This window comes from Oncorhynchus tshawytscha, linkage group LG13 (assembly GCF_018296145.1).
Source record: "Oncorhynchus tshawytscha isolate Ot180627B linkage group LG13, Otsh_v2.0, whole genome shotgun sequence".
NCBI classification, from domain to species: Eukaryota; Metazoa; Chordata; class Actinopteri; order Salmoniformes; family Salmonidae; genus Oncorhynchus; species Oncorhynchus tshawytscha.
The window spans coordinates 23,172,654-23,243,729 of NC_056441.1; the positions used below are offsets into that span (position 1 = coordinate 23,172,654).

General features: G+C 44.0%; 2 protein-coding genes, 1 long non-coding RNA gene and 1 pseudogene across 5 annotated transcripts; all 4 read right to left on the bottom strand.

Moving 5' to 3' along the window:
- Positions 1–3,740: 3,740 nt before the first annotated feature.
- Positions 3,741–8,855, bottom strand: LOC121839024 (annotated as a pseudogene).
- A 7,629-nt stretch (positions 8,856–16,484) lies between these two features.
- On the bottom strand, positions 16,485–19,515 carry LOC112265889. The gene is made up of 3 exons (XR_002955832.1): positions 19,365–19,515; positions 18,452–18,528; positions 16,485–18,324 (listed from the first exon to the last, which is right to left on the bottom strand). It is a non-coding gene; the product is annotated as an uncharacterized LOC112265889 (long non-coding RNA).
- An 11,199-nt stretch (positions 19,516–30,714) lies between these two features.
- LOC112264504 (SNF related kinase a) lies at positions 30,715–60,351 on the bottom strand. Of its 3 annotated transcripts, none has more exons than XM_042295429.1 (8): positions 60,310–60,351; positions 42,692–43,027; positions 41,082–41,300; positions 40,692–40,938; positions 37,056–37,197; positions 34,108–34,320; positions 33,437–33,571; positions 30,715–33,233 (listed from the first exon to the last, which is right to left on the bottom strand). In XM_042295429.1, exons 2-8 carry the CDS (start codon positions 42,812–42,814, stop codon positions 31,874–31,876), a joined length of 2,439 nt encoding a protein of 812 aa, XP_042151363.1. In that variant the 5' UTR covers positions 42,815–43,027; positions 60,310–60,351; the 3' UTR covers positions 30,715–31,873. The 3 variants fall into 3 exon arrangements, with proteins under 3 accessions (XP_042151363.1, XP_042151362.1, XP_024296922.1); XM_042295428.1 differs by lacking the exon at positions 60,310–60,351 and adding an exon at positions 60,101–60,271; XM_024441154.2 differs by lacking the exon at positions 60,310–60,351 and adding an exon at positions 45,119–45,393.
- A 3,703-nt stretch (positions 60,352–64,054) lies between these two features.
- Positions 64,055–66,887, bottom strand: LOC112264506 (60S ribosomal protein L14). The gene is made up of 6 exons (XM_024441155.2): positions 66,800–66,887; positions 66,103–66,204; positions 65,702–65,796; positions 65,192–65,291; positions 64,287–64,340; positions 64,055–64,146 (listed from the first exon to the last, which is right to left on the bottom strand). The coding sequence occupies exons 1-6, from the start codon at positions 66,800–66,802 to the stop codon at positions 64,084–64,086; spliced, it is 417 nt and encodes a 138-aa protein (XP_024296923.1). The 5' UTR covers positions 66,803–66,887; the 3' UTR covers positions 64,055–64,083.
- Positions 66,888–71,076: the final 4,189 nt, after the last annotated feature.

Sequence of the window (71,076 nt, forward strand, 5' to 3'; positions counted from 1 at the left end):
CCAGTAGGCAACACAAAACAACGACGCCGCAGAAGGGGCAGACGGAGAGGTCGTCTGGTCAGGGTCCATAGATGGGCACATCGCTCACCGCTCCCGAGTTTACTACTCGGCAATGTCCAGTCTTTTGACATCAAGGTAGACGAAATTCGAGCAAGGGTTGCCTTCCAGAGAGACATCAGAGATTGTAACATTCTCTGTTTCACGGAAACATGGCTCACTCGGGATACGTTATCAGAGTCGGTACAGCCACCTGGTTTCTTTACGCATCGCTCCGACAGAAACAAGCATCTCTCTGGTAAGAGGAAGGGCGGGGGTGTATGCCTTATGATTAACGACTCGTGGTGTAATCATAACAACATACAGAAACTCAAGTCCTTTTGTTCACCTGACTTAGAATTCCTTACAATCAAATGCTGAACGCATTATCTACCAAGAGAATTGTCTTTGATTATAATCAGAGCCGTTTATATCCCCCCCCAAGCAGACACCTTGATGGCCCTGAAATAACTTCACTGGACTCTATGTAAACTGGAAACCTTTTATCCTGGGGCTGCATTTATTGTAGCTGGGGATTTTAACAAAGCTAATCTGAAGCAAGACACCCTAAATTTTATCAGTATATCGAATGCGCGACTCGAGCTAGCAAAACCCTGGATCATTGCTACTCTAACTTCCGCGACGCATACAAAGCCCTCCCCCGCCCTCCCTTTGGAAAATCTGACCACAACTCCATTTTGTTGCTCCCAGCCTATAGACAGAAACTAAAACAGGAAACGCCCTTGCTCAGGTCTGTTCAACGCTGGTCCGACCAATCGGATTCCACGCTTCGATCATGTTGACTGGGATATGTTCCGGATAGCCTCAGACAACAACATTGATGTATACGCTGACTCAGTGAGCAAGTTTATTAGCAAGTGCATCGGTGATGTTGTACCCACGGTGACTATTAAAACCTTCCCTAAACCAGAAACCATGGATTAATGGCAGCATTTGCACAAAACTGAAAGTACGAACCACTGCTTTTAATCATGGCAAGGCGACTGGAAATATGACCGAATACAAACAGTGTAGCTATTTCCTCCGCAAGGCAATCAAACAAGCGTCAGTATAGAGACAAAGTAGAGTCGCAATTCAACAGCTCAAACACAAGACGTATGTAGCAGGATCTACAGTCAATCACAGATTACAAAAAGAAAACCAGCCCCGTCATGGACACCGACGTCTTGCTCCCAAACAAACTAAACATCTCCATTGCTCGCTTTGAGGACAATACAGTGCCATTGACACAGCCCGCTACCAAAACCTGTGGGCTCTGCTTCACCGTGGCAAATGTGAGTAAAATATTTAAACGTGTTAACCCTTGCAAGGCTGCCGGCCCAGACTGCACCCCTAGCCGCGTCCTCAGAGCATGCGCAAACCAGCTGGCTGGTGTGTTTATGGACATATTCAATTAATGCCTATCCCAGTCTGCTGTGCCCACATGCTTCAAGAGGGCCACCATTGTTCCTGTTCCCAAGAAAGCTAAGGTAACTGAGCTAAATGACCATCGCCCCGTAGCACTCACTTCTGTCATCATGAAGTGCTTTGAGAGACTAGTCATGGATCATATCACCTCCACCCTACCTGATAGCCTAGATCCACTCCAATTTGCTTACCGCCCCAATAGGTCCACAGACGACACAATCACAGTCACACTGCACACTGCCCTAACCCATCTGGACAAGAGGAATACCTATGTAATGTAATGTAATGCTGTTCATCTACAGCTCAGCATTTAACACCATAGTACCCTCCAAACTCGTCATTAAGCTCAAGGGTTGGGTCGAGACCCAGGGTCTCGGCAAATGGGTACTGGACTTCCTGACGGGCCGCCCCCAGGTGGTGAGGGTAGGCAACAACATTTCCACCCCGCTGATCCTCAACACTGGGGCCCCACAAGGGTGTGTTCTGAGCCCTCTCCTGTACTCCCTGTTCACCCACGACTGCGTGGCCACGCACGCCTCCAACTCAATCATCAAGTTTGCGGAGGACACAACAGTGGTAGGCTTGATTACCAACAACGACGAGACGGCCTACAGGGAGGAGGTGAGGGCCCTCGGAGTGTGGTGTCAGGAAAATAACCTCACACTCAACGTCAACAAAACTAAGGAGATGACTGTGGACTTCAGGAAACAGCAGAGGGAACACCCCCCTATCCACATTGATGGAACAGTAGTGGAGAGGGTAGTAAGTTTTAAGTTCCTCGGCGTACACATCACAGACAAACTGATTTGGTCCACCCACACAGACAGCATCATGCAGAAGGCGCAGCAGCGCCTCTTCAACCTCAGGAGGCTGAAGAAATTCGGCTTGTCACCAAAAGCACTCACAAACTTCTACAGATGCACAATCGAGAGCATCCTGTCGGGCTGTATCACCGCCTGGTACGGCAACTGCTCCGCCCACAACAGTAAGGCTCTCCAGAGGGTAGTGAGGTCTGCACAACGCATCACCGGGGGCAAACTACCTGCCCTCCAGGACACCTACACCACCCGATGTCACAGGAAGGCCATAAAGATCATCAAGGACAACAACCACCCGAGCCACTGCCTGTTCACCCCGCTATCATCCAGAAGGCGAGGTCAGTACAGGTGCATCAAAGCTGGGACCGAGAAACTGAAAAACAGCTTCTATCTCAAGGCCATCAGACTGTTAAACAGCCACCACTCGACTCAACTCCAGCCACTTTAATAATGGGAATTGATGGGAAATGATGTAAAATATATCACTAGCCACTTTAAACAATGCTACCTAATATAATGTTTACATACCCTACATTATTAATCTCATATGTATATGTATATACTGTACTCTATATCATCTACTGCATCTTTATGTAATACATGTATCACTAGCCACTTTAACTATGCCACTTTGTTTACATAGTCATCTCATATGTATATACTGCACTCAATACCATCTACTGTGTCTTGCCTATGCCGCTCTGTACCATCACTCACTCATATATCTTTATGTACATATTCTTTATCCCCTTACACTTGTGTCTATAAGGTAGTAGTTTTGGAATTGTTAGCTAGATTACTTGTTGGTTATTACTGCATTGTCAGAACATCTGCTAACCATGTGTATGTGACAAATACAATTTGATTTGATTTGGTTTGGGAGGAATGGAGGAAAGGATGGAGAGAGAGGATGGGGAGGAATGGAGGAAAGGATGGAGAGAGAGGTGGGGAGGAATGGAGGAAGGGATGGAGAGAGAGGATGGGGAGGAATGGAGGAAAGGATGGAGAGAGAGGATGGGGGAGGAATGGAGGAAAGGATGGAGAGAGAGGATGGGGGAGGAATTGCGGAAGGGATGGAGAGAGAGGATGGGGAGGAATGGAGGAAATGGTGGAGAGAGAGGATGGAGAGGAATTGAGGAAAGGATGGAGAGAGGGATGGGGGAGGAATTGCGGAAGGGATGGAGAGAGAGGATGGGGAGGAATGGAGGAAAGGATGGAGAGAGAGGATGGGGGAGGAATTGCGGAAGGGATGGAGAGAGAGGATGGGGAGGAATGGAGGAAATGGTGGAGAGAGAGGATGGAGAGGAATTGAGGAAGGGATGGAGAGAGAGGATGGGGGAGGAATATGTTATATTCACACCTTTGGTTTTGAAACATGTGGCAATTCTTTCCACTTGTGTGTGTGTGTGTGCATGCATGTAGTGTATGCGATGTGTGTGTAAATCAAATCAAATCAAATCAAATAGTACACGTGCTTGCGGTGTGTGTGTGTGTGTATATCGAACCCAGTGGTCCGGCCAGTCTAAGTCCAGCCAGGGGTTTGAAGGGACTCATGACAGCCCCCATGGCTCTGATCCACACTGGGATAGACTTCTCCTGATCTAGACTCTCTGGATAGGCCGGGAACCCCCAGGGCTCCACCAGGATCAAGTGCTTTACCCTATAAACACACACAGTCTGAACAAGTATATGAACACACACACACCCACACACACTACCTCTCCTCTTTCTCCTGTCTCTCACCTGTGTGGGTGTGTAAGTGTGTAAGCAGCAGCCAGGTATCCTCCCAGGTTGTGTCCCAGCAGGACTATCTCCTCCAGGCCCACCCTGTCCCTCCACTCCTCCAGTGCCCCTAGGAACTGCTCCTCTGCCCCTTGGGGGTCCACGCTGAACAGGGTCCGGCTGCTCTGTCCAAACCACAGCAGATTCAGGGCATTCATGACTCCACTGCCACACAGAGAGTCCAGGTTCTCGGCCCACAGACCCGCACCACCCCCAAACCCATGGAGCAGCACCAGGGGAGGACGGAGCTGGGGCTGGAGAGAGGGCTGGGGATAAGAGGTAAGGGGCTGGTGCTGAGGCTAGGGGGGTGACTGAGTCTGGGGCTGGGGTGGGAGAAAGAGATGTATCTTGATGTGAGAGTTGAAGGCTAAGGTCCAGAAATGGTTGACGTTTGATATCTGGACATGCTGCCGGGAGAATGGAGTCTTCACAGCTGTGAGAAGAGATAGGGATGGAGGAGAAAGACGGAGGGAACAGGGAGGGAGAGCGTGAAAAGAGAAGAGAGGAGATGTGTAAGTATGATAGTTAGCAGGGGAAACACACACACACACTCTTACATTTGAGCATTTTGTCTTCTGCGTCCTTCAGCTGAGAGAGGGAGGTGGGACACCAGGATGGAAGCCAACTGGAGATCCACCCAGACCTGCACAAACACACACACACACAATTGCGTAAATGATCCCCCTGATGTTCTCGAAGAAAGCTCAATAAGTGAACTTTGAACTCTAGCTCTGACCAGCTATCACTGAGTCAGACTTAACAAACAAGATAGCCTTATAGCAAACTCCTAAAATAATGTCCTCTGCAATTTTCCCTCTAAACTGCGCACGTGTATACAGTTCCCACGTGCATGCAGGTCCCACGTGCATACAGTTCCCACGTGCATACAGTTCCCACGTGCATGCAGTTCCCACCGACCAAGCAGAGAAGCATGACATTGAACTTCACTCAACTTTCTTGAGTTTTCCCCTTTAGTTAAAACTGTTAATGTTTCACTCTACTGTGGGAATTGTGATCGAATCAACGCAATGTTAGCCACTTTCAACATAACATACCGAAACAAATGAACTATGCAAGACTTAGTATGCAAAACTAACTGCGAGATATTGTCTTGTGGGCAGAGCGCATTGGAGTAGGATTCTATTGCATTGAGAGGCACACTCAGGCCCATACTCTACACAGACCAGTGCACCATAACCAATCAGAGCTGCAGTAGGCCTATATGCAAACAGACATCGCCATATATGGATCTGTGCCATTCACTCTGAATTGGACTGTGTATAGGCTACAATATGCCCATTTGCGAGTAGATGTGTTTGTTCTGAGATCAAAGCGAGAGCTACATGTGCCACCTGTGAACATTTGTTCATTTTCTTTGCTAGTTAGTGAGCTATAATCCAATGGGGAGTGCATTTCCATATATATATGTTTTTCTTTTATATAGCTACTGTATATATTTTTTTATTATAGCCATCTTTGAAAAGTGTGTCAGGTATATAGGTTTTTTATTTCTTAAAGGTGCAGTGTTGTATTTTGAGACGGTCTTGAATAAGCTAAGTAGCCAATAGGCAGAGAGTAGCTTAATGTGTCTGATTCCCTGTAATAATGGCAGGACCACTTGTGATAAACAGGTTAATATTAAGCCCTAAATGTTTTTTTCAAAAGTCTTACATTGAACTCCACACATTGGCTGCTGCTGTAGGGTTCATGATATAACAGCTTATTTGCATGTTAAAATATTATAGGATGCATTTTTCTCCATTGTTTTTGACGGAAGGCCACTCTGGTAGGCCTACATTATGCCACAGTAGCCTACTTACTTAAAGTGAGCACAGCCTCAGTGTTCACAGTAAACGTGTGCCGGAAGTTGCACAGTTTGTGCTCAGCAGATTTGTTCAGTGCTGATTATTTTTTGTTGGAACATTGGTCCTCTGTCTACAGTAGTCTAGCTATTTAAATAGCACATGTTTTATTTAAATTAAACAAAGAAAAAACTACATTCCAACCAATGTGCGACAAGGTGTCCCTCTGGCTAAATAGTAAAACAGGGTAGGCTACTAATCAGTGTAAAAAAACAAAACATTTGAAATAATCCATGAAACTGTATTTCTCTTTATTTTAATTATCAAGTTTGAAAAACATTCTAAATGTCACAAAGTGATGTGGCTGGCTACTAGGATGACTGGTGGTTGTGTGTCTGTCTTCATAGTGATATTGAAGGTTGAATAATCTTATCTTCACTGAGTTGTCCTTCTGTAATAAACACTGTAACTACAGTCAAAGGTCCAAGTGACGTAGCGGCACCAAGTTCACAGGAAAGAATATTTTACTTTTGGCATATCATTTTATAAAAATAAAAAAACTCACAACTTTGTCACAAAGTTTAATTTCCGTGAATGAAAGGGTTTCATGGAGAGGGGAGGGTAACCTTCCCAGAAGTTGGACTTTTCGGAGAAACTTGCCAACACGAATGAGGGAAATCGAGCGTATAGTCTTTTCCATGGATGTTAGCTTTGTCTTAACAAATAGGTGAGAGTCCCATTTGAAAAACAGTTTTCACATCATATTCAGTGCATTCGGGAAAGTCTTCCCTTTTTCCACATTTAGTTATGTTACAACCTTATTCTAAGGTTAGATACATTTTTCTTCCTCATCAATCTACACACAATACCCCGTAATGAAAAATCAAAAACAGGTTTTTAGAAATGTTTGCAAATATATTAAAAATATAAAACAGAAATACGATATTTACATGAGAATTCAGACCCTTTGCTATGAGACTCGAAATGGAGTTCAGGTGCATCCTGTTTCCATTGATCATCCTTGAGATGTTTCTACAACTTGATTGGAGTCCACCTGTGGTAAATTCAATTGATTGGACATGATTTGGAAAGACACACACCTATCTATGTAAGGTCCCACATTTGACAGTACATGTCAGAGCAAAAACCAAGCCCTGAGGTCAAAGGAATTGTTCATAGAGCTCCAAGACAGGATTGTGTCGAGGCACCGATCTGGGGAAGGGTACTGTGATGGACATTTTTATAATGTGAAGAGACAGCCTTGAAAATGTTAATCTTGTCTTAGTGTCATAAATAATCCTTGGTTCCTGCCTGTGCTTGGTAAAGATATGAGGGGGTGCGACATGACCCCCTCCTTAGGACGATCTGGCAGAACGCCCAGAATATGTTCTACAAGTTAAGATAGGAGACGGTGCTAGACACATGCAGAAACCAACCCTATGAACTATGCCTATGCAAAGTGTCTTTAACGAGTATATAAGGGATAAGAGGACTGCCCCAAAAGAGAGAGCTCCTGATCGACATGTGTACTTGGTGCATTGAGTTGGTTGGAACCTCTCCAGCGCGCTGATAATAAATCATCCTTTTTTCTATTGACTTCGAATGTCCCTGTGTAGAATATCCACGACAGTACCAAAAATGTCTGCAGCATTGAAGGTTCCCAATAACACAGTGGTGCCCAGTTTGGAACCACTAAGAGTCTTCCTAGATCTGGCCGCCCGGCAAAATTGAGCAATCAGGGGAGAAGGGCCTTGATCAGGGAGGTGACAAAGAACCCGATGGTCACGCTGACAGAGCTCCAGAGTTCCTCTGTAGAGATGGGAAAACCTTCCAGAAGGACAACCTGCAGCACTCCACAAATCAGGCCTTTATGGTCGAGTGGCCAGACAGAAGCCACTCCTCAGTAAAAGCCACATGACAGCTCGCTTGGAGTTTGCCGAAAGGCACCTAAAGGACTCTCAGTCCATGAGAAACAGGTTTCTCTGGTCTGATGAAACCAATATTGAGCTCTTTGGTATGAATGCCAAGCGTCACAACTGGAAAATACCTAGCACCATCCCTACGGTGAAGCATGGTGGTGGCAACATCATGCAATGGGGATGCTTTTCAGCAGCAACTGGGAGACTAGTCAGGATCGGGGGGGAAATGAACAGAGCAAAGTACAGAGAGATCCTTGATGAAAACCTGCTCCAGAGCGCTCAGGACCTCAGACTGGGCGAAGGTTCACCTTCCAACAGGATAATGATCCTAAGCACACAGCCAAGACAACACAGGAGTGGCTTCGGGACAAGTCTCTGAATGTCCTTGAGTGGCCCAGCCAGAGCCCAGACTTGAACCCGATCGAACATCTCTGAAGAGACCTGAAAATAAGCTTGTAGTGTCATACCCAAGAAGACTTGTGTTACATCTTCGCCTGCCACACCCTCTACTGATCATCCTGTGTCTCTCTAACCTGCCCCCACTCCCCCAGTTCTCTCTCTCCCTCTCCCCTCTCCCCTCTCTCTTTCTGTGTGTGTGTGTGTGTGTGTGTGTGTGTGTGTGTGTGTGTGTGTGTGTGTGTGTGTGTGTGTGTGTGTGTGTGTGTGTGTGTGTGTGTGTGTGTATGTGTGTGTCTGTGTGTGGGCTGAGAAAGATGTGCTGGTGGCAGAGCAGACGCCCACCAGCTGCAACCTGTTCCATAATCAAGACCTCTACAAATACTCAGCCCTGCCACTTCCACGCTGCCAGATTGTAACCTCTGCTCAGTCAGTCTGCGGTTTTTAGCAGTTTGTTCCTGCATAGATCCTGTTTTCGTGTTGTGCCTGTTTTCCCTTGCCTAATGCTGTTTTCCTCTCTGCTACAGTTCTGTCCGCTCTGACTCTGGGCCCTGTCTCCAGTCCCACGTCTCGTCAGTCCTGCTACCCTGTCCTGGACCCCCCACTCCCCTCGATCCAGCCTCAGCCTCAGCACCTGGCTCCCTACAACCTGCTTTCCCTGTTCTGTACCCCATCTTCTCACTGTTTTTCAGTAAATACCTTGGTTACCTTATCCCAGTCTCCTCGTCTGGGTCTGCTCTTGGGTTCACCTGCTCCGCTCCGCGTAACAGCTCGAGGCTGTAATCGCTGCCAAAGGTGCTTCAACAAAGTATTGAGTAAATGGTCTGAATACTTATGTAAATGTATTTCTGTTTAAAAAAATATAGAAATATGCAAACATGTCTAAAAACCTGTTTTTGTCATGTCTGCTCCCGCTCCCCTTCTCTGGCGCTCGAGGTCGCCAGGCTGCTTATCATTACGCCCACTTATCATTATGTCACTATTGTTACACGCATCAGCGCTTCATTGGAATCACCTGTACACCATCACGTTATTAATTACCTCCCCTATATTTGTCACTTCCTCAGTTTCTTTCCCGGGTCAGAATTAATGTCGTTATGTCTTTGTCCAGACGCTATTCGTGTTTTGTTTCCTGTTTGTTTCCTGTCTGTATTCATTAAATATTCACTCCCTGTACTTGCTTTTTGTCTCGCAGCGTCTGTCCTTACAGTTTTTGCTTTGTCATTATGGGGTATTGTGATTTGATGAGGAAAAAACAACAATTGAATCCATTTTAGAATAAAGCTGTAACGTATCTGTCACACTCTGACCATTATTTGCGTTGTTTGTTTCTATGTTTTGTTTGGTCAAGGTGTGATATGAGTGGGCATTCTATGTTGCATGTCTAGTTAGTCTGTTTCTATGTGTTTTGGCCTGATATGGTTCTCAATCAGTGGCAGGTGTTTGTCGTTGTCTCTAATTGGGAACCATATTTAGGTAGCCTGTTTTGTATTGTGGTTCGTGGGTTATTGTCTATGTGATGTTGCATGTTAGCACTCAGTTTCTATAGCGGTCATGGTCGTCTTGTTAAGTTTATTTGTTTAGTGTACTTTGTGTTTTTCCTCTTTCATTAAAAGTATGCACTCACACCACACTGCGCTTAGGTCTCCTCACTACGACGATCGTGACAGTATCAAAATGTGGAAAAAGTCAAGGCGTCTGAATACTTTCCAAATGCACTGTACATTCTAATCCACTATAAAATACATATCTCGTGACAGTGTATGGGAACAAAGGAGGGTCATTGATTTATTTTGACAGTAATGTGGACACTGGGTCAGCCTGAGTTGTGAAATGAAGGAGAGAGTCAGTGGAAGGTGAAACAGTGAAATAAACCTCTCATTACTACACTTTATTATGAACATGACATTTTCTTCTTAGAAATTAGAGCAGCCTAAAATCATTGTTTTTTATCTGTTTTAAAAACACCTTTATTGCTCTTTATTTAGTAAATATGTGACATGGTTTAAATTCAAGTCATAGTACTGTTATTGCAACTGTTTATAAAGAAGCAGGATTATTGTGTCAACAATCTGACAGATAAACATAATATACACATTATTATTCACAAAACGTATTCCTGGTTTCTCAGCACAGTGTGATAAACTCTATTGATTAAGTAAATCTAGTTTACAATGTCTGTCAACTTCAGTCTATTTCCATATGTTATATTCATGACTAAAATGTGAGCATCTGTATTTATCTGTGTTGTGTGTGTGTCCCTCCAGGACCCAGGGATCTATTTTATGCGGCACAGGGAAAATGAGGAGTCATCCCCAAGGAAAAACCCCTCAGTGAATGTTTGAGTGGAATGTGCACAGGTGGGTCAGTCTGTCAGAGGAGATGCTGTGGAAGGATAGTGTACCAGCTGTCCGGTCCAAATACACCCCTACTCTGTGGAAGTGGAAGGAGGGAACAGTGTCTTACGAAAGTATTCACCCCCCCACCTTGGCATTTTTCCTATTTTGTTGCCTTACAACCTGGAATTAAAATAGATTTTTGGGGGGTTTGTATAATTTGATTTACACAACATGCCTACCACTTTGAAGATGCTAAATATTTTTTATTGTGAAACAATTAAGAAATGAGACAAAAAAAACAGAAAACTTGAGTGTGCGAAACTATTCACCCCCCCAAAGTCAATACATTGTAGAGACACCTTTTGCATCAATTACAGCTGCAAGTCTCTTGGGGTATGTCTCTATAAGCTTGGCACATCTAGGCACTGGGATTTTTGCCCATTCTTCAAGGCAAAACTGCTCCATTTCCTTCAAGTTGGATGGGTTCCGCTTGTTTACAGCAATCTTTAAGTCATACCACAGATTCTCCATTGAATTGAGGTCTGGGATTTGACTAGGCCATTCCACAACATTTAAATGTTTCCCCTTAAACCACTCGAGTGTTGCTTTAGCGGTAAATTTAGGGTCATTGTCCTGCTGGAAGGTGAACCTCCGTCCCAGTCTCAAATCTCTGGAAGACTGAAACAGGTTTCCCTCAAGAATTTCCCTTTATTTAGTGCCATCCATCATTCCTTCAATTCTGACCAGTTTCCCAGTCCCTGCTGATGAAAAACATTATGTTCTTGGGGTGATGAAAGGTGTTGAGTTTGCTCTAGACATAGCGTTTTCCTTGATGGCCAAAAATCTCAATTTTAGTCTCATATGACCAGAGTATCTTCTTCTATATGTTTGGGGAGTCTCCCACATGCCTTTTGGCAAACACCAAACATGTTTGCTTGTTTTTTTCTGGCCACTCTTCCATAAAGCCCAGCTCTGTGGAGTGTACGGCTTAAAGTTGTCATGACGTTGGCCTGGGGTCCTATGGACAGATACTCCATTCTCCGCTGTGGAGCTTTGCAGCTCCTTCAGGATTATCTTTGGTGTCTTTGTTGCCTCTCTGATTAATGCCCTCCTTGCCTAGTCCCTGAGTGTTGGTGGGTGGCCCTCTCTTGGCAGGTTTGTTGTGGTGCCATATTCTTTCCATTTTTTAATCATGGATTTAATGTTGCTCTGTGGGATGTTCAAAGTTTTGTATATTTTTTTATAACCCAACCCTGATCTGTACTTCTCCACAACTTTGTCCCTGACCTGTTTGGAGAGCTCCTTGGTCTTCATAGTGCCGCTTGCTTGGTGGTGCCCCTTGCTTAGTGGTGTTTCAGACTCTGGGGCCTTTCAGAACAGGTGTATATATACTGAGATCATGTGACAGATCATGTGACACTTGGATTGCACACAGGTGGACTTTATTTAACTAATTATGTGACTTCTGAAGGTATTTGGTTGCACCCAATCTTATTTAGGGGCTTCATAGCAAAAGGGCTGAATACATATGCACGCACCACTTGTACGTTTTTTATTTTTTAGAATTTTTTCAAACAAGTTATTTTTTTCATTCCACTTCACCAACGTGGACTATTTTGTGTATGTCCATTACATGAAATCCAAATAAAAGTACATTTAATTACAGGTTGTAATGCAACAAAATAGGAAAAACTCCAAGGGGGTGTCACGTTCTGACCTTAGTTCCTTTGTTATGTCTTTGTTTTAGTATGGTCAGGGCGTGAGTTGGGTGGGTTGTCTATGTTCCGTTTTCTATGTTGTGTTTTTGCATTTGGCCTGGTATGGTTCTCAATCAGAGGCAGGTGTCATTAGTTGTCTCTGATTGAAAATCAGACTTAGGTAGCCTTTTCCCACCTGTGTTTCGTGGGTGTTTATTTTCTGTTCTATGTTTGTATTTCACCGTTCAGGACTGTTTTCGTTTCGTTCTCGTGTTTTGTTGTTTTTGTGCAAGTATTCATTTTCATTAAAAGGAGAATATGAATACTTACCATGCTGCACCTTGGTCCTCCTCTCTCTATCCCAACGACGAGCGTTACATGGGGTGAATACACTGTATATCAGTGCTTTTATTATTGTGCTTGACCATGTAGGCACCACCATCAGCGCAATACAGATTCCAGGAATTGTTATTTTTATCCCATTACGTCATAACAAACACCATTGTCCTTTTCTGCACAGTATGCATATTTACATGTTACTCCTATATTTGGCAGTGACCCACTCCCCTCTACCTCCCAGTAGAATCGCCCAGTCAGACCCTCTCTACACTGCACCTGATGACAGACCACTCTTAGCAGTTCACCAGGATACTTGTGAACCTTTATTGCCGTTTTCTCCTTTCTGTTCTTCTCAGAGTGAGGGAGTCATTTGTGTGCTGTGTTTGGGTCCAGTGTGAGATCACAGGAATCTGATGAAGGATACCGATACACAGAATCATATAAATTAGAATATTTAGATGTTTTTCAATTATCCAGAACTTCTAATGAAAGCCTATTTATAAATTAATTAGGGAAAGGGGATATCTAGTCAGTTGCACAACTGAATGCATTCAACCTAAATGTGACTTCCGCATTCAACCCAACCCCTCTGAAACAGAGAGGTACAGAAGGGCTGCCGTAATCCATGTGATCTGTACCCATGTACCAGGTGTTGGGGACTTTCATTTCTTTGATGACTTTTTCAAATTCAATGAGTTTTGCACATTGATTTAATATCATTACATAGATTTTGTGATGCTGAAATGATGTGAAAATAACATTGATTAAATTGTGCCCAGTGGATTGTAAGAGCTTACTAACAGTCATGTCCCCTTAACACACCTTACATAAGGTAATATAGCAACACTTAATGCATTATTTCAAGAGTGCATTATGTTTTGTTATGAGTGAGGGAGCCTAATGCATTACACGCATACTGTTCTTCAGTAAGGAAGCAGGACAGGGGCTGGGGTAAAGGGATCACGGACACAACAACAACACACTTTCTGCATCCTTGAGTTTCTCCAGTCTCCATTGTGGATCCTCCACTCCAGCAGAGAGCAGCTTCACCCCTGAGTCTCCTGGGTAATTGTAGCTCAGGTCCAGCTCTCTCAGGTGTGAAGAGTTTGAGAGCTGAGGCCAAAGAAGCACATCCTTCCTCTGTGACCAGACAACCTGACAGCTTGCATAGAGTTTATCATGATTTCATTAACACTACTGCTACCCATTATACACATGTAACCCCTTGGCTGTACAGGTTTACACTTGACATTTAAATTAATTAAAATAAAACATAATTATTGAAAGTTTATACACATTCATATAAAACCATTTTTATGTTAATTGAATAAGCAATTCATGTCTATACTCAGGTTTACGTCATTTTGTTGAAAGATTTTCAAGTAAATATTCTAATATTCTCACACATAAAATATGCTAATTTAACCAGCAGTGGTCTGTTTCCATCAAACTGGCTTCTTGCAAATAAAAAGCGCTTTGTCTAATAACTTAGAATTGATTGAATACAATTTTTTAAATACGATGTGTTTCCATCCCGTTTTTAACTATGTCGATGATTTTGGCACAAAAAGTCTGCAATAAACAGCAAATGTGCCCACTCTGGTCTTGGCATGTGCGCTGTAGTCACAAGCTCGCAGATATAGTACATGGAGTGTTGAGGCCTAAGTTTCATGACATGGATAAGAGCAAGATCATTTTCATTTGTCAATTGAATGCTAAGCACTGATCATCATGTCACCAGCATAAATTAGGAACCTCCATATTTATTGTAAATGAGCATCAAGCTCATCATCACTGTGCACTTTCACCACCCTGTGAAGTTTATTATTTAATCTGTAGCTGAATAAACTATTCAGTGTGCATGCTCTGATCTGTTTCACCTGTCTTTGTGATTGTCTCCACCCCCCTCCAGGTGTCGCCCATCTTCCCCATTTTCCCCTGTGTATTTATACCTGTGTTCTCTGTTGGTCTGTTGCCAGTTCATCTTGTTTGTCAAGTCAAGCAGCATTTCTGTTCTCAGCTCCTGCTGTCCCAGTCTCTCTTTTTCTCGCCCCCCCGGTTTTGACGCTTGCCTGACCACTCTGCCTGACCCTGAGCCTGCTGACCTGTACCTTTGCTTACACTGAGCCTGCCTGCCTTCCGGTACCGTTGCCCCACTTCTGGTTTACTGACCCCTGCCTGCCTTGACCTGTCTAGACTGCCCCTGTTGGATTATTAAACCATTGTCAACTCGTTTACCAACAATTATACTGTTTCAATCAAGCCTGTTTTTTCTATCCAACATGTAATTTATTCACATAAAAATGGCTGGATAGAAACATTGTTTAATTTTTTAATTCTGCAGTTTGTCAACTTCTAAGTAACCTCAGGGTTTACAGTGTGGAATAGCAACCTCAGGTTTTACAGTGTGGAATAGTAACCTCAGGGTTTACAGTGTGGAATAGTAACCTCTGGGTTTACAGTGTGGAATAGCAACCTCAGGGACTCCAGTTTACAGTGTGGAATAGCAACCTCAGGGACTCCAGTTTACAGTGTGGAATAGCAACCTCAGGGACTCCAGTTTACAGTATGGAATAGCAACCTCAGGGACTCCAGTTTACAGTGTGGAATAGCAACCTCAGGGACTCCAGTTTACAGTGTGGAATAGCAACCTCAGGGACTCCAGTTTACAGTATGGAATAGCAACCTCAGGGACTCCAGTTTACAGTGTGGAATAGCAGCCTCAGGGTTTACAGTGTGGAATAGCAACCTCAGGTTTTACAGTGTGGAATAGCAACCTCAGGGTTTACAGTGTGGAATAGTAACCTCAGGGTTTACAGTGTGGAATAGCAACCTCAGGGTTTACAGTGTGGAATAGCAACCTCAGGAACTCCAGTTTACAGTGTGGAATAGCAACCTCAGAGTTTACAGTGTGGAATAGTAACCTCAGGGACTCCAGTTTACAGTGTGGAATAGCAACCTCAGGGACTCCAGTTTACAGTGTGGAATAGCAACCTCAGGGACTCCAGTTTAGTGTGGACTCCCCAGTCCAGCAGCCCGCAGCTTCACTCCTGCATCTTGCAGGTCATTGTCTCTCAATGTCCAGTTCTCTTAAGTGTGAGGAGTTTGAGTTGAGAACTTAGGCGAGCGCTACACCACATCTCTCTGTGAGGCTACATTAATTCAACCTATAAGACATACATAGGCCAAGCTTATCAATTAACATGTCATTTATATTAACATATAATTGTATAAATTTAGTAATACAAATGAATGGTTTCTTCTGATCTTTGTCATATGTCTATGTTAGGTATTGATTAACTTCAGAGCTGTTCTGGAGACATTGACTACCGGCAGCAGCCTCAGAAGACTCTCCTCTGATCTGGAGCATTTCTTCAGATTGAACACATTCCAGCTCCTTCTTTGAAGTTAGCAACACAAAGACCAGAGCTGAACATTGTGCAGGGAAGAGTTCTCCTAGACTTCCTGACCTCAGGAACATCCTCCAATAGAGTGTAACAGATTGATGCACCTCTCTGGAGAGTGATTCTCCCTGATCTTTTTCTTGATGTACTTGACTGTTACCTAATTTCTCTGTTTCCTGTTTGTCAGTAGCCCTCGTAGGAGAGTCTGATTGGACTCCTGAGAGAGGCCCAGAAGGAAGCGGAGGAACAGATCCAGGTGTCCATTCTCACTCTAAGGCCTTGTTCACTGCACTCTTGTTGGTTGTAGGATTTTAATTGAACATCTTCAGAAGTTTTTGTGAGGTTGGTTTCTTTTTTGTCATTAGATTGACATTGCTGTTGTTGAATGAGAGAAACACATACAGAGCGGGAAGGAACTCCTGAATGGTCAGATGGCACAAAGCAGTACACCTTTTCCTCGTACAGCCCACGCTCCTCTCTGAAGATCTGCGTGCACTATCCTGAGTATAATGCTGCTTCACTGATGTCGATATCACACTTAGTCAGGTCTTCCTCGTAGAAAATCTGATGTCCTTTTCAAGCTGTTCGAAGGCCAGTTTCCCCAGTGCCAGCATAGATTAGTCTCACCTTCCCCTTTATACTTCACATCTGTCTATTTGGACTGAAATTCCAGGAAGTATGTGTACATTTCAGTCAGAGTTTTGGGCATCTTTTCTATCTTATCTGTATTGACCATGTGCTCAAGGACTGTAGCAGAAATCCGACAGAACAGCTTCAGGAATGTGAAATAAAAATATGTAATGAATGAAAGTATGGAGGGGATGTCAGTGAACAAATGCCGTGGTCAAGGCTACAGTGCCAGTGAAAAGAGTGGAGCTTCCTCAGGTGTTTAACAGTGCATATCAGACAGAGCCTAATGCTTCTTGGGTAGTTCTTTATGAGTTTTAGTTGAGAACAATCACTCTGCAGAAATGACAATTACAGTATGGTAAAACCAGCTTGTTTGCCATAGCAAGATCAGGGAACCTGGGCAACTTTTGAGATTTCTTGATTGCAATTATCACACATTTACAGTTTGTCACGCAGTTCCAAGGTTTGGGTAATAAGGGATTGATTGTTTTTCAGGTTATTTGAACAGATTCCAAGATCATAATGATGGTAAAAAGCTAACTCAAAAAGGTACAAAGTTATCAAACAAAAACAGTCAAAGGATAAGGCGTGATATGAAGCTAAAAGGACACGATTGAAAACTGTGGTTGCAGTCACCTGCTCATGCATCAACCAATGGTTGCATGACACGTCATCGACTGACATATTGCTATAACGTGTTTTTTTTTAAATTCTCTTTTTTTAAATCATGAAAATCACATGTAAATATTAAAACATACAATGTACATGCAGTGAAGCCGCTCAACATTTACATTACATTCAATCATCTAACCGTCTCCCGTCCAGAGCGACAAAATTTACAAAAGAGAAAAAAGAGAAACAACAATGCAAAAACTAAACACATCAAAGACAACAAAAAACAATACAGCTAGGCCAACTATATACATTTCAGTGCATGTGCGGCACTATTTACATGTGTGTGTGCACATGCGCATTTGAATGCGAGTGTATATGCATGTGTACAAGAATGAGTACAAGCACCTGCGCGGCATCAGCCTCAGGCAAACGAGGTAAAGACAGATTCAGGTTGGATATTTGACGGATATTCGTCTGTAGTTTTCCTTACGTCCACTAACAGCAGTTAAGGACCATCAACATAATGATAAATCCAATTTTTCTCATTTCAGTAGCTCTTTAACCGTTACTCCTGAAACCTTCAAAACTGGTTCTAGTTAACCCGATGGCATAGACACACGTTGCATTTGAAATTCAATACCACCTTGGTCATGTGACCCACACACCTCAAACAAGGTTCATAATGTACACTCATTGGGCCTACACATTGCACAGCCTTTTGTTTGTCCATTTGCATCTCATTAGATTTTATGATCATTTTTTAAAAGATTAAAATGTCAATAGCTCCTTAGTCTTATGATCTACAACCATCAAACTACTTTCAGAACATCCATTCACTAGCAATATATATTGTGATTTTCAAGTTATTTGATAGGTTTCTCGTTGGAGCATTACAGGTATGTCTAACAAATTTTATTAGCCTTCTTTCGTTGATACATTTATAGATGGACACTATGTCTGTACATTAGGGGAACCTATTTCGCTCAAGAACACCCCGCTTACTTTAGTTTAGTAGAAGAGGTTCTCTCTCTGGACACGGTAGGTGGATCTATAGACTGGTCACTCTTCATGGACGCACAGCTCGGTACAGTTGAGTCTGGTCTCTCCTGCTGGATTAGGCTTCAACACAACAGACAGACCTTTAGACACTAATCTATTCTATTCTTATCTAGCCTAATGATGATGTAAAATCACTTCTGAGTTCTGCGATGGACAACAGTCATCAACAGCTTTGGATTAATCTCACCTCTCAACATTGGGGATGCATGTTCCCCAGTGAGATTCATTTTAGAGGCAGTGGTCCCCTCCTCTCTCCTAAGACCTCTAAACACATAAACACACTTAAAATTGTTTTAAATAAGTTAACTAAAGTTTTAAAATTGTACACTCTAAATTAACAGAAAAACTGTGCGTGAGTGGATGGGTTGTGATACAACTTGTGTATTTGACCGTGAAAGTGGGGGGGGGTCAAAGAGACAGAGACAGACATGGACCTACATAATATTTTAGCAATCAGGAGGGTGTCAATTTGTTACATTCTCTTCATGTCATTGTGCTTAGTCATACTCTCATAACGAGGTGGTTATATCTCAAAGAAACACTTTCATCATGCCAATACACACCTATTTCGGTCTCCTTTTACTACTATCAAACACAAAACAGATCAAACATGATCAACAAACCTTTATAGTTGTAGCAACAGTACTTCCATAATGCCTTATGTTACTGGTCTACTTTAGCTGTTACTGGCTAGCATACTAGATAATATATAGATAAATTATCTGGAAACAATTCCTACTTTCTGGTCGTCACTTTGAAGGATTCAACAGATGAAATGTATTCTCTCTGTGATGCGTTTCACTGAAGATGACTAACATTGACTCAGCTGCCAGTCTAAGTATTATGTCCAGTAAATAAAATACAAGAAATCCTAAATGACACCCTACTCCCTATATAGTGCACTACAATGACCAAGGCCCTATACTCCTCATATAGTAAATCACTTTGGACCAGAGCCCTATCTTGAAAGGTAGTGCACTATAAATTAAGAATAAGGTGCCCTATCTTGAAAGGTAGTGCACTAAATATTAGGATTAAGGTGCCATATGTTGAAAAGTAGTGGGAATAAGTTTAGATTTCAGACACAAACTTCTACTCACCTGAGAAATTGAAATTGTAATCAGATCTAGTCTAGATCTATAATCCTCTCTGCTCTCGTCTCAATCCACCACGTACGTGTAAGGTGTCTCTGATCGTAACCACCAGTTCAGTCAGTGTGTGTGTGTGTTTCTGTTCCAATCATAGTCAAACCATTTTGTCTAGTTACCACACACACAAACACACACTGATGGAACTATTCCTGAAGGTGGTGCTGAAGTATCACCATGCAAATGATGCTACTGTAAGGGATGATGAGCAATCCAAATCACTGACACAACATACACAGGCTGGCACTGCAAATAGGCTGGCACCAGTGTTTTACTAAAGAAAGGCATCTTGTTGCAGAAACTTTGGCAATTCACTTGCTGAACTGACTCATTTGAAATGGACTTGACCTCAACCCTGATGCCTACATTCTTCTCTTATAGTCTAAAGTGGAGCTAACCCCACCTTAATATGTAACACTGACACTCTTATGTCACCTCTCTCCCTATCGCCTCACCTCGCCTGCCACAACATCCCATCCTAGAGAGCCGTATCTTGGCAACAGCAAAGCCATGGAGACCAGTGACGTCTTCGTAACCCTTGGAATCGCAAGAAATTATGTGTGAGTGTGTGTTCTAACCAGAGTATTATCGGTTGCTCGTACTAGTTATAATGCCGGTTGGAGCTGAAAGGTGGGAAAGGAGTAGGCTGTCCTGACCTTCTGTGACCTTCCCTTTCTGCAGCCAGTGAAAAAACACATTTCCCCTTTGGGGATCAATGAAGTACAGTGATTGGTTCATTCATTCACTCTCTCTATGTGGTTCTCTTCCTCTCCACTCCCTTATCAGACAGAAGGTCGTTGAAGAGAGTGTATGTTCACAGGTTCAGTGTGTCAAGAGTCAATACTGCTACATAACAGTCACCTTGTCATTATGGAAGAGTTTGAATGGTGTGCTCTGTACAGACCCTGGGTCCAAAGTCAGTCAGTGGACAGATAACTAGCTGGCTCTATAGATATGGGCAGACATCCAAGCACAATGTTAGTGTGTTTCTGTTTGGCAACATGACAATGACAAAAAGAGTTGGAGAATAATAATACAGAGGAAGCAGTCTTTCTTTTGATCTCTCTCTTCCTTTCACTTTCTCTCTGCTGTGAAAGCCTTGCTTCCTCACTTTCAGTGACAGGGCCTAATGATTACACCAGTTAATTGTGATGACACACATACACACTTCCAATTCACATGTGTATAATACACACTTGTATATGTGTGCAATAGGACAAATAGAAGCACCCACCAAATGATGGATTATTATTACACACAAACACACACGCACAAGCACACACACTGTGACTAGATTGCATATTGAATGATTACCTCCTCTCAGTAACTAGGTGTCCTGGGGACAATACCAGTTTACTTAGTGTTTTAGACTACTGCCACATTACACCTATATCTGAAGAACCTGCTGTTGTGTCTCTCTCCCCCACCATCTCTCTCGCTCTTCCTTTCCATCTGTCTCTCTCCCCCACCATCTCTCTCTCTTCCTTTCCATCCGTCTCTCTCCCCAGCCATCTCTCTCTCTTCCTTTCCATCTGTCTCTCTCCCCCACCTCTCTCTCTCTCCCCCACCATCTCTCTCTCTCTTCCTTTCCATCTGTCTCTCCCCATCATTTCTCTCTCTTCCTTTCCATCTGTCTCTCTCCCCCACCATCTCTTGCTCTACCTTTCCATCTGTCTCTCTCCCCCACCATCTCTCTCTTCCTTTCCATCTGTCTCTCTCCCCACCATCTCTCTCTCTTCCTTTCCATCTGTCTCTCTCCCCCACCATCTCTTGCTCTACCTTTCCATCTGTCTCTCTTTCCCACCATCTCTCTCTCTTCCTTTCCATCTGTCTCTCTCCCCACCATCTCTCTCTCTTTCCTTTCCATCTGTCTCTCTCTCCCCTTTCCATCTGTCATCTCTCTCTCTTCCTTTTCATCTGTCTCTCTCCCCCATCTCTTTGCTCTACCTTTCCATCTGTCTCTCTCCCCCACCATCTTCCATCTGTCTCTCTCCCCCATCTCATCTGTCTCTCTCCCACCATCTCTCTTTCCTTTCCATCTGTCTCTCTCCCCCACCATCTCTCTCTTCCTTTCCATCTGTCTCTCTCCCCCACCATCTCTCCATCTGTCTCTCTCCCCCACCATCTCTCTCTCTTCCTTTCCATCTGTCTCTCTCCCCCACCATCTCTCTCTTTCCTTTCCATCTGTCTCTCTCCCCCACCATCTTCCTTTCCATCTCTCTCTCTTCCTTTCCATCTCTCTCTTCCTTTCCATCATCTCTCCCCCGCCATCTCTCTCTTCCTTTCCATCTGTCTCTCTCCCCCACCATCTCTCTCTCTTCCTTTCCATCTGTCTCTCTCCCCCACCATCTCTCTCTCTTCCTTTCCATCTGTCTCTCTCCCCACCATCTCTCTCTCTTCCTTTCCATCTCTCTCCCCCCACCATCTTCTTCCTTTCCATCTGTCTCTCTCCCCACCATCTCTTGCTCTTCCTTTCCATCTGTCTCTCTCCCCCACCATCTCGCTCTCTTCCTTTCCATCTGTCTCTCTCCCCCCACCTCTCTCTTTCCTTTCCATCTGTCTCTCTCCCCAGCCATCTCTCTCTCTTCCTTTCCATCTGTCTCTCTCCCCCACCATCTCTCTCTTCCTTTCCATCTGTCTCTCTCCCCACCATCTCTCTCTCTTCCTTTCCATCTGTCTCTCTCCCCCCACCATCTCTCTCTCTTCCTTTCCATCTCTCTCTCTTTCTTTCCATCTCTCGCTCTTCCTTTCCATCTGTCTCTCCCCCACTTTCCATTTCCATCTGTCTCTCTCCCCACCATCTCTCTCTCTTCCTTTCCATCCGTCTCTCTCCCCAGCCATCTCTCTCTCTTCCTTTCCATCTGTCTCTCTCCCCACCATCTCTCTCTCTTCCTTTCCATCCGTCTCTCTCCCCAGCCATCTCTCTCTTCCTTTCCATCTGTCTCTCTCCCCAGCCATCTCTCCCTTTCCATCTCTCTCTCCCCAGCCATCTCTCTCTCTTTCCATCTCTCTCTCCCCAGTCTCTCTCTCTTCCTTTCCATCCGTCTCTCTCCCCCTACCATCTCTCTCTTCCTTTCCATCTCTCTCTCTCCCCGCCATCTCTTGCTCTACCTTTCCATCTCTCGCTCTTCCTTTCCATCCGTCTCTCTCCCCAGCCATCTCTCTCTCTTCCTTTCCATCTCTCTCTCTCTCCTTTCCATCTGTCCTCTCCCCCACCATCTCTCTCTTCCTTTCCATCTGTCTCTCTCCCCACCATCTCTCTCTTTCCTTTCCATCTGTCTCTCTCCCCCACCATCTCTCTCTTCCTTTCCATCTGTCTCTCTCCCCCACCATCTCTCTCTTCCTTTCCATCTTTCCTTCCTTTCCATCTGTCTCTCTCCCCCGCCATCACCTTTCCATCTGTCTCTCTCTTCTTTCCATCTGTCTCTCTCCCCAGCCATCTCTCTCTCTACCTTTCCATCTGTCTCTCTCCCCCACCATCTCTCTCTCTACCTTTCCATCTGTCTCCTCCTTTCCATCTGTCTCTCTCCCCAGCCATCTCTCTCTCTACCTTTCCATCTGTCTCTCTACCTTTCCATCTGTCTCTCTCCCCAGCCATCTCTCTCTTTTTCCATCTGTCTCTCTCCCCAGCCATCTCTCTCTCTACCTTTCCATCTGTCTCTCTCCCCCACCATCTCTCTCTCTACCTTTCCATTTCCATCTGTCTCTTCCTTTCCATCCCCTCTACCATCTCTCTCTCCCCAGCCATCTCTTCCTTTCCATCTGTCTCTCTTCCTTTCCATCCCCCCCACCATCTCTCTCCTTTCCATCTTCCTTTCCATCTCTCTCTTCCTTTCCATCTGTCCATCTCTTGCTCTACTTTCCATCTGTCTCTTTCCATCCGTCTCTCTCCCCAGCCATCTCTTCCTTTCCATCTGTCTCCCATCTCTCTCTCTTCCTTTCCATCCGTCTCTCTCCCCAGCCATCTCTCTCTTCCTTTCCATCCGTCTCTCTCCCCAGCCATCTCTCTCTCTTCCTTTCCATCCGTCTCTCTCCCCTATCTCTCTCTTCCTTTCCATCTGTCTCTTGCTCTACCCCATCCATCTCTCTCTCCTTTCCATCCGTCTCTCTCCCCACCATCTCTCTCTTCCTTTCCATCTGTCTCTCTCCCCACCATCTCTCTCTTCCTTTCCATCTGTCTCTCTCCCCACCATCTCTCTCTCTTCCTTTCCATCTGTCTCTCTCCCCACCATCTCTCTCTTCCTTTCCATCTGTCTCTCTCCCCACCATCTCTCTCTCCCTTCCTTTCCATCTGTCTCTCTCCCCCACCATCTCTTGCTCTACCTTTCCATCTGTCTCTCTCCCCAGCCATCTCTCTCTTACCTTTCCATCTGTCTCTCTCCCCAGCCATCTCTCTCTCTACCTTTCCATCTGTCTCTCTCCCCCACCATCTCTCTCTCCATCTGTCTCTTTCCATCTGTCTCTCTCCCCCATCTGTCCATCTCTGTCTCTCTTCCTTTCCATCTGTCTCTCTCCCCAGCCATCTCTCTCTCTCCTTTCCATCTTCCATCCTTTCCATCTGTCTCTCTACCTTTCCATCCATCTCCTTTCCATCTCTCTTCCTTTCCATCTGTCTCTCTCCCCAGCCATCTCTCTCTCTTTTCCATCTTCCATCCATCTGTCTCTCCTCCATCTGTCTCTCTACCATCTCTCTCTCCCCCACCATCTCTCTTCTTCCTTTCCATCTGTCTCTCTCCCCAGCCATCTCTCTCTCTTCCTTTCCATCTGTCTCTGTCCCCAGCCATCTCTCTCTCTTCCTTTCCATCTGTCTCTCTCCCCACCATCTCTCTCTCTTCTTTCCATCTGTCTCTCTCCCCAGCCATCTCTCTCTTCCTTTCCATCCGTCTCTCTCCCCCAGCCATCTCTCTCTCTTCCTTTCCATCCGTCTCTCTCCATCTCTCTCTCTTCCTTTCCATCTCTCTCTTCCTTTCCATCCCCCCCAGCCATCTCTCTCTCTTCCTTTCCATCTGTCTCTCTCCCCACCATCTCTCTCTTCCTTTCCATCTGTCTCTCCTTCTCCATCCATCTCTCTCCCCCGCCATCTCTTGCTCTACCTTTCCATCTGTCATCCCCACCATCTCTCTCTTTCCATCCTCTCTCTCCCCATCTCTTGCTCATCTCTCTCTCTCCCCCATCCATCTCTTTCTTCATCTGTCTCTTCCATCTCTCTCTTCCTTTCCATCTGTCTCTCTCCCCAGCCATCTCTCTCTCTTCCTTTCCATCTTCCTCTCCCCACCATCTCTCTCTTCCCTCCCCATCTCTCTCTCTCCTTTCCATCTGTCCATCTCTCTCTTCCTTTCCATCTTCTCCACCATCTCTCTCTTCCTTTCCATCTGTCTCTCTCCCCCACTCTCTCTCTCCCCTTTCCATCTGTCCATCTCTCTCTCTTTCCATTTCCATCTCCCCACCATCTCTCTCTTCCTTTCCATCTGTCTCTCTCCCCCACCATCTCTCTCTTCCTTTCCATCTGCCATCTCTCTCTCTCTCTTGCTCTACCTTTCCATCTGTCTCTCTCCCAGCCATCCTTTCCATCTGTCTCTCTCCCCAGTCTCTCTCTCTACCTTTCCATCTGTCTCTCTCCCCACCATCTCTCTCTCTTTTCCATCTTCCATCCATCTGTCTCTCTCCCCAGCCATCTCTCTCTCCTTTCCATCTGTCCATCCATCTGTCTCTCCATCTCCCCTTTCCATCTGTCCTCTCCCCATCTCTCTCTCCATTCCTTTCCATCCATCTGTCTCTCTCCCCATCTGTCTCTCTTCCTTTCCATCCGTCTCTCTACCTTTCCATCCATCTCTCTTCCTTTCCATCTTCCTTTCCATCCGTCTCTCTCCCCACCATCTCTCTCTTCCCCATCTGCCATCTCTCTCTCTTCCTTTCCATCTCTCTCTCTTTCTTTCCATCTCTCGCTCTTCCTTTCCATCTGTCTCTCTCTCTCCCATCTGTCCTCTCCCCAGCCATCTCTCTCTCTTCCTTTCATCCGTCTCTCTCCCCAGCCATCTCTCCTTTCCATCTGTCTCCTCTTCTCTTCCTTTCCATCCGTCTCTCTCCCCAGCCATCTCTCTCTCTTCCTTTCCATCTGTCTCTCTCCCCAGCCATCTCTCTCTCTTCCTTTCCATCCGTCTCTCTCCCCAGCCATCTCTCTCTTCCTTTCCATCCGTCTCCTTTCCATCCGTCTCTCTCCCCAGCCATCTCTCTCTCTTCTTTTTCCATCTCTCGTCTTCTCCATCCCCAGCCATCTCTCTCTCTTCCTTCCTTTCCATCTCTCTCTTCCTTTCCATCTGTCTCTCTCCCCCAGCCATCTCTCTCTTCCTTTCCATTCCTCTCCCCCACCATCTCTCTCTTCCTTTCCATCTGTCTCTCTCCCCCACCATCTCTCTCTTCCTTTCCATCTGTCTCTCTCCCCACCATCTCTCTCTTTTTCCATCTTCTCCCTTCCTTTCCATCTGTCTCTCTCCCCAGCCATCTCTCTCCTTTCCATTTCTCTCATCTCTCTCTCTACCTTTCCATCTGTCTCTCTCCCCAGCCATCTCTCTCTCTACCTTTCCATCTGTCTCTCATCTCTCTCTCTTCCTTTCCATCTGTCTCTCTCCCCAGCCATCTCTCTCTTTTCCATCTGTCTCTTTCCATCTGTCTCTCTCCCCAGCCATCTCTCTCTCTACCTTTCCATCTGTCTCTCTCCCCAGCCATCTCTCTCTCTACCTTTCCATCTGTCTCTCTCCCCACCATCTCTCTCTCTACCTTTCCATCTGTCTCTCTACCTTTCCATCTGTCTCTCTTCCTTTCCATCCACCTTTCCATCCGTCTCTCCCCAGCCATCTCTCTCTCTACCTTTCCATCTGTCTCTCTACCTTTCCATCTGTCTCTCTACCTTTCCATCTGTCATCTCCCCACCATCTCTCTCTTTCCTTTCCATCTGTTTCCATCTCTCTCTCTTCTCTGTCCTGTCCCCAGCCATCTCTCTCTCTCTCCTTTCCATCTCTCTCTTCCTTTCCATCTGTCTCTCTCCCCCTCTCTTCCTTTCCATCTGTCTCATCCATCTCTCTCTCTTCCTTTCCATCCGTCTCTCTCTCCCCAGCCATCTGTCTCTCTCCCCAGCCATCTCTCTTCTTCCTTTCCATCCGTCTCTCTCCCCCAGCCATCTCTCTCTCTTCCTTTCCATCTGTCTCTCTCCCCACCATCTCTCTCTCTTCCTTTCCATCTGTCTCTCTCCCCAGCCATCTCTCTCTCTTCCTTTCCATCTGTCTCTCTCCCCCGTCTCTCTCCCCAGTCCATCTCTCTCTCTTTCCATTTCCATCTCTTGTCTCTCCATCTGTCTCTCTCCCCCACCATCTCTCTCTTCCTTTCCATCTGTCTCTCTCCCCCATCCATCCATCTCTCTCTCCCCATCTGTCTCCCCCATCATCTCTCTCTTCCTTTCCATCTCTCTCTTCCTTTCCATCTGTCTCTCTCCCCACCATCTCTCTCTCTTCCTTTCCATCTGTCTCTCTCCCCCCACCATCTCTCTCTTTTCCTTTCCATCTGTCTCTCTCCCCCACCATCTCTCTCTCTTCCTTTCCATCTGTCTCTCTCCCCCACCATCTCTCTCTTCCTTTCCATCTCTCTCTCTTCCATTTCCATCATCTCTCGTCTCTCTCTCTCTCTTCCTTTCCATCTGTCCATCTCTCTCTCTTCCTTTCCATCTGTCTCTCTCCCCACCATCTCTCTCTTCATCCATCTGTCTCTCCCCCACCATCTCTCTCTTCTTTCCATCTCTCCTTTCCATCTGTCTCTCTCTCTTGCTCTACCCATCTGTCTCTCTCTTCCTTTCCATCTGTCTCTCTCCCCAGCCATCTCTCTCTACCTTTCCATCTGTCTCTTTCCACCTTTCCATCTGTCTCTCTACCTTTCCATCCATCTCTCTCTCTCCTTTCCATCTGTCTCTCTACCTTTCCATCTGTCTCTCTCCCCAGCCATCTCTCTCTCTACCTTTCCATCTGTCTCTCTCCCCAGCCATCTCTCTCTCTCCTTTCCATCTGTCTCTCTCCCCACCATCTCTCTCTCTACCTTTCCATCTGTCCTTTTCCATCTGTCTCTCTTCCTTTCCATCCGTCTCTCTACCTTTCCATCCGTCTCTCTCCCCCACCATCTCTCTCTTCCTTTCCATCTGTCTCTCTCCCCAGCTCTCTCCCATCTGTCTCCACCTTTCCATCTGTCTCATCTCTCTCTACCTTTCCATCCGTCTTCTCCCCCACCATCTTCCTTTCCATCTGTCTCTCTCCCCAGCCATCTCTCTCTCTTCCTTTCCATCTGTCTCTCTCCCCAGCCATCTCTCTCTCTTCCTTTCCATCTGTCTCTCTCCCCACCATCTCTCTCTCTTCCTTTCCATCTGTCTCTCTCCCCAGCCATCTCTCTCTCTTCCTTTCCATCTGTCTCTCTCCCCAGCCATCTCTCTCTCTTCCTTTCCATCCGTCTCTCTCCCCCAGCCATCTCTCTCTCTTCCTTTCCATCTGTCTCTCTCCCCACCATCTCTCTCTCTTCCTTTCCATCCCCCCCAGCCATCTCTCTCTCTTCCTTTCCATCTGTCTCTTCTCTCTTTCCTTTCCATCTGTCTCTCTCCCCCGCCATCTCTTGCTCTACCTTTCCATCTGTCTCTCTCCCCACCATCTCTCTCTTCCTTTCCATCTGTCTCTCTCCCCCACCATCTCTCTTCTTCCTTTCCATCTCTCTCTCTTCCTTTCCATCTGTCCTCTCCCCCACCATCTCTCTCTCCATTCCTTTCCCCCACCATCTCTCTCTTCCTTTCCATCTCTCTCTCCCCACCATCTGTCTCTCCCCATCATCTCTCTCTTCCTTTCCATCTGTCTCTCTCCCCACCATCTCTCTCTTCCTTTCCATCTGTCTCTCTCCCCACCATCTCTCTCTCTTCCTTTCCATCTGTCTCTCTCCCCCACCATCTCTCTCTTCCTTTCCATCTGTCTCTCTCCCCCACCATCTCTCTCTCTTCCTTTCCATCTCTCTCTTCCTTTCCATCTGTCTTTCCATCTACCTTTCCATCTGTCTCTCTCCCCAGCCATCTCTCTCTTCCTTTCCATCTCTCTCTCCCCAGCCATCTCTCTCTTCCTTTCCATCCGTCTCTCTCCCCAGCCATCTCTCTCTTTCCTTTCCATCCATCTCTCTCCCCAGCCATCTCTCTCTCTTCCTTTCCATCCGTCTCTCTCCCCAGCCATCTCTCTTTTTCCATCCGTCTCTCTACCTTTCCATCTGTCTCTCTCCCCAGCCATCTCTCTCTCTCCTTTCCATCTGTCTCTCTCCCCAGCCATCTCTCTTTTTCCATCCGTCTCTCTACCTTTCCATCTGTCTCTCTCCCCAGCCATCTCTCTCTCTACCTTTCCATCTGTCTCTCTCCCCAGCCATCTCTCTCTCTACCTTTCCATCTGTCTCTCTCCCCCACCATCTCTCTCTCTACCTTTCCATCTGTCTCTCTACCTTTCCATCTGTCTCTCTCCCCAGCCATCTCTCTCTCTACCTTTCCATCTGTCTCTCTACCTTTCCATCTGTCTCTCCCCCAGCCATCTCTCTCTCTTTTCCATCTGTCTCTCTCCCCAGCCATCTCTCTCTCTACCTTTCCATCTGTCTCTCTCCCCCACCATCTCTCTCTACCTTTCCATCTGTCTCTCTACCTTTCCATCTGTCCATCCGTCTCTCTACCTTTCCATCTGTCTCTCTCCCCAGCCATCTCTCTCTCTTCCTTTCCATCTGTCTCTCTCCCCAGCCATCTCTCTCTCTTCCTTTCCATCTGTCTCTCTCCCCCACCATCTCTCTCTCTTCCTTTCCATCTGTCTCTCTCCCCAGCCATCTCTCTCTCTTCCTTTCCATCTGTCTCTCTACCTTTCCATCCGTCTCTCTCCCCACCATCTCTCTCTCTTCCTTTCCATCTGTCTCTCTCCCCAGCCATCTCTCTCTCTTCCTTTCCATCCGTCTCTCTCCCCAGCCATCTCTCTCTCTTCCTTTCCATCTGTCTCTCTTCCTTTCCATCTGTCTCTCTCCCCAGCCATCTCTCTCTCTTCCTTTCCATCTCTCTCTCTCCCCTTCCATCTCTCTCTCTTCCTTTCCATCTGTCTCTCTCCCCTACCATCTCTCTCTTCCTTTCCATCTGTCTCTCTCCCCCACCATCTCTCTCTTCCTTTCCATCCGTCTCTCTCCCCAGCCATCTCTCTCTCTTCCTTTCCATCTGTCTCTCTCCCCAGCCATCTCTCTCTCTTCCTTTCCATCTGTCTCTCTCCCCAGCCATCTCTCTCTCTTCCTTTCCATCCGTCTCTCCCCCACCATCTCTCTCTCTCTCTCTCCCCAGCCATCTCTCTCTTTCCTTTCCATCTGTCTCTCTCCCCCACCATCTCTCTCTCTTCCTTTCCATCCGTCTCTCTCCCCCACCATCTCTCTCTTCCTTTCCATCCGTCTCTCTCCCCCACCATCTCTCTCTCTTCCTTTCCATCTGTCTCTCTCCCCAGCCATCTCTCTCTCTTCCTTTCCATCTGTCTCTCTCCCCACCATCTCTCTCTCTTCTTTCCATCCGTCTCTCTCCCCAGCCATCTCTCTCTCTTCCTTTCCATCTCTTTCTCTCTCTCTCTCTCCCCAGCCATCTCTCTCTCTTCCTTTCCATCCGTCTCTCTCCCCAGCCATCTCTCTCTCTTCCTTTCCATCTGTCTCTCTCCCCAGCCATCTCTCTCTCTTCCTTTCCATCCGTCTCTCTCCCCTACCATCTCTCTCTTCCTTTCCATCTGTCTCTCTCCCCCACCATCTCTCTCTCTTCCTTTCCATCCGTCTCTCTCCCCCACCATCTCTCTCTCTTCCTTTCCATCCGTCTCTCTCGCTCCGACTCACATTTTGTCCTTTCAATTCAGGCACACTTTCACGTGGTGTATCTTTCTCGCTTTCTTCTATTCTCTCTATTTCACTCTGCCTTTCAATACATTTCATCTTTCTTACCTGCAGTAGCAGTCTGTGCTTGGTTATATGTCAGCAAAGATTAAAACACCAACCCAACACAAGAAAACATCCAAATGTAACAGTTATATTGTAACGCAACCTCACTTTCCAACTTAAAATGTCTCTACTCGATACCTTCTCGGTGGCACAACTGGCCAAGACATTGTCAAGTGGTCGGTGACGTGTGTTAGCGAGGCAGAGGAAGTAAGATCACTCCTAGTTGAGGAAGGGTGAGCAAGGAAGCGAATAATATTCACCTCTGTTACACAAACAAGAAAGAAACATAACAAAATTATCATTCTTATTCACATCAGTTTATTTTTATACATTACCATATACATACAGTACAGTACATTAGGCTCAATACATATCTATTGGAATATATATTGTTGTGGTTGTTGTTGATGTACAATTTGTTGTGTGAGGCGGAGTGACATAGTTTTAGGCCATTACAGTGTCATAGTGCAGTACAGGTAGGGTGTTCTAGAAAGCAGTGTCATTCATTTAGCCAGCTAACTTTAAAAACAGTCAGATATATATATATATATATATATATATATATATATTAATTTTTCTGGTTCATTTTGAAAGCTAAACTGTTGTTGGTTGTCAAGTCAATTACACCATGCTAATTTCAAATTTATATTTCTGGAAAATATGAAGTTATTTTTGAATATTTAGGACAGTTAGCTGGCTAAATCATTGATCCTGCTTCCTGGAACAGTCCCCAGGTGGATGTTTAAACTCTAGAGGTCATCTTGTACAATAGAACACATGCACTGGCATCTACATACTTAGATAGTTAGATATCGCACAAGAATATGTCAAACACCATCACAACAGAGCAACACTTGCAGGGGTGATACTGTTAATGTCTAGGCTTGGAACACTCTACGGGGTTGTAGTGGTCAGGGTCAATTCAATTTTAATTCAGTCAAATAAGGAAGTAAACTGAAATTCCAAGTCCAATTTTCCTCAATTCTTCTTTATGACAAAATTCTGTCTGAATTGACTGAATTTAAATGGCATTGAGCCCAACCATGATAGTGGTCAGGGTCTGACTAGAACTCATCACAGCTCTACTGGAAGCACTGCTAATAGAAGTACTGTACTACTAAAGTACTACTTTGTATTTAAACATATTTACAGAGTCACGAATGGAGAGTGTGTGAAGAGAAGATGCCATATAATGTAGTTGTAACAGACTGCATTTCAATCAATTACAGCAGATGCCCTGATGGTTATGATATTATCTTTTAAACTTCTAATTTCATTCACAACACGAGGTCATGTTCCCACCTATTTTCAGTCAGCATTAAAATAACTGAAATAGGATTGTCTAAAAACATGGATGAACTAAAGATTGTCATTGTGCAACTATAAGTATGTTGTTCCTCCTCAGGAAGGGGGGTGGTGGTGGGAGGGGGGGGAGGGGTGGAGAGGATGATAGATGTGGTCTATATGACTTGGCAGCAGCTGTGTGGTGAAGGGGGACAGAGCAGACCCTCTTTGGGGCTCCTGTGTATATTGACTGACATAGTCTTATCACTGAGAGGCATCTGTAGCACTCTGTTCTTCAGGTTCTGGTGATGCTCCCTGGCCAGGTCCAGCTCACTTAGCCTCAGTGTGCCCGAGGACGGGGCCTCGAACTGTGGGTCAGCAAAGTGGTCAAGGGGGTGGTGCTGGAGGTGGTGGGTCCCTCCGGGCGACGGACCCCCCAGGAGAGAGACCTTATCCAGGCTGCCAGTAGAGCCCCCCATACACATCCTCCACACTGGCTGGTCCTGGTGGTCCAAGCTCCCCCCTCTTACCCCTCCTCCCCCAGCTGTCAGGCTGTGGAACTGGGAGCTCAGGCATAGGCTCATCAGTTTCAGGCTCTCCACCAATCCGCTGGCTGCTTTGGCCGAGCCTAGTCCCGCCCCTGTACCATCAGCAGAGGGGCTTTCTCTTCCTCTGTCTCCCCCACTCCAACCTCTGTCTACCCCACCACTGGCAAAGCTAGGTCTTCCTTGTCTTGGTGCTGTCGTGTCCATGTCAGGTCTCCGCTGGCTCACAGAGTCATTGTCATCTCTCCTCTCTGAGGTGGGAGACGCCATGGCAACTGTTGCCACCTTGGTAACCGTTGCTGGGGACGACACACCTGACGACGTCAATATCCCAGTGTGGAGGCTGAGGAAAGCTTGTTCTGGCTTGAACACACACTTCTTTCCTTCTATCATTCCTTCCTTCTCCTTGTCATCCTTCTCTACTTCCTCCTCCTCTCCTTCCTCCTCGTGTATCTGGTTGAGGACGGGTGCACTCTTACGAGAAGTCAGTCGGTTAGAGACAGAGGAAGGGGAGGATGAAGATGAGGCAACGTTATGCCGGAGAACCACCTGAGAAGGGAGAACCGAGGGAGACGAATCCTCCTCGTCCTCATCCTCCTCCTCCTCATCTAGGCTGAAGAGGCTGGGGCTCCGTGGTTTAGAGGGGGTGGGGGAGGCCAGGGAGCCCAGCCTGAGGGGGATGGAGTGGGGCTTGACTGGAGGCCGGAGGCCCCTGTCCTGGTGCTCTCTGGTTGAACCGACAGGAGGGAGTGCTTTGTTTGTAGTGTGTGTGTCATCAGCCTGGAGGGTCAGAGTATGTGTGGGTTGTGTGTTATTGTCCAACCGTCTGTGGTTGAGTTCCAGTAGGGATGTTTTGGGTCTGGGTCCGTGGTGGACCAGGCTCTCAGCACTGCGGGCGGGAGACTGGGGGCCCCCTGGGTGGGAGATGAGGGTACCCCCCAAACCGTCCCCCATGTCCTGGTGCACGTCCACTCTGGTGGGCCAAGACTGCCTGAAGAGGGTTAAGCAGAGAGAGGGAGCAGAGAGTTTTAACAACATTTACTGTGGCAGCTCCCTCCCTCTCTGTCTCTACTTGTTTATTTACTGTGACAGCAGCACCCCCCCCCCTTGGGCTGAGTGCAGTGCAGACTGACAGAAACACAGCCCACAACATTCTGCGTTGTGTGTGAGTGTGTGTGTTTATATTCACAGTACCTGAACTGGGCCTTGTGGCTGGGGCTGGACCATGTGTGGTTGTTCTGATCTCTCTCCTGTTTCTCCCTCAGTATCCTCTCTGCCAGCAGGAAATATGTAGCTGTGATGTGGTTATACTGGTCAGACTCCAAGGCTCTAGAGAGAGAGAGGGGAGGTGAGCGGGAGAGAGAATGAGAAAGAGAGAGACAGAGAAAGGTAGAGAGAAAGAAAGGCAGAGAGAGAGAGAGGACATGTTCAGAACATACTTTATATACTAGATTACCATAACTACTAGCTACCATCAACAATCTCTCACACACACACACACACACACACAAGCAGATCAGAACCGAAACAGCGATGACTGCTGTCAGTCCAACGGAGAAGACAGGGGTGGGGAATCAATTTAACGCGACACCAGCTGCAGAACAGGCGCTCAGAGGGCTGCTAATGATAAATAAGCTGATGACGACAGTGGGGAATCAATTTAGCGTCACGCCAGCTGGCATAGTGATGCGAGAGGACAGCGATACTGGACAGTCACTAATAATCATCATTACCAGAAGCTAATGACAGGACAGTCACTAATAATGATCATCACAACCTAATGACAGGACTGTGTGAACAGAAATGGAAAGGAGAGGCCTTTGTAGAATTGCAGTATGTTCATTTTGTGTGTGTGCGTGTCTTACTCTGTGACTGTGTCCCTGTCTGCGATGCCACCTAGTGCCATTCGTTGGATGATACTGCCGTGCTCCTCCTCTGATAGGCTCCTGTACGACACCAGGGGTGTGGTTAGCTTGGTGGCAGGGGAGGGGTCGACTCCCTGCAGCCAATCATGGCCCTGGATCAGCTCTACAGTGGCCCGCCTCTTAGGGTCTCTCTGCAGCATACAGTCAATCAGACTAGAGAGAGAAGGAGAGATGGAAAGATAGAGAGGAGTGAGGGAGATGAAGGTGCAGTTAATTAATTATGGTAATTTCATTATTACATTTCGGTTACCATAGTAACTATAGAGGTTAAATCAAATCTTAATACAAGGCTTAAAGTGGAACTGGCAGCGTTTTAATTACTTTGCAGATATGAAACAAAACAGACAATCATAAAATCAGTCAAAAATATCAAATTCCCAGTTTATGCTTCAAAACCAACTTTATAAGAGGTTTTAAAAATAGGTTCTATTTGACCAAAAAAGAATTGACGTATGGTAAGGCATTGTTGGCAGAATAGATTGATGCAGTTCAATGCATGAATAATATAATTCACCAATACATTTCTTGGTAGTCCAAAAAATATTGCAGTCAGGTTGTAAATCACAGATGGCCTTTTACATTGTTTGCTGCTTCCACCTATTTGGAATGCACTGTTTCAGTTTCAATGACTTAATATTTTGGACTAAAACGGACGAATGTAACTAAGGCTGGGAACATCAATACAATCAAAATATCAAGGGCAACGATCACAAGTTAATCATAACGTGGCTAATAAGCTAGTGCACATGTGTCAAACACAAGCGATTATAAATGAGTCAACATTTGAGTCATCTACATTATGAAATTACAGCCTGGAGCGCTTACATCGGTGAATTCAACTTCAATTGCGCTGCTTTCGTGTGTCCCGTTTACAGTGTGCAGTTGAGGGAAAGTGAACAGACACACGCCACATTCCTAGCTAGACTATTAAAATATTGCTGTCTGGCTTTGGTTTTTAAAGCTCGACAATGAATAACCAAATAACAAAACCTGCAACAAAACAGCATCCAAATGACAAACATGTAGGTCTATTATAGAAACATTTGAGCTGTAGCCTCGGCTGGCTACTCAACGACGATACACGTTGAGAGCACCATACAGCAATGCTGCATTCAACCGCAACGGTGATCCATGCAGTGCAACAAAAAAATGAAAAACATGTTTTAAGTTTCAACGTTACAACAACCTATTGCTTCGTTTTTGTTATCTGGAGTTAAATACTTTTTTATTAGGGTCGCACCATATTATGCACATCTGCAAGCATAGCAGCAAAGGCTGAACAAACATGATTTGTTTTAATATGTTAAAATGCTACATACAGCATCATATGTACATAGGTGTGCTGATTGAGTTTGACACCCCTGGGATAGTGTATCTATTTATGTAGCTAGCGATTTATTTAGCAACCTAAAAACATGGAGCCTAACATTAGCTAGGTAGCTAGTTGCTGGGAGAATGTCATGTCATTGGAGTGGATGAGTGACCGACTTTTTCCCCTCATATTGTTTTTTGGTAGCTACAGCTAGACATGCAGGTTAGCTAGCAATAAATGTGAATCGTTTTGATAGCTTGCTATGCTGAACTTGAACAACTGTTATCCACAGTTAGGATATCTCTTATTTGTCAATCAAATGTATTTGGCATGGATCAAATGGGCGGGCAGGCAAGTTCCCATTCAGTTGTCTGCAAACTGCAGAAGGACGAGCAGGCTACTATTCCCCATCGTTTATCAGTGCAATTTTGACAGACAACTAGCTGAAGCAGTTTGAGGGGGTTTATCTAATGTTCCCTCGTTAGATTTTAGCTCATCTCACTCTGGCTAGTATTAGTTGTTGATCTTGGTGTTGTTGATGTGCATAGGTAACAGAGGGGGAGAGAGCCTACCTTTTCATGGTTGTTTGATCGAATAGGACTGTGAAGTTCACAAATGTAGTAGGACTCCTGTGTTATTTACATAATTGCAGAAATCCATTCAGGTGTATTTTCTGGCTTTTGGTGAATGTGTTCTAATGATCTAAAGTTGTGCTGTTGCTACTGCCTGTAAACACACAGTCCAGTTCAAAGTGAATGATGGCAGGTCCTACTGCCTGTAAACACATAGTCCAGTTCAAAGTGAATTATGGCAGGCTAGAGTGCCAAATGGCTTATTTGCATATAGGCCTACTGTAGCTCTGATTGGCTATGGCTGTAAACACATATATGCCTTAGAACTTATGAACACTTAGATATGGTCATTTTCAAGTTCTCGATTATCCAAAAGTATATATATAAAAAGCTGACATTCTTTGATGGATTTGTGATTTCATGTTGCTATAATGAGGACTAGCCTAGTCAGTAAGCCATCTGAACACACACACACACACACACACACACACACACACACACTGCAGAGAGCTGTTGTTCAATACAGCAGCAGCAGAACAATGTTAAAAATAGATTAGCCTGACGTTTTAATGGAAACATCAGAGATACACTCAACTTAACACAGCATTGGGGCTGGGGCTGGGACTGGGGTACTACTGCAGAGGGAGAGGAGAGATACTGTCTTTTTACACTATGCCTCTCTCTCTCCACGTTCCCTATCTCCTCTCATCCCCTCTGCTCTCCACTCTCGCTCTCCACTCATCCCCTCTGCTCTCCACGTTCCCTCTCTCCTCTCATCCCCTCTGCTCTCCACGTTCCCTCTCTCCTCTCATCCCCTCTGCTCTCCACGTCCCTCATCCCTCATCCCTGCTCTCCACTCTCGCTCTCCACTCATCCCCTCTGCTCTCCACTCATCCCCTCTGCTCTCCACTCTCGCTCTCCACTCATCTATGGGCATGAAATATGCAGCAGCTACAGAGTACTTTCAAATGGAGTGTGTCTGTACGTGCATGTGTGTGACTCACTCTCTGCAGGCTGAGGAGATGTGTGATGCTACTGTATATTTACAGTCCATGATCATGGTGAGGGTCTCACTGTCGTTGGCCTCCTGAAAGGGTGGATGGCCACACACCAACATGAACAGAATCACCCCCAGACTCCAAATATCTACAGAGAGAGAGAGAAAAAAAAGAGGTTAGCCCCTCTTATTGGTCCTTCATATACCTGGAGAAAGGTGTATAGCTACAGCTACATTTCACTTGTAAAACAGAGAAAGAGTTAGAGAGAGAAAGGATGAGTGAGAGTAAGAAAGACAGACAAAGAGGGAAAAAAGATTGAGGGAGAAATACAGAAAGACTAAGAAAGAGATGCATGGTATTGTATGTTTTTTCCACTGACCTACATAAGAACAACCTGCTTCTACTCAGAAGAAGCATGAATCATCTGACCAGGACACTTCCATAAATACACACACTGGCCTAGGGCATCTGCCTGACCACACACAGAGACACACACACACATTAACATTCCGCTCATGCATGGATACACACCCACACACATAAGAACCAACACACATGCAGGCACACACACACACAAAGTGGGTTTATGTTCATCCTTCAATGTCTCTAACACACGTCATGTTACAGTACATGAAACAGTTCTCTTATTCAGAACAACCATTAACAGAACAACTATCTACACACACACTGCAGTAAGAGAGGACAACAAAACATTGCTATCGCCTGTTTTCACATCACCAGGTATTCTAGCAACCGTGCCCCCAGTCCCTCATTACGTTGTCATAGGGCAAACAACTTCCTGGATAACTTTATTTATAAACCTGTGGGCTGACAGCCTCTGGATAACTTTATTTATAAACCATCTGGCTGACAGTTTCTTGGATACATATTTAAAAGAGAGCTTGTCACAGTGTCTCTTATTAGCTTTAGAACTGCTATTAGTGAGACAGCTATGTGATGTAACACCCTCTGCATCCTCTATTACAGGCCTGGTGTTAAGATACAACCCTCTCCCCATAACAATCAGTGCCCCTACCATTTCCTTAGACATCCCTCAACCTCTGCCAGATGGGCTACATTCAGCAATCACCGCATTGCTGAGTGATATCAACAGCACACACACATAACCAGAGGTGTCAGCAACTACAAACACAAATCGGATCATCTGCTCAGCACAAAAGAGAAGGATAAAATAGAGAGCAAGACAGAAACTGGCCCTGCGTCTCCACTCAGTCAGAAAAATGTGAAATGCTCCCTCTTTCTTTTTCTATTTCTTTCTTTCTTTCTGGGTCTGAAGCCTTGGCCTCTGGGTGCAGGGGATGAATACTGATTCCCTTTGTCTCTCTCGCCCTCTTTCTTCCCCTTTCAGTCTCTCCCCTCCCCCTCTTGTTTTCCCTCTTTCTTTTTCATTTTATATCCATCACTTAGTCCCTCTGTGAGGTGTCGTTACACCAGAGGTGCTAGGAGAAACACATTATGGTGTAGAAACCAATTTCATTGTGTATTGATATTTGATTTGGGAGTTGTTATCTACCTCTTCTCCATTCAGAAGATAATAGATAGAGTGAGATATAGACCGGATAGTTGCCTAGAAGTTAGAGAGGCGTGCGAGCAACCAGAGGGTTGGCAGTTTGAATCCGGGGTCCGACGGGGAAAGTCTGGCGCACCTCTCTCCAAAACCTGTATATGTATCAGGGGTTGGAACTGGTTCAGGGATCAGATCCTAGAACGAAAGTGATCTATACTGTTCCGAAACAGAATCGTTATTTTAAAAAGCATAGTTAGCTAGCTCTGTTCCAACGTTAGCTATGCAAACTCTTTGAAGTTCAAAGACATTCAAAGTTCTTTCATAGAAGCCGCTCCTCCATAGGTATAATTTTGTGGGCCTAATTCAGGTAATAGCCCCTGGCTACAAGGTCCAGTCTGAACGTAAGTGTCAAAACAACAAGAGGCTCAGCGCTTCAAGCCAACCTTGCTTTTCCACCCTCTCCCTCCCCACCCGCAAAGTTCCAGTTGCATTTCGTGCCCTACACTTGTCTGTCCAATGCATGTAAATAGCTTGCCCGCTCCATAGCAAGATTCTCTATCCGCACTGATTGGTGAAGTTATTTCATGTCAAGCCAAATGTAAAAAATATATTTCCGAGGTTTAAAAAGGAACCGAATGGAACAATATAAATGTCACGTCCTGACCTTAGTTCCTTTTTTATGTCTCGGTTTTAGTTTGGTCAGGGCGTGAGTTGGGGTGGGCATTCTATGTTTTTGCTCTAGGTTTTGTATTTCTGTGTTTGGCCTGGTATGGTTCCCAATCAGAGGCAGCTGTCGATCGTTGTCTCTGAATGAGAACCATACTGTTTTCCCACTATGATTTGTGGGTAGTTGTTTGCTGTTGTGTGTCTGCACCAGCCAGGACTGTTTCGGTCATTTGCTTTGTTATTTCAGTGTTCATTAAATAAATATGGACACATACCACGCTGCACCTTGGTCCTCTCCTTCCAACAGCCGTTACAATAAATTGTTACTTGTTTTTGGGTTTGAACCGGTTCAGAACTTTATTTTGCTGGTCGGAACAGCGGAACGGAACAAAAAAAATTATGGTTCTGTTCAGAACGAAACAATTGGAAAATAATTTGGGTTCCAACCTCTGCATGTGTGTCTTTCAAAGGGGTTGGGTTGAAAGCTAAAGTAAAATTTAGGTTGGACCTTGTGTTGACCAATACATTTTTTTTATTTAACCTTTATTTAACTAAGTCAGTTAAGAACAAATTCTTATTTTACAATGATGGCCTACCGGGGAACAGTGGGTTAACTGCCTTGTTCAGGGGCAGAAAGACAGATTTTTACCTTATCAGCTCAGGGATTCGATCCAGCACCCTTTTGGTTACTGGCCCAATGCTCTAACCACTAGGCTACCTGCCGCCCCAATAAAGTGATATTAATATTAATACTATAACCTGCTAAGGCACTACCCTCTGCAACACCTCTGTCGTTAGTAGTCTGATAGGTGTGAAAGTGTCCCAGTTTGTCTGCCAAGCAAGGTTGGGGTCCATTCTATTGGGACCAATTCAGTCAATACAGGAAGTAAACACAAATCCCAATTCCACATTTTCAATTAGAAAAAAAATAGTCTTGGAATTTCAGTATACTTCCTAACTGTATTGACTTTGAAATGGAATTGACCCAAAAGCCAACTGCATGTAAGGGTCATTATTAGCCTGGTCTGTTTAGAGGATCTAGCAGTTCACCTGGGACAGATAGAGGACTGTATGCACTTTTCCCACTGGGAAGGACACACGCTGGACTATGGATTCTGGAGAGTTTAACACACACACACATGCGCGCGTGCGTGTACACACACACACACACACACACACACACACACACACACACAGCAAGACAGAAATCGAGCGAGAAAGAGACTGCGAGAGAGATGGAGAGAAAGACAGCACCACACAGAAAAGGCAGTATGTCTCAAATCTTTCTGAAGTAAAGATTGCAATAACAACCTGCCACTGTTGATAAATCACAACAAGCCAGTCTGAAATCAGTCCCTTCATACATACAAATACAGACACACTCCTACACACACACACCCTCCTTCCCTCCCCCCAACACAAACACAGTTCCCCCAACAGACACTCACCCACAGCGGGTGCGTCATATTCATCTCCCAGCAGTATCTCTGGAGCAGAGTAGGCCAGAGAGCCACAGGAGGTGGCCAGGTTCTCCCCTGGCTGGAACTTGTTGCTGAAGCCAAAATCAGTGAGCTTGACCAGGCCCTGCTTCTCAAAAAACACCACGTTCTCTGGCTTCAGGTCACGGTGCACCACGTGGAGCTGGTGGCAGTAGGAGATGGCATGGACGATCTGGGCAAAGTAACGCTTCGCCACCTGGAGGGAGGAGTTAAGACAACTTCAGCTTTAGTTATGATGATCATGATATGTTTTTATAGGTAGGGTGTTTACAATGCTGCTGTAGTCCTTTTTCATTACACACACACACAAACCCACACACTCCCCCACCCACCACACACCTCCTCTGTGAGTCCTCCGTCGTGCTTCATGATGCAGTCGTACATGTCCCCTCCATCACCCAACTCCAGGATTAGGTAGAGCTTGGTCTGCGTGTCGATGACCTCATACAGACGCACCACGTTGGGGTGTTGCACCAGCTTCATACACCTGACCTCCTGGAATAGGTGAGCTCTGGCTACTGGGTCCAGTCTGGACTTATCGATCACCTTCACGGCTACCTGGAGTGGAAATAATCATTATTATTATCATGTTCTTCATCAGAATCATCATCCTTCTCCTAGGACATATAGCCACTGGCTACAAGGTCCAGTCTGAACTTAAGTGTCACCTTGATATGGAATAATAATTAGAGGATTGCTAGCCAATCAATTACTTTACATTAATCAATCAATTTACTGCCAGTAGAAACATTTAGAACCAGTAGTATTCCCTCTGGACCAGAAATGCAGTATCTTCCCAGTCAGGAAAATAACCTCACACTCAACGCCAACAAAACAAAGGAGATGATTGTGGACTTCAGGAAACAGCAGAGGGAGCACCCCCCTATCCACATCGACAGGACAGTAGTGGAGAGGGTAGTAAGTTAAGTTCCTCAGCGTACACATCACGGACAAACTTAATTGGTCCACCCACACAGACACAGCATTGTGAAGAAGGCGCAGCAGCGCCTCTTCAACCTCAGGAGGCTGAAGAAATTCAGTTTGTCACCAAAAGCACTCACAAACTTCTACAGATGCACAATTGAGAGCATCCTGTCGGGCTGTATCGCCACCTGGTACGGCAACTGCTCTGCCCACCGTAAAGCTCTCCAGAGGGTAGTGAGGTCTGCACAACGCATCACCGGGGGCAAACTACCTGCCCTCCAGGACACCTACACCATCCGATGTCACAGGAAGGCCATAAAGATCATCAAGGACAACAACCACCCGAGCCACTGACTGTTCACCCCGCTATCATCGAGAAGGCGAGGTCAGTACAGGTGCATCAAAGCAGGGACCGAGAGACTGAAAAACAGCTTCTATCTCAAGGCCATCAGACTGTTAAACAGCCACCACTAACATTGAGTGGCTGCTGCCAACATACTGACTCAACTCAAGCCACTTTAATAATGGAATTGATGGAAATTGATGTAAAAATGTATCACTAGCCACTTTAAACAATGCCACTTAATATAATGTTTACATACCCTACATTACTCATCTCATGTATATACACTGTACTCATTTAAACTGCTGCATCTTGCCATCTTTATGTAATACATGTATCACTAGCATAGTTTAAAGTGGCCACTTTATGTTTATGTACCCTACATTACTCATCTCATATGTATATACTGTACTCAATAACATCTACTGCATCTTGCCTATGCCGTTCTGTACCATCACTCATTCATATATCTTTATGTACATATTCTTTATCCCTTTACACTTGTGTGTATAAGGTAGTAGTGGTGGAATTGTTAGGTTAGATTACTCGTTGGTTATTACTGCGTTGTCGGAACTAGAAGCACAAGCATTTCGCTACACTCGCATTAACATCTGCTAACCATGTGTATGTGACAAATCAAATTTGATTTGATTTGAAAAGACCAGGCAGACAGACAAGCTACCTTTTCTCCCGTGAAGACGTGGCGTGCTAGTTTGACCACGGCAAAGTGTCCTCGTCCCAACGTCTTGTCCAGGTCGTAGAGCCCGGCGATCTTCCCATCGTGACCCCTCTTGAACCCTGCCATGGCTGCTGGGGATTGGGATGAAGTTGGCCCTATATGCTGATATAAGATCAGTTTTGCATTTTAGAGTCTGGATAGTTGGGACGGTGAACTGATCCTGGATCTGTGCCTACGGGAGACCTCTACTGCCGTATGATGAATTTGGCTTTAGATTCTGATCTTAGATCAGTCTTCTGTTAGTGAATTGGAACTCATGGTGCAGTCTGCGTTCCAGCCCTGTGAGAGCGAAAGAAAGTGCGGGTTGAGGGGGAGAGAGGGAGGAAGGGGGTGGGAAGACAGGGGAGAAAGAGTTGATCATTTTCACACACATAGGAACCATTCCAACCACCATAGAGAAGGTTTAGGTACACACACGCATATGTCTGATTATACAATACTTCTTCCAGATAGGCGAAATGTTCCCCTTACAGGAATTCCTGCTCTGGTGCCAAGAACCACAGAGACATGACCGAACTGCTCCCAAGAACAGTCCTAAAAGGTGACTATTCAGGTGTGTCCGTGTGTGTGCACGTATCCACCTTTTTGCATTCACATTCTCAGATCAGTTCAGATGAACTGGGCAAGGGAAGAAAGGACATTTCAGACTACTGGTATGAACCCTAACCCTGCCCTGGGTAGGGCAAGGCTACCTCAATGTGAGGACACATTCCAACCAGACAGGCAGGCAAGCAGTAGGGCAGGCAGGGTGTTGTATAACTGTTCCAGTAGTGTGTATTGATTACCCTGTAAGCACAACTGTGACACACTGTACTATGAAGGGTCAGGGTCTACATTTCCAATTGACACTTCAACCACTCTCCACAATGTCAGCAAATATATACTGAACAAAAATATAAATGCAACAATTTAAAAGATTTTACAGAGTTACACTTCATATAAAGAAAATCAGTCAATTAAATTGATCCAGAGGATCCGAAACATGCTTAATGGGTGACATGTCTGGTGAGTACACAGGCCATGGAAGAACTGGGACATCTTCAGCTTCCAGGAATTGTGTACAGATCCTTCTAACATGGGGCCATGCATTATCTTGCTGAAACATGAAGTGATGGAGGCAGATGAATGGTATGCCAATGGGCCTCAGGATCTCATCAGGATATCCTTGTGCATTCAAATTGCTATCGATAAAATGCTATTGTGTTCGTTGTCTGTATCTTTTGCCTGCTCATACCATAACTCCACCACCACCACGGGGCACTCTGTTCACAACGTTGACATCAGCAAACCGCTCACCCAGACGACGCCATACACATTGGTCTGAGGACGGTTGGACGTACTGCCAAATTCTTTAAAACGATGTTGGAGGCGGCTTATGGTAGAGAAATTAACATGAAATTATCTGGCAACAGCTCTGGTGGACATTCCTGCAGTCAACATGCCAATTGCATGCTCCCTCAAAACTTGAGACATCTGAGGCATTGTGCTGTGTGACAAAACTGCACATTTTAGAGTTGCCTTTTATTGTCCCCAGCACAAGGTGCACCTGTGTAATGATCATGCTGTTTAATTAGCTTCTTGATATGCCACACCTGTCAGGTGGATGGATTATCTTGGCAAATGATAAATGCTCACTAACAGGGATGTAAACAAACGTGTGCACATCATTTGAGAGAAATAAGCTTTTTGTGTGGAACATTTTTGGGATCTTTTATTTCAGCTCATGAAACATGGGACCAACACTTTACATGTAGCGTTTATATGTTTTGTTCACTGTATAATAACTGCATTATTAATAATGATTTATTACTAATATTTAATAATTATTGTTTTTCTTATTTAAGTAGGATATGGCAGAAGAAAAATCAACAACCCTGGCCTGGCATTACAAAGCTGACAAACAACAACTGCAGAACCCTAGCTACTATTTTTGGAAGACTAAATAATTGAGATAAGTGACTATATTTTGGGGACAAACTATCTGGCCTCCCTGTAGGCTATCTGAGTGTGTCACTCTGCCAAGAGGTCTGGACCTTTATGGCACAGTGTTCATGTCAACACAGGACAACGCATGTGTCAACCCTTTCTTCCTCATCCAAAATGTGACAGGCTGTCAAAGCTATATGGTGAATGTTATTTGTTACCGACAAAGAAACCCGCAAAGCCATGGCTTTTCAATGGCATTGGCGAGGTAGGCAAGCGCAGTGTTGATACACAAATAAAGGTACAGTATAATTTTAATAGCCTACACAGTATAGGCTGATGGGCTTGTTTGGCAGATACAAAACATAAGGACGCCACTAAAAGCAAATACATAAAGATCCTATAGGCTACCTGTGTGTGGACGGTTACGGTATTTAGTTGACTTACCGCGCTGCGGTGAGTTGCAATGTAGGCTAATTCTGACCTTCCCGCTGTGTTCATTCGTTATAAGTCATTCAATGCAGGCTGCCTCGAAGAACGACCGTCGATTAGGCAACTAGGCTGTACAATGTGCTCTGATAACGTCAGTCTTCAGCCTTGTCAATAGCACTAGATTTAGTTAGATTGAGCACTGAAAATAACTGCGGCTAATTCAAAGCTTCCGTGTGTGAATCTGATAGATGCAGCAGTTCTCTCTCGCTCTCTGCTTTGGGGCGCATCGGTTCTAGTCATCTCTGACGTCAGAAGTACGTAAACCTGCAAACATCAACAACAAATAAACCACACCAGATGTATTTCTGTTTTTAAATTGACACACACACTACATATCGAATAAAAACTCGAGCACCCCCATATCAATGCAAATAAACACAAAATGGGAAACTACTAGCCCAAAACACTGTAATCACTGTAGAGGCCTTTATGCAGGTGCAGTGGGAGTATGTGTAGAGTGAAAGAGCAGGGAGGAAGAAGTGTAATTCTTTCAACATCTCCACTCCCAATATTCCAGTCCTGGCCATCATTGTTCCAGAGGAACCTTGGTGATAAAGTCAACATAGCAGAGGAGCCTCCTCTAAGGGTTGATCTTACTGGGCCCTCCTTGTTCTGCTCTCCTCACTCTCACACACACACACACACACACACACACACACAAACTTAAAGTTCCTCGGGGGACACATCACAGACAAACTGAAGTGGTCCACCCACACAGACAGTGTGGTGAAGAAGGCGCAACAGCGCCTCTTCAACCTCAGGAGGCTGAAGAAATTTGGCTTGTCACCTTAAACCTTCACAAAAGTTTACAGATGCACAATTGAGAGTATCCTGTTAGGCTGTATCACCGCCTGGTGCGGCAACTGCATCACCCACCACCGCAGGGCTCTCCAGATGGTGGTGTGGTCTGCACGACGTATCACCGGGGGCAAACTCCCTGCCCTCCAGGACACATACACCACCTATGTCACAGGAAGGCCAAAAAGATCATCAAGGAAACAACCACCCGAGCCACTGTCTGTTCACCCCGCTACCATTCAGAAGGTGAGGTCATCAAAGCTAGGACCGAGAGACAGAAGCTAATTTTCAATCTCAAGGCCATCAGACTGTTAAACAGCCATCACTAACAGAGGCTGTTGCCTACATACGACACTTTATTAATGCTACTTTACTCATTCGATATGTATATACTGTATTTTATACCATCTATTGCATCTTGCCTAAGCCGCTCGGTCATTGCTCATCCATGTATTTATATGTACATATTCTTATTCCATCCCTTTACTTAGATTTGTGTGTATTAGGTAGTTGTTGTGGAATTGTTAGATTACTTGTTAGATATTACTGCACTGGCAGAACTAGAAGCACAAACATTTTGCGACACTCGCAATAACATCTGCTAACCATGTGTGTGAGCAATAAAATTTGATTTGACTCACACACACACAGTATATGTTTTACTGTCCTTGTGGTGACCTAAAATTGATATGCATTCAAAATCATATTTTCCCTAACCCTTACCCCTAATTGTAACCCTAAACCTAACCCCTAAAAAGTATTTGTCCTTGTGGAGACCTGGGAAATGTCCCCACAAAGGAGATTTCCCTTGTTTTACTATCCTTATGGGGACTTTTGAGGAAATCCAGGACCCACAAGGATCGTCATAAGTGCATATGCACACACACACACGTTCTGCTGTTCTATTCTCAACATAATAACAGATGTAGATGAATGACCTTTGGAGAAAAATAGGTGTTATTGCAACAACTTTATACAGTTGTAATAACATTACTTTTTCTGGATTGGTGAGTACACATATTTTGCAAATGTTATCGCAGGTGCAGCGAAATGCTTATGTTCCTAGCTCCAACAATGCACTAATACCTAACAATACAAAACAATGCACACAAATTCCAAAAATAAAATAAAGGAAATACAAACATATTCAGATTTTCATGTAGATTTAAATCAAAACTGTAACTCGGCCACTCAGGAGCATTCAGTTTTCTTGGTGAGCTACTACAGTGTATATTTGGCCTTGTGTTTTAGGTTATTGCCCTGCTGAAAGGTGAATTCATCTCTCCCTGAAAAGCAGGCTGAATCAGGTTTTTTTTTGCAAACAGGATGCATGTTTTGGAATATATTTTCTTTCTGTAGAGGCTTCCTTCTTTTCACTCTGTCAATTAGGTTAGTAATGTGGAGTAACTACAATGTTGTTGATCCATCCTCAGTTTTTTTCCTATCACAGCCATTATGTTACAGCCTTATTCTGTACCTGCTCATGATGGCGCCGGAGGGGATGACTGCAGTCTTATCGGCTCTTAACCAACCATGCTGTTTTGTTTGTTTTTCGCAATGTTCGTAGCTTGATTTGTACATAATGTTGCTGCTACCATCTCTTATGACCAAAAAGAGCTTCTGGACATCAGAACTGCGATTTCTCACATCAAATTAGACTCTTTCTTCAAAGAGTCAGATGGGAGGGATATACTACAGACACACAACCAGGCCCCGATCCCCGTCATGCGCTGGAGAAGGAAACTGAGATTTTGCGGATAAAGATCAGGGTGCCTTGTGAGGACCAGGCGACGAGTGGCTAATCTGTCTCTGCCTTTCGTCCTGCTAGCTAACGTTAAATCGCTGGAAAATAAATGGGACAAACTGAAAGCATGTATATCCTACCAACGGGATATTAAAAACTGTAATATCCTATGTTTTACTCATGGCAGAACAACAACATTAAGAACATACAGCTGGCAGGTTATACACTCTATTGGCAGGATAGAACAACAGCCTCTGGTAAGACAGGGGGAGGGGGGCCTAACAATATATGTAAACAACAGCTGTTGCACGATATCTAAGGAAGTCTCAAGGTTTTGCTCGCCAGAGGTAGAGTATCTCATGATAAGCTGTAGACCACACTATCTACCTAGAGAGTTATCTGTTTTATTCATAGCTGTCTACATAACTCCACAGACTGATGCTGGCACCAAACCGTACTCAATGATCTGTATACCGCCATAAGCAAACAGGAAAACGCTAATCCAGAGGTGGTACTCCTAGTGGCCGGGGACTTTAATGCAGGGAAACTTAAATTAGTTTAACCTAATTACTATCAGCATGTTAAAATGTGCAACCAGAGGGGGAAAAATCCAGACCACCTTTACTGCACACACAGAGACACATACAAAGCTCTCCCTCGCCCTCCATTTGGCAAAAATGTAAAGCAGGAAGCACCAGTGACACGGTCTATAAAAAAGTGGTCAGATGAAGCAGATGCTATAACTACAGGACTGTTTTGCTAGCACATACTGGCATTTGTTCAGGGATTCTTCAGATGGCACTAAGGAGTACACCACATCAGTCACTGGCTTTATCAATAAGTGCATTGAGGACATCGTCGTCACAGTGACTGTACGTACATACCCCAACCAGAAGCCATGGATTACAGGCAACATTCACACTGAGCTAAAGGGTAGTGCTGACGCTTTCAAGGAGCGTGACTTCCAACCCGGAAGCTTATAAGAAATCCCCCTATGCCCCCCAACGAACCACAAAACAGGCAAAGCGTCAATAAAGGGCTAAGATCGAATCGTACTACACCGACTCCGATGTTCGTTGGATGTGGCAGGGCTTGCAAACTATTACAGACTACAAAGGGAAGCACAGCCGAGAGCTGCCCAGTGACATGAGCCTACCAGACGAATAAATAAATAACTTCTATGCTCGCTTCGAGGCAAGTAACACTAAAACATGCAAGAGAGCATCAGCTGTTCCAGACGAGTGTGTGATCACGCTCTCCGCAGCCGATGTGAGTAAGACCTTTAAACAGGTCAACATTCACAAGGCCGCAGGGCCAGACGGATTTCCAGGACGTGTACTCCGAGCATGCGCTGACCAACTGGCAAGTGTCTTCACTGACATTTTCAACCTCTCCCTGACTGAGTCTGTAATACCAACATGTTTCAAGCAGACCACCATACTCCCTGTGCCCAAGAACACAAAGGTAGCCTGCCTAAAAGACTACCGACCCATAGCACTCACATATGTCGCCAAGAAATGCTTTGAAAGGCTGGTCATGGCTCACATCAACACCAGTATCCCAGAAACCCTAGACCCACTTCAATTTGCATACCACAACAACAGAGCCACAGATTATGCAATCTCTATTGTACTCCACACCGACCTTTTACACCTGGACAAAAGGAACACCTATGTGAGAATGCTATTCTTTGACTACAGCTATTCTTTGACTACAGCTTAGCTTTTAACACCATACTGCCCTCAAAGCTCATCACGAAGCCAAGGATCCTGGGCGCTTAACACCTCCATCTGTAACTGGATCCTGGACTTCCTGACGGGCCACCCCCAGGTGGTAAGGGTAGGTAACAACACATCCGCCACTCTGATCCTCAACACAGGGGCCCATCAGGGGTACGTGCTCAATCCCCTCCTGTACTCCCTGTTCACTCATGACTGCACAGCCAGGCACTACTCCAACACCATCATTAAATTTGCTGATGACACAACAGTTGTCGTGTCTTTGGCTATGCCGGATTAAGTGAAATGATATGCTATTCTATGAAATAATTTCTCTAATTAATATTACCTGAATAAGCTAATCAGGTAGATAATTAACTAGAAAGTGTAGTTAAACTCTTAAAGACCTGGTAATCTTTTACATCAATAGCAGTCAATATTTAATCCTCACCTTATTTAGTCTCAATCAAGAATTTACAACTTTCAGATATCTTCACGAACCCTGGCTAACAAGTTGAATCAGCAATACAAAATTTGGTTTAATTATTTACTAAATCATCACACAGAATGGATCATACATTGATTACAAATTATGTCAAAGAAAACGTCCCTGGTGGACGGAACAGATACGACGGCTGGTTACACAAAGATGGTTTTGGGTTTGAGTGAAAGAGCGGGAACACTGAGGAACAAAGGGAGAAGCTATACTATTGTAAATACAGAATCTTATGCATTCTACATAACCGCCCATTTGAAAAAGGAGAATGCAATAAATATTTAATCTGAGCTGCGCTTCGGTAGATTGGTCGTCGATGGAAGGCCGGTTTCTCCTTTATGAATCTCTGGTCCTCTGAAGACTGTCTAGTGGTGAACTGGAGCGTGGTAGAAAGGATACTCTGTCCGTCCTCTCCTAGCCCACGCTTAGCGACTGCTGCTAACTCAACGGCTAGGAGGTATCACTTCTGGAGTGAATAAGAATTCAAAGTTCATACCAAGTTTCCATGCTAAATGCTCATGCTATATTCTGGCTGGTATAGTCGAAATTCATCCTTCCAGCATGTAGGTTGTCAACTTCACATTGTAATTCTATGCTAATTTCGTTAGAGAACCAAGGTTGGCTTAGTTCTGTAGGTGGTCTTTGTCCTTTCAACGCGGGGATCTTAAGTCCACACGTCCTTGGAACAGCTTATTATCTGAGCCCTTTTAAATGTAGGACTGTCGCACTAACGTCCTCGGGAACAGAAAGTTACATTTTCGGCAAGGGCTTTATATAGGAGGGGAGAGAAGGATGTGTTTCATAGTTTATAAACAATGTCTGTTCACATGGGCAGGGCCACTGAGTGGAGCATAGTTCACTCATGAAAACCCAATTCTCTCATTTGGAAGCTAAAATTACATTTAATCTTTTCACAAATAGTTTCATATTTAAACGTTTAAATTGCGCAACAATTCCATGTGAATCTGATAACTATAATGTGTAGACTTTCCAAGATACAGTTTATGTCGTCCTATCATCAGTAATCATGTCTCAGAAGCCAACTGAACTGACATTATATTCATTAAGTCCCAACGCATATTTTCAACTGGTTCAACTTCTGTAGAGTCAAGAGATAGGAAAGGGAGAAAGGTATTTATGCGGGGATCATAAACCTCACCCGCAGGCCAACGTCATGACACAGTGGTAGGCCTGATCACCGACAACGATGAGACAGCCTATAGGAAGGAGGTCAGAGATCGGACCATGTTGTGCAAGGACAACCTCTCCCTCAATGTGATCAAGACAAAGGAGATGATTGTGGACTACAGGAAAAGGAGGACCGAGCATGCCCCCATTCTCATCGACAGGGCTGTAGTGGAGCAGGTTGAGAGCTTCAAGTTCCTTGGCGTCCACATCACCAACAAACTAACATGGTCCAAGCACACCAAGAAAGTTCTGAAGAGGGCACGACAAAACGAATTCCCCCTCAGGAGACTGAAAAGATTTGGCATGGGTCCTCAGATCCTAAAAAGGTTTTACAGCTGCACCATCGACAGCATCCTGACTGGTTGCATCACTGCCTGGTATGGCAATTGCTCGGTCTCCGACCGCAAGGCATTACAGAGGGTAGTGTGTACGGCCCAGTACATCACTGGGGCCAAGCTTCCTGCCATCCAAGACCTCTATACAAGGCAGTGTCAGAAGAAGGCCCAAAAAATTGTCAAAGACTCCAGCCACCCTAGTCATAGACTCTTCTCCGTACAGCAAATGGTACCGGAGCACCAAGTCTAGGTCCAAGAGACTTCTAAACAGCTTCTACCCCCAAGCCATAAGACTCCTGAACAGCTAATCAAATGGCTGCCGCACCCCACCTCTTCCACGCTACTGCTACTCTCTGTATTACCTATGCATAGTCACTTGAATAACTCTACCTACATGTACATATTACCTCAACACCAGTGCCCCCGCACACTGACTCTGTACCGGTACCCCCTGTATATAGCCCCATTATTGTTATTTACTGCTGCTCTTCAATGATTTGTTATTCTTATCTCAATTTTGTTATTTTTTATGTTTTAGGTATTTTCTTAAAACTGCATTGTTGGTTAAAGGCTTGTAAGTAAGCATTTCACTGTAAGGGCTACACCTGTTGCATTCGGCCAATGTGACAAATAAAATTTGATTTGATCCTTCTTAAATGGATTAAATAAATACAAATTCCTCATTAATCTACTCACAATACCTCATAATGACAAAGCAAAACCTGTTTTTTAGACATTTCAGCTACTTTATTAAAAATTAAAAACAGAAATACCTTATTTGCATAAGTATTCAGACCCTTTACTATGAGACTCAAAATTGAGCTCAGATGCATCCTGTTTCCATTGATCATAGTTGAGATGATTCTCAAACTTGTTTGGAGTCCACCTGTGTTAAATTAAATTGATTGGGCATGATTTGGAAAGGCACACACCTGTCTATATACGTTGTTGGCAGTGCATGTCAGAGCAAAAACCAAGCCATGAGGTCAAAGGAATTGTCCGTAGATCTCAGAGACAGGATTGTGTCGAGGCACAGATCTGGGGAAGGGTACCAAAACATGTGTGTCACCAAGACTCTTCCTAGAGGTGCCTGCCCATCCAAACTGAGCAATGGGGGACAAAGTCCTTGGTCAGGGAGGTGACCAATAACCCAAATGGTCACTGACAGAGCTCCAGAGTTCCTCTGGGGAGATGGGTGAACCTTCTAGAAGGACAATCATCTCTGCATTACTTCACCAATCAGGACTTTATGGACTCTCAGACCATCAGCAACAAGATTCTCTGGTCTGATGAAACCAAGTTTGAACTCTTTGGCTTGATTGCCAAATGTCACGTCTGGAGGAAACCATCGCCTGGCCAATACCATCCCTACAGTGAAGCATGGTGGTGGCAGCATTATGCTGTGGGATGTTTTTCAGCGGCAGGGACTGGGAGACTAGTCAGGTTCGAGGGAAGGATTAACGTAGCAAAGTACAGAGAGATCCTTGATGAAAACCTGCTCCAGAGCACTCAGGACCTCAGACTGGGGCAAAGGTTCACCTTCCAACAGGACAACGACCCTAAGCACACAGCCAAGACAACGTAGGACTGACTTCGGGACAAGTCTCTGAATGTCCTTGAGTGGCCCAGCCAGAGCCCGGACTTGAACCGGACCTAACATCTCTGGAGAGACCTGAAAATAGCTGTGCAGTGACGTTCCCCATCCAACCTGACAGAGCTTGAGAGGATCTGCAGAGAAGAATGGGAGAAACTCCCCAAATACAGGTGTGTCAAGCTTGTAGTGTCATACCAAAGAAGAGTCGAGGCTGTAATCGCTTCAACAAACTATTGAGTAAAGGGTCAGCATACTTATGTAAATGTGATGTGTATTTTTTTTAAATAAATTAGCAAACATTTATAAAAACCTGTTTTTGCTTTTTCATTATGGGGTATTGTGTGTAGATTGATTAGGGAAAATGAATTTAGTACATTTTAGCACAAGGCTGTATTGTAACAAAATGTGGAAAAAGTCAACAGGTCTGAATACTTTCTGAATGCACTGTATGCATGCCTCCAGAATGGGACTAAAAGCCCACTCCGTATTCCTCTTCTCCATTAACGGCCTCTTGGAGCAGCCCCTGTGATGAGTGGAAGTGCCTTGGGGGTACAAATAAAGGAAAATTGAATTTCTGGTTGAAAGGCTGTCACTCACCAGCATATCTAATATCTCAGCTGTAGGTAATAATGCAATAAACACTGCGCAAATCATGTAAGAAATAACAACAAAATAATAACAAAACTTTAAAAAAAAATATATACACACTGTTTGCTAGGAACAGGGTGACTGTGTCTGTCAATGCCATCTTGTTTCTGTTCCTCTCCAGGGCCATGACTAGAGAACACTTGATTAGCCTTCTAATTATTCACCTCTTACAGTGCTTAACGAGTCAGATCTGTTTAATTACATGAAGTAGGTCTCTCTGCAATCCATGTGAGTGCTCTGTTGGTCTGACTTAACTTTGTATCAATACATTTTTGTTCTGCCTTTTTTAACCAAAAATGACCTGTCCTTAGAAAGGGCAATGAACAGGAGATCTGGCTGGACTAATAACTAGCACACATCTGACCCTCCCCCTGCCCTATTGGTGTCCTGTGACTGTTAGTGTGAACTAAAACAGGCCTGGCAGGGCTAATAACTAGCACACATCTGACCTTCCCCCCTGCCCTATTAGTGTCCTGTGACTGTTAGTGTGAACTAAAACAGGCCTGGCAGGGCTAATAACTAGCACACATCTGACCCTCCCCCTGCCCTATTAGTGTCCTGTGACTGTTAGTGTGAACTAAAACAGGCCTGGCAGGGTTAATAACTGACTGTTATGTAATATTTACAACACTTCACTGAGATATCAGTAAGTAGGACCAGGGACATATATTCAGCAGAGTCCTGAAGCTAGTTAGGTTAATGCCCTGACTGTGAACCTGGGTTTTTGAACCTGGTTTGTCTGCATCCAAAAGGGTGTTACCCCGAGTTTAAAGGGATAATCCACCTCCAGAAATAAAAATCATTAAATTCTTGTCAATTTGGTGAAAGCCTGTTTGTGAAAGCCAAACAATTTTCTCCATGATTTAACTTGTAAACGGTCCATCTGTAAAATTAGGAAGTCGTGTAGGAACGTGTCATAGCTACATGGTTCTTGTCACTACAAATAGAGGATAACACACCATCACATGTCATTACCACCAGATCAACAATTCAGCCAGTATATGGTATGGGCATACTTGTCTAGAACACATCCATCCATTTATATTGTCATGACAGTGTATATATTTCATTTAGATGATGTGCACAATCTAAACAGTGTAGCAAATTATTCAACTCAGTTTCTCCTTCAAGTACCATCTCGCAATGCGCCCTGTGTGTCTGTGGGGAAACATGGGAAAGGGTCGTTGTTACCATAGCAACATGCTCTGCACTCGCTCTGGGCGGAGAACTGCACGTTGAACTCGGTGAGATACACTCCCCCAAATTGATAGTGCAGTTAGTTTAGGTCATTTTACAGGTAGCTACCTACTTCACATGCTGATATTGACTTTGGTATTATTGTGTGTAGCTATGTTTGCTTGCTTGTCGTTGATTTTCACAACAATTTTCACATTTCTACCAACCTTGTTATAACAGACAAAATAAACATTTGTTCACAAAAACACAAAAAAAAATGCACATGTTTTATTTAACACAGGAATTAGTGGTTTGGTGTTGTTGTCCTTTATGTCCTGTTCTCTTTTAGGGTGTCTTTTACAGATGAGCACTGCACAAATAAATCAAACATACTAACAAATGAAGACAATTATTATTTTTTAATTAACTAGGCAAGTCAGTTAAGAACAAATGATTATTTACAATGACGGCCTACCCCGGCCAAACCCTAACAACACTGGGCCAATTGTGCGCACTATGGGACTCCCAATAACGGCCAGTTGTGGTACAGCCTGGAATCGAACCAGGGTCTGTAGTGACACCTCTAGCACTGAGATGCAGTGACTTAGACCACTGCGCCACTCGGAAGCCCTATATTTTAAACACATAAAGGGTGAAAATTAAATGAAAAGCAGCTTTACCACCCAACTCTCTGAGGACTGAAGGGGCCTCCAGTGTTGTCCAAGCCGGAGACCGGGTTTGGTCATTTCTAAGTCTAAATTTAATTACTTATGATAGATATATAGGAAGTTTCAGCATGAGTGCTTTGTAGATAAACACAAGAAAATGCTGCTCTCTCCTTACATACAAAGAGGCGCAACCCACTTTTTGATACAAAACACAATGTGAGTTCTACAGTCGTGGCCAAAAGTTGAAAATGACACAAATATTAATTTTCAAAGTTTGCTGCTTCAGTGTCTTTAGATATTTTTGTCAGATGTTACTATGGAAATCCTGAAGTATAATTACAAGTATTTCAGTGTCAAAGGCTTTTATTGACAATTACATGAAGTTGATGCAGAGTCAATATTTGCAGTGTTGACCCTTCTTTTTCAAGACCTCTGCAATTCGCCCTGGCATGCTGTCAATTAACTTCTGGGCCACATCCTGACTGATGGCAGCCCATTCTTGCACAATCAATGCTTGGAGTTTGTCAGAATTTGTGGGGTTTTGTTTGTCCACCAGCCTCTTGACGATTGACCACAAGTTCTCAATGGGATTAAGGTCTGGGGAGTTTCCTGGCCATGGACCCAAAATATTGATGTTTTGTTCCCCGAGCCACTTAGTTATCACTTTTGCCTTATGACAAGGTGCTCCATCATGCGGTGGAAAAGGTGTTGTTCGTCACCAAACTATTCCTGGATGGTTGGAAGAAGTTGCTCTCAGGAGGATGTGTTGGTACCATTCTTTATTCATGGCTGTGTTCTTAGGAAAAATTGTGAGTGAGCATACTCCCTTGGCTGAGAAGCAACCCCACACATGAATGGTCTCAGGATGCTTTACTGTTGGCATGACACAGGACTGATGGTAGCGCTCACCTTGTCTTCTCCGGACAAGCTTTTTTTCCAGATGCCCCAAAAAAAATCGGAAAGGGGATTCATCAGAGAAAATGACTTTATTAGTCCTCAGCAGTCCAATCCCTGTACCTTTGGCAGATTATCTGTCTGTCCCTGATGTTTTTTCTGAAGAGAAGTGGCTTCTTTGCTGCCCTTCTTGACATTGGGCCATCCTCCAAAAGTCTTCGCCTCACTGTGCGTGCAGATGCACTCACACCTACCTGCTGCCATTCCTGAGCAAGCTCTGTACTTGTGGTGCCCCGATCCCGCAGCTGAATCAACTTTAGGAGACAATCATGGCGCTTGCTGGACTTTCTTGGGTGCCCTGAAGCCTTCTTCACAACAATTGAACCGCTCTCCTTGAAGTTCTTGATGATCCAATAAATGGTTGATTTAGGTGCAATCTTACTGGCAGCATGGCAAAGAGGGACTTTGCAAGTAATTGCAATTCATCTGATCACTCTATAACATTCTAAAAAATCTAAAATGGACAAAATAGCCTGGACAATTTTACAAAACATATTAACAAAAGACATTTATAAACATAGGTCTCCAATACTCTGAACTGATAGATATAATAACACCTTAATCTAAAATGTACATAAAAATAGCCTGGACAAATTACTTCCAATTATCAAAAGTTCAACATGCTTTATTTGTGTAAAAGAAACCAACCTTGAACTTCAACTTCTTCACCAGCTCACTGACATGTTCTTTAAATGACAGTTTGTCATCAAGCCAGATACCAAGAAATATTTAGGAAAGAACTCACTCAATTTGTGTACCGTTCAAACTAGTCATTCCAAATTCATTTAAATCTGGGTTATGGGACCTAGAAAAAAAGCATGTTTTTTGTTTTGTTTGCATTAACTTTAGATTCATAGTGACCTCTGCAGTGCTTGACAATCAGACTTTAAATGTGAAAATGCTTGGCCAACCGATGGAGCAATGGAATACAACACCATCAGCAGCATACAAACTAATATATTTTTTACAGCATTACCAATGTTATTTATATAGATTGTAAACCGTAGTGGGCGGAATATCAAACCTTGGGGCACCCCTTTATTTTTTTTAAATTGTACCTTTATTTTACTAAGCAAGTCAGTTAAGAACTTGCCTAACGACAGATTTGTACCTTGTCAGCTCAGGGATTTGAACTTGCAACCTTTCGGTTACTAGTCCAACGCTCTAACCACTAGGCTACCCTGCCGCCCCATTTATGTAACTCAAAGAACTCAGCTTTGAACCCATCTACCTTGATGCCCTGAGCTATATCATTAAGATCATTATGAAACAAGCATCAGTACCCAACCCTATTGAGTACAGCTTATTCAACAGAATAAAATGGTTTACAGTATCAAAAGCTTTTCACAAGTCTACAAACATGGAAGCACAATTCTTTCTAGAATCTAAGGTCTTTGCAATATAATTTACAACAAGCTAATGTTTATGTCTGATTCCAGATTGATTAAACATTAAGAATATAATTTACAACAAGCTAATGTTTATGTCTGATTCCAGATTGATTAAACATTAAGAATATAATTTACAACAAGCTAATGTTTATGTCTGATTCCAGATTGATTAAACATTAAGAATATAATTTACAACAAGCTAATGTTTATGTCTGATTCCATATTGATTAAACATTAAGAATATAATTTACAACAAGCTAATGTTTACGTCTGATTCCAGATTGATTAAACATTAAGAATATAATTTACAACAAGCTAATGTTTATGTCTGATTCCAGATTGATTAAACATTAAGAATATAATTTACAACAAGCTAATGTTTATGTCTGATTCCAGATTGATTAAACATTAAGAATATAATTTACAACAAGCTAATGTTTATGTCTGATTCCAGATTGATTAAACATTAAGAATATAATTTACAGATAGAAAATAATGTAGCTGTTTGTTGACCAATGATTCTAGTATTTTCGCAAGACGGAGCCTGGAAATAGGTTGAAAATGATCGAGATCACTACTATCCTCGCCCGTGTGGAGTGGTAGCACAAAAGCTGCTTTCCACACTTTTGGAATATTTCATGATACTAAATAACAAATGTGTGTAACTGAGGCAGCAATGACGGGCACTGCATACTTCTGCAAAGACGGGTCCAAATTGTCAGCCTCTAATGACTTCTTCGTGTCAATAGCTAATAAGGCAGCAAGAACTTCTGTTTTTGTGAGTTGCCAAAAAGAAAAACCCTGACTACTATTCCCCAAGTCACGTGAGGTTGGCTGATAATTAATCGAGGCAACTGGAGGCTGTATGTTGCCAAGACCAGTATGACCACCATTTATTTCAAACAGAAAACCAGTTGAGATAAAAAAAATAAATAATTATAAATGCTGACAAAAAGCATCACAAATCTGAACTTTTTCAGTCAAATTACTTGAATTAATGGTTTTCCAGAATTTAGAGGGCTCAATAACAGTCTGCCACAGCAAAGTAGTTTGATATGGCCGGTTTAACCGAGGCGGTGCACTTATTTCTCAATTGCCTAAATAGCTGTCAATCAGCTAACGAGACTGTTTGTCTAGCCTTGAACCAGGCTTGATTTCTTATCAAGAGATCTGAAAGTACCCGAGAGAACCGTGAATTAGTTCGGTTTTTGACTTGAAAAAGGGACCTGTTTATCAGTCAGAGACGTAAAAATGGAAGAGAAAATTTAAAATTTCCAAACAGGGTCTGGTATAGAGTTATATAGTTGAAAAAAAGCTCAGAATAATGTAGATCATGAAGAAATTCCTGGGGTGACATTTAAAAATGATATGAGAGTTTTTCAATTTGGTATCACTAATGCAAGCAAGCAACAGGGCTGTGGTCGCTGAAATCATTTGCAAAAACATCAATAGCCAAATTACTTATAGAGACGGTTAGCCAGGATAAGGTCAATGAGGAGTCTGCTAGTTTTTCTTTACATTAATCCGAGTGGGTTTCGTTATTAGCTGAGCAGAGTTGAACTCAAGACAAATATTCTTAAACTGATCTGAATCAAGATTTAGATCTCCCAACACAACCAGTTCAGATATCAGAAATGGTTTAAATAAATCAGAAATAATACCAAACAGCCTCGGCCGAAGCAGCTGTTGTGCATATATGCATATTTTGGCTTACAGACAATTTTATAACCAACAGCTCACACTTTTTTGAGATTTTACCCCCCCCTTATCCATAATCAAACTATTCAGCCAGACCACTGAGATAACCAGAACGTCTCTGCTAGTGTCATGCACATAGACATCCAGAAATTCCAGTTTAGACATTATTCGCATATTTACATATTACAATCCAACCTCTCTGCGAGATTTGAAAACAGCCGAAGTATCCATGGTGACAGAAGAGTCAACAGAACTGGATATGCTAGCCACAATAAACTTCCTGGTTGGATTAAAAATTGAGCTAATAGTAGAATTCAGGTAAATGTGCACACGATTACTATGACAATACCCATGCTTATGAGCACATGTAGCAAAACGATGATATAAAACTATTAATAGCATAGATGCGCTAAGTGGGTTCCTTGAGAGTGCAAAAACTAACAGGCACAGAATTACTATTTACAATACGTCTATTAACACGGGAAGCTGTGGCGGAATGATATTGCTGTGATCTAATGGGAGTAAATACCTTCGAGGAGCTTGATTTGATCAGTCAATGCCTCAGCGTTGACTTGTAGATGGCATCAACGTCAGTGTAAATTTAACAGCAACAATACATCCAAAGTGATGTGGTTTTCCCCCATAACATTTTGTTACATTACAGACTTATTTTAAAATGGATTAAATAAATAAAAGATCCTCAGCAATCTACAAACACAAAATTAGAAACAGAAATACCTTATTTATTCAGGCCCTTTGCGATGAGACTCGAAATTGAGCACAGGTGCATCCTGTTTCCATTGATCATCTTTGAGACGTTTCAACAACTTGATTGGAGTCCACCTGGGGTAAATTAAATTGATTGGACATGATTTGGAAATGCACACAGCTGTCTATATAAGGTTCCACGGTTGACAGTGTATGTCAGAGCAAAAACCAAGCCATGAGGTTAAAGGAATTGTCTGTAGAGCTGGTGGTGGCAGAATCATGCTATGGAGATGTTTCTCAGCGGCAGGGACTGGGAGACTGGTCAGGATCGGCGTAAAATTGAACGTAGCAAAGTACAGAGAGATCCTTGGTGAAAACCTGCTCCAGAGCTCTCAGGAGCTCAGACTGGGGCGAAGGTTCATCTTCCAACAGGGCAACAACCCTAAGCACACAGCCAAGACAACGTAGGAGTGGCTTCAGGACAAGTCTCTGAATGTCCTTGAGTGACCTAGCCAGAGTATGGACTTAAACCTGATAGAACATCTCTGGAGAGTCCTCAAAATAGCTGTGCTATTTATAGACAAACATTGACAGAAGAATGGCATTACTGAAGAGCTCTGACTTTCAACGTGGCACCATCATAGGATGCCTCCTTTCCAACAAGTCAGTTTGTCAAATTTCTGCCCTGCTAGAGCTGCCCCGGTCAGCTGTAAGTGCTGTTATTGGGAAGTGGAAATGTCTATGAGCAACAACGCCTCAGCCGCAAAGTGGTAGGTCACACAATCTCACAGAAAGGGACCGCAGAGTGCTGAAGCGCTTATCGTGTAAAAATTGTCTGTCCTCAGTTGCAATACTCACTACCGAGTGCCAAACTGCCTTGAAGCACAAGATCTGTTCGCTGGGAGCTTCATGAAATGGGTTTCCATGTCCAAGCCGCCGCACACAAGCCTAAGATCATCATGCGCAATGCCAAGCGTTGGCTGGAGTAGTGTAAAGCTTGCCTCCATTGGAGCAGTGGAAATGTGTTTTCTTGAGTGATGAATCATGCTTCACAATCTGGGTTTGGCAGCTGCAAGGAGAACGCTAAATGCCCGAATGCATGAAGCAAACTGTAAAGTTTCGTGGAGGAGGAATAATGATTATGGGGCTGTTTTTCATAGTTCGGGTTAGGCCATTTAGTTCCAGTGAAGGGAAATCTTAACGCTATACAATAACATTCTAGATGATTCTGTGCTTCAAACTTTGAGGCAACAGTTTGGGGAAGACTCTTTCCTGTTTCAGCATGACAATGCGAGGTCCATACAGAAATGGTTTGTCGAGATCGGTGTGGAAGAACTTAACTGGCCTGCACGGAGCCTTGACCTGTATCCCATTGGGATGAATTGGAACACCAACTGCGAGCCAGGCCTAATCACCTAACATCAGTTCCCAACCACATTAATGTGCTTGTGGCTGAATGGAATAAAGTCCCTGCAGCAATGTTCCAACATCTAGTGGAAAACCTTCCCAGAGGAGTAGAGGCTGTTATAGCAGCAAAGGGGGGACCAACTCCACATTAATGCCTATGATTTTGGAATCAAATTTTATTGGTCACATACAGATTGTTAGCAGATATTGCGAGTGTAGCGAAATGCTTGTGCTTCTAGTTCCGACAAATGTTGAGATGTTCGACGAGCAGGTGTCTACATATTTTCGGTCATGTAGTGTATTTCTATATAAAAAACAGGGCATTTGAAGACCTTGAGTGAACCAAGTGTGTTCTGCAGCTTTCACATAGTAGCGAGACACTGCCAAACTGATCACTATCTTTAGAGGACGTGTCAAATTGGCCAACAATCTCTTATCTTCTGTTAGATAGAAGCTGTTCTCACCCCCCTCATTATCCTGAGCCTAGCAGCATCTCAGATTGTTCCATTTTTGGTTCCCCATCCCTCCTGCCCTGACCAGAGATGGTGAGAGAAGCACCCTCAAACAATCACACACACCCCCCATCTCGCCTGTAGTCCAGAAGAACCCGCCCTCTTCATCTAGCCCCACACACAGCAGGGTAGTGCTACTGACAATATACTTACTTCTCCCTGGTGCATTCATTTAAGATCTTGAACATACCCCTAGAATATTCTTTAAACTTTCAATAAGGCAAGTCTATCCCTCAGAATATGTGAACAGCGTTGGTCACTTAGAAAAGTACCACAAACCCAATTTTAGCTTGTTGACGTTTCTCAATCTTTTACCATCACCTAGTGGATGAAAAGAGAATAGCAGCGGCCTTTCTCATACCATATACCACGGTGCCAGTTACCATTTTAAACAGATACTCTCGCAACTGAATTAGTAAAGGAAACTGTACATAAACGACCATAATTTCATGCCAACTAAAGTAGTGATTTGTTAATCATTCGTGTTATTCAAGTGAGCCTTTCCTTACAGTAAATTAATTAGAGCAGTCTTCATCAGCCCAGACAATTGTGATTCTGTGACCTGTAATTGTTTGAAGGTCTGGAAGTCTGCAATGCAGTTTATACAATCATAATATGCGTGTGTGATTCACACTCTTTTCATGGTATTTCTATATTCTAGGTTATATTACGTTTCACCCTTCTGAAACTGGACAGATGCGGCTTTAGCATTGACACACCACAATGAACGGATAACAGCAGGGGATGGCCACGGTAAATTAGAGTTCAAATTCTTGGTGGCGATTCAACACACAGATTAGTGTGTAGAATTTAGCAGAAAATGTAATTCCATATTATAGTAAAGAAATTACGGCCACCTACTGCTTCTAACGGATCGTCGTCGCAGTGTCTTAATGCTGTTCATTGGTGGCATGTTTCGTCACGTTTGGTTTGGACTGATACCCATCTGAGCATTCTACTCAATGCACCGTCAACGAGCGCTGATGAAGACAATCAAAAGTGCATTAGTGGCTTGGAAATACAATGCCATTCACAGGAGGCAAATACTGTAATTATAAGGAAAACCTGTTGTCACCATTTTGATATCGCCAGATTGACTTTAGATGCAGTATAACGTTAGCTAACATCGAGGGGACACCGGATTTTAGCCAGTTAGCTAGCAATGCTACCGTTATGTTTGACTTACTGTGCTAGCTAATGACATTGCCATGCCGTAAGTAAGTTGTACGACATGATAATGCTGGCAAAGTTGTTCCCACTAAACATTTGACTACTTTATAAATATAATCTTATTTCGAGCCACTAGTGTAACTTAAGACGGAACAGTAGTTGGCACCCATTCAGAATGACTCTGGTAACCACCAGTCAGACTTGTCACTGTTCTCAGTGCTACCGCACGGCAAGCGGTACCTGAGCGACACGTCTAGTTCCAACAGCTTCTATCCCCAAGCCATAAGACTGCTGAACAATTAATCAAATGACCATCCGGACTATTGCATTTACACTTCTACTGGCTGTTCCCGCACATTGACTCGATACCGGTATCCCCTGTATTTAGCCTTTTAATTTGAGTTAATATTTTATTAAAACTGCATTGTTGGTCTTGTAATTAAGCATTTCACGTTAAGGTTTCCACCTGCTGTATGCGGCATACGTGACAAATCAAACGTGATTAGACTATTGCGCTGTGGGTAGAGTGGCTTGGAGGATGTTCAGAACAATGGCATGAAGACCCAGGTGGAGGTGCAACGTTGTGAATTCAGAAGTGTATAGAATGTTAGAGGTGAGTGTCATCAGCTTTTAGATAGTCCTGTGATTGACAGGTGGGCAGTAGTAAATACAAGAGGACAAAGGAGAACAATTCAACCAGAGGATTTATTTTAGATCATGCCTTCTTCGCTGCCTCTTTCTGCAGCTTTTTCACCTCGTGCTTGATGATCTTGTTCCTCTGTGGACATAAACAGCAAATCCATGGATCATTAGTGACAAGTTTCTTAAAATTCAATTCCACCATGATGTACATTTAATTTGCAAACCAAAAGACTCTACATAAGTAATAATCTGATGTAATAAATGTTCTCCACTCACCATCCTTTTGGCCTTCATCACCTTGAAGCGGTCAAAGTCGGACATCTGGGCCCTCTGTAGAGACATAACAGTTATACAACTGGGACAGAGATTAGTAGCACTATAGCAAAACGTTCTGCAACGGAAATCAAGACATTTATGTATTCGACAAATTCAAGAAGGTCCCTCCCTGTTTTGTCCCATTTACTTCTGTTTGGTGTTTAGTGGATATCACCCTTAAAAAGGAAAATTCCACCCAAACTCTTGGTATTGGTTTCATTAGTCCAAATGTGGATAAAGTCCAAATGTTTGGCATGTCAGCACTGAAGATAAGAAATACAACTTTAAAAATACAGAAAGTGTCACAGTATTTTCAAAGTTCTACATGTCAAAACCTTGCTGACACACAAACATTTAGTGACTATCAACAGTGGACTAATTAAATACCAAAAGATAGTTTGAATGGTATTTAACTTTAAGTTGGAGGAACCATCCAGTAGCATAGCATGCCAAAACACCACCTCATGAGTTAGGCCACAATCAGTGAACAAGTAGTATTTGGATGCTCCACCACACACCCAAAAGGTTCAACAAATGTATAGAAATATTGTAAATCAATTAAAGATGTGCAGGACCTACTCTAGGAACAAAACACCAAAGACAACCCATGCAAGACCGAAGAGACACATAGGCATTGACAGTATTCACGTATTCAGTATACACAACAAGGATGTCATCTAAAGCCCATTGAAGTTTCCGTGCCCCATTTGACAAAATATGTTTAACCTCGGCCATTGAGAAAGAAACTGTTACCCATAAGCAGACCCCACCCCAGAGCCATTCTGTCAGAAATACGTGGACACCAGAAGGAGTGGCTGTTTCGACTAACAGCTAATGGCCAATCTAAATGTACAAAATATCAGTACCTTTTGTCTGGCTTCGATCTTTTTTGCCCAGTTGCTTCCTGCCCACTTCTCGGTGACTTGGGCCTTCTCCCAGGCGCGTCTCACAAACTTCTGACGAGCGCTGCAACACAGTAAGGGTTATTGTCCAGGGGACCCAAATATGCACAGAAAAGCCCTAACTTTACAGTAGTAGCAAAAACAAGTGCATGTTGAGAGGTAGTATATTCTGTGTGGTTACTGTAAGTCTGTGACTCAAGAATAGTCAATAAGAAAAAGTTCACTTGAAAACACAAAGCAGCTGCCACAGTCAATTCATTGGGGTGTCTGTGTGCATGTTGTACCAGCCCAGCAGTAATACAACCGACTGCACCAATCAAGGCCTCGAGGACTTGGGTTTATTTATTTGTGCAAACCACAGCGGAATATTTTGCGAACGGGTTTCTATTGGACAGGGGTAGGTCCCACCCCCTTTCATTCAGTTTGCTTCTGTTTAGTTCCTAGTGAATACACACATGTTGTCCTCTCAATCACCTGTGTGGTACTTTGATGACGTAGTCAGTGAGCTGCATGCACTTGAAAGGCATCGACTGCCTCTTCACCCCTGTGCAGGGACCATCCACCAGCGCCTGAGACAAACACACCCATCAGTTCAAATAAACAAAACATGCCGATACCAAGTTGAACCATTCTTAAATTAACAGATGTGGTAAATGATTGAAGGATTACGAAGAAGGGTTGGTGGATAGACATACAAATGCTAGTAGACTACAAGATACAGGTACCAATTTAGAGCTGGGCTCTAAACTGGTACCTGAACATGTGAAGAGTAGAGTAGCAGGGTTGGCATAAAAGCCTGCACAACCAGTTGGTCTCCTAAACCAAAGTTGGGGACCTCTAGCATAAAGTCAGGATGACATCAATGCAATGCTTACTCTGTTTTGGTCGATGACATCGACGATGGCCACCAGGCTGCCTGCGTGGGGTCCGAAAGAGATGTAGGCGACGCGGCCAATCTCGACGTAGCGCTTGAACACCTGCAGGAAAATAATGTGGGTTGTTTACTGGCGCTCTAACTAGCAAGCTAAGACAATCGTGAACAAAACCCTTCAGTGGGCGTGTGGTCACTAGTTTCTTATACCCAATGAATTTAGCTGGGTTGTCCTAACTGACTACATGTTTTACAAATGTGATTTGGCTTTAACATGGCTATTATAGACAGCTTGTGGGAAACCACAAAACCGTGAACGCTAGACTAGTTAACCGTTAAATAGCATGCTAACTAACGTTAAGGTTAGTTAGCTGTCCTGGTGAATACTAGCTTGTAGCCCACAACCTAGCGTACATACAAAAATGGACCGACAAACCAAACTTGAAAAAAAAGGACGGAGGATAAGATATAGCAACTCTAATGCGCTCGCCATTGCAATGCAATCGTCATTGTTACCGGCCTGTACACCACGTTGTAGCAGACTGAACCCGACATTTCAATAATGTCCAAAATCCAGTATTTTAATCATCACTAATATAGCGATACGTTATCTATTTACATATTAAATGAGGTAGCTTAACAATAAGGACAAGTGTATTTAATAACATTTTCTAAATCCACAAGCTTCATGGCCAACTCACCATTATGGCAGTCCTCTTAAGAAAGGACGTCAAAGCTTCCGGTTGACGAAGTAACGCGTTCCGTTCTGTAAATACGCATGCGCACGTGAGGGATGTATTTTTCAAGGTTGGATATTTACAATCCGGAATGCTCACCACGCCACCTAGTGCAGAGGAATGTGTTGGATTGAAATATAAACCGTATATATTACATTATATTGATTATATATATATATATGTACACATTATTACATTATATTGATTCCTTTGATTAAACATGTTTGGTACTTTAAAAAAAAAGTGTACACCTGATGTAAATGATTAGATAGTTCTACATGTAACATTTATATGAAATCCACAAAATTTTTGTTGACTATTCAATAGTACTAGGCTTGTGCAAATTATTGCTAATTAGAGACTTTCCACATCTTTTTCCATCGTGGCAATGACAAGGTACAGCAACTATTTAGTAGGCATGCTATATGGAGTATATTAGGAGGCTATAATATCTAGTCTACTGCATACTCTTTTAAAAGGGGGCTCATCCAGAATTTGAATCTGGAATCTCTCGCCCACAGACCATGCATGAGCAATTATTTCCCATGGAGGGCCACATTAGGATATATTTTTGCCATAGCGGGCCAGAATCATATTACAGGATTATACATCATGTGTATGACTGTGTTGACAGATATTGTAAATCTACTGTAAATCACATCCAGATATGCTACTTATTTTACTTTTTTAACATGCACAGAAATAAACCACATCCATGTTCTCCTTTTGGTAGGTATTTTCATTTTTAAACATGCAATGAACTACACATAGGGAAAAGCACACTGTGCATTCAGCACCACAGACAGAACTCTTGTTAACGGCTATGCACAAAAACACAAGAAAGAGAGAGAACTCAACATTACATTTAAACATCTCAATCAGTGTGAGGAGAGACGTCTCTGATGGGCATTGCTAAGAGCAGTGAAGTCAGGTATAGTTTCTGACGTCGCTATTCGCAGGATTTCTAAAAGGTGAGAGTCAGTAAGAGATGATCTGTGCATTGACTTGTTATATTTCATCACTGAAAATGTCTGTTCACATACATAGGTTGACCCAAACAGTACAAACACCTTCTGAGCATGACTCCTAATCTTTGGAAAGTTTTGTTCATTGAGAGATGCATAGAACCTCATCAGTGACATTGTTTTGAATATTTTTTTACATTTTTATTTCACCTTTATTTAACCAGGTAGGCAAGTTGAGAACAAGTTCTCATGTACAACTGTGACCTGGCCAAGATAAAGCAAATCAGTGCGACACAAACAACAACACAGAGTTACACATGGAATAAACGTACATACAGTCAATAACACAATAGAAAAGTCTATATACAGTGTGTGCAAATGAAGTAAGATTAGGGAGGTAAGGCATTAAATAGGCCGTAGTGGTGAAGTAATTACAATTTAGCAAGTAAACACTAGAGTGATAGATGTGCAGAAGATGAGTGTGTAAGTAGATATACTGGGGTGCAAAGGAGCAAAAAATAAAAAATAACAATATGGGAGTGAGGTAGTTGGATGGGCTATTTACAGATGGGCTATGTACAGGTGCAGTGATCTGTGAGCTGCTCTGACAGCTGGTGCTTAAAGTTAGAGAGGGAGATATGAGTCTCCAGCTTCAGGGATTTTTGCAATTCGTTCAAGTCATTGGCAGCAGAGAACTGGAAGGAAAGGCGGCCAAATGAGGAAATCCGCTTTAGGGGTGAGCAGTGAAATATACCTGCTGGAGCACGTGCTATGGGTGGGTGCTGCTATGGTGACCAGTGAGCTGAGATAAGGTGGGACTTTACCTAGCAAAGACTTGCAGATGACCTGGAGCCAGTGGGTTTGGCGACGAATATGAAGCGAGGGCCAGCCAACGAGAACATACAGGTCGCAGTGGTGGGTAGTATATGGGGCTTTGGTGACAAAGCAGATGGCACTGTGATAGACTGCATCCAATTTGCTGAATAGTGTTGGAGGCTATTTTGTAAATGACATTGCCGAAGTTAAGGATCGGTACGACAGTCAGTTTTACGAGGGTATGTTTGGTAGCATGAGTGAAGGATGCTATGTTGCGAATTAGGAAGCCGATTCCTGATTTAATTTTGGATTGGAGATGCTTAATGTGAGTCTTAAAGGTGAATTTACAGTCTAACCAGACACCTAGGTATTTGTAGTTGTCCACATATTCTAAGTCAGAACTGTCCAGAGTAGTGATGCTAGACGGGCGGGCAGGTGCGGGCAGCGATCTGTTGAAGAGCATGCATTTGGTTTTTCTTGCATTTAGGAGCAGGTGGAGGCCATAGAAGGAGAGGTGTCGTCTGCGTAGTGGTGGATCAGAGAATCACCAGCAGCAAGAGCGACATCATTGATGTATACAGAGAAAAGAGTCAGTCCGAGAATTGAACCCTGTGACACCCCCATAGAGACTGCCAGAGGTCCAGACAACAGGTCCTCCGATTTGACACACTGAACTCTGTCTGAGAAGTAGTTGGTGAACCAGGCGAGGCAGTCATTTGAGAAACCAAGGCTGTTGAGTCTGCTGATAAGAATGTGGTGATTGACAGAGTTGAAAGCCTTGGCCAGGTTGATGAATATGGCTGCACAGTATTGTCTTTTATCGATGGCGGTTATGATATTGTTTAGGACCTTGAGCGTGGCTGAGGTGCACCCATGACCAGCTCGTCCAGTCACTGCATCAGACTGAAGATCGATAAGCTTGGATGTGCGCTGTGTTAAGAAGCAGTGCGGCTTGGTTGGGTTGTGAATCGGAGGACGCATGACTTTCAACCTTCGTCTCTCCGGAGCCTGTACGGGAGTTGTAGTGATGAGACAAGATAGTAGCTACTAAAAAACAATTGGATACCACGAAATTGTGGAGAAAAAGGGGTAAAATTCAAAAAAAAAAAGAAAGAGACCAGAGTTCCTAACTTGGAATTCTGAGTTGGATTACAGTAAAAAAAAAAAAAAACATTATTAAAAAAATGTGTAACTCAGTCGGGATCTCAACTTACTGTTGAGAGTTAGAATAATAGAATACCAGGTGTAAAACTGCAACATTTTCTCTCCGCCCCATGGCAAAATGTGTCACACCCTGAACTGTTTCACCTGTCTTTGTTCTTTTCTCCACCCCCCTCCAGGTGTCGCCCATCTTCCCCAGTGTATTTCTACCGGTGTTCTCTGTTTGTCTGTTGCCAGTTCATCAAGCCTACCAGCGTTTTCCCCCTTGCTCCTGTTTGTTTCTAGCTCCTGTTAGTTTTCCCGGTTTTTACCATTCTGCCTGCCCTGACCCTGAGACTGCCTGCCGCTCTGTACCTTTTGGACTCTGATCTGGATTACTGACCTCTGCATGCCCTTGACCTGTCATTTTGCCTGCCCCCTGTTCTAGTAATACAATTTTGTTACTTCAACATTGTCTGCATCTGGTAGAAAGAGGAGGAAGGGAAGTGCTACTAAGGTACACAATAGTAAATTATGGTAGACAGAAGGTGCTCTTTGGTAAAAGGGGTAAATTGGTCATCAAAAAGAAAGGAGGACCAGGGCACTCTTCATATAATTAATTAAAATGCCTTTATTAGTATGGCATGTTCAATAGAAACAAAGTTTTAAAAATCCGACGCGTTTCGGCTGCATGGCCTTCGTCAGGGAGTACAAGAGGGAGTGGTTACAAAATTGATTGGACACACCTAGTAAGCAATACTATACACATTAAAAAGTGAGATACTGTAGCTATGTTATCATAAAAATACAACTCCAAGCTCGAAGTATCAGGACACTTAGAAAGGTAGTTCTAACCTTAAATATGACTGGGAGAAGTGTCAAGAATAAGAAAGGAATATATTCCATAGTACACTAGAACACAGCAAAACATGAACAACAACAGTCGAAACATAGCTGAGTGCAATTGAGCAAAATGTCCACTAGATGACAGCAAATGGACCCATCACAACCCTACAGTAAGGGTGAGAAATCCATATCTTCATTTAAATCAGGGTATTTAGTGGCCTGTAGTTTGTAAATCCAAAAACTTTCCCTTTGGTTTAGCTGTTTAAGATGGTCCCCGTTTCTAATAGAGGCCGGAATATGATCAATACCCATAGCTTGTAGGGAGGCAGGGTTGCCATGGTGTAGGGACTTGTGCCTTACCATGGGGTTGTCTTCATTGCCTACCCGTATGACTTACTTGTGTTCCCCTAAGTGGTCTTGAAGGCGTCTCTTTGTCCGTCCAATGTAGAACACCTTGCACTGTGGACATTCCAA

What these genes read in the sequence shown, in the direction of transcription:
- LOC112264504 (XM_042295429.1), bottom strand. Translation starts at nt 42,814, where the DNA reads ATGGCAGGGTTCAAGAGGGGTCACGATGGGAAGATCGCCGGGCTCTAC. An exon ending in ATCTCCTCAGCCTGCAGAGA is followed by an intron (nt 34,321 to 37,055) that starts GTGAGTCACACA and finishes TTCTCTCTCTAG; the next exon opens with TCTGATTGACTGTATGCTGC. An exon ending in AGCCACAAGGCCCAGTTCAG is followed by an intron (nt 33,234 to 33,436) that starts GTACTGTGAATA and finishes AACCCTCTTCAG; the next exon opens with GCAGTCTTGGCCCACCAGAG.
- LOC112264506 (XM_024441155.2), bottom strand. An exon ending in AGATCGAAGCCAGACAAAAG is followed by an intron (nt 64,341 to 65,191) that starts GTACTGATATTT and finishes ATGTCTCTACAG; the next exon opens with AGGGCCCAGATGTCCGACTT. An exon ending in TGATGAAGGCCAAAAGGATG is followed by an intron (nt 64,147 to 64,286) that starts GTGAGTGGAGAA and finishes TTATGTCCACAG; the next exon opens with AGGAACAAGATCATCAAGCA.